Source organism: Macrobrachium nipponense, chromosome 4 (assembly GCF_015104395.2).
Source record: "Macrobrachium nipponense isolate FS-2020 chromosome 4, ASM1510439v2, whole genome shotgun sequence".
In the NCBI taxonomy this organism is placed as follows: domain Eukaryota; kingdom Metazoa; phylum Arthropoda; class Malacostraca; order Decapoda; family Palaemonidae; genus Macrobrachium; species Macrobrachium nipponense.
Window position 1 is genome coordinate 111,079,912 of NC_061100.1, and position 72,089 is coordinate 111,152,000.

The 72,089-nt window shown below is 38.0% G+C and overlaps 1 protein-coding gene and 1 long non-coding RNA gene across 2 annotated transcripts; one reads left to right on the plus strand and one right to left on the minus strand.

Moving 5' to 3' along the window:
* Nucleotides 1–22,757: 22,757 nt before the first annotated feature.
* LOC135211703 (uncharacterized) lies at nucleotides 22,758–31,923 on the plus strand. Its single transcript, XR_010313722.1, has 4 exons — nucleotides 22,758–22,872; nucleotides 26,844–26,960; nucleotides 29,863–29,964; nucleotides 30,765–31,923. It is a non-coding gene; the product is annotated as an uncharacterized LOC135211703 (long non-coding RNA).
* Nucleotides 31,924–32,332: 409 nt separating this feature from the next.
* Nucleotides 32,333–33,443, minus strand: LOC135211480 (A-kinase anchor protein 5-like). The gene is made up of 2 exons (XM_064244787.1): nucleotides 33,272–33,443; nucleotides 32,333–32,670 (listed from the first exon to the last, which is right to left on the minus strand). The coding sequence occupies exons 1-2, from the start codon at nucleotides 33,441–33,443 to the stop codon at nucleotides 32,333–32,335; spliced, it is 510 nt and encodes a 169-aa protein (XP_064100857.1).
* Nucleotides 33,444–72,089: the final 38,646 nt, after the last annotated feature.

Below are 72,089 nucleotides of genomic sequence, written 5' to 3' on the forward strand. Positions count from 1 at the left end.
CTTAATGTAATATGCACACGACTACGTTTAATGAATGCCTTAGGATACGATGGAGCCACGGCTCGTGCACGCTCCGACGAGCTAATTGCGGATCCGATTCGAGGGCGCTGATGATAATCATAAGTTTGGAACGACGGAGGGGAAAGCCGTCTAATAAACTTAGCTGCGATATGAAGACCGTGTCGGAAGGGCCTGTTTCGTTGGCGGTTTTGGAGTATCGAGCGGCAGCCTAATTGCACGCCCCAGTGAGCACGTGAGGGCGCGTGATAGTGAATAATGGTGATCTACTGAATGGAAAGGCAGGAAGGAAGGAAGGAAGGAAGGAGCGAGTGATGAATGATAGTGACGGATAGTGAACGGATTGAGGGGAAGGGGGTAATGCCCGGATGAAGGGGTATTTGTGCGTGAACCCTCTGTTAAAACAGGTTTAGAACTTTGGAATAGAGTGAGATCCTGTTTCACTGAGTCGGAGGAAACCTTGATAGACAAAACTTGAAGTAATTCGATCCATCACTTTGTGAATGAATGTTTGAATGACCCGAATAAGTTAAAAATAAAAAAAATAAAAGTGAGTGAAACGATGATTAGATGACTAACGAAGAAAGTGAAGTGGGAGAAATAACGGTTATTCAAGTACCTGAATTATATACATGTGCATATGTGTATATATGTACACACACACGCATATATTAATATATATATATATATATATATATATATATATATATATATGTATGTATATATGTAGAGTATGTTTATGGTCATCAATAACCGTTAACTGAATCGTATAATTCAGGGGATTAATCAGGTTTTTCAAACGGCCGTCACAGATCAAAGTTAACAGGCATAAAAGCAGACACGCAAAATCGACCGACGGTTAAAAAAAAAAAAAAAAAAAAAAAAACACTCCCGAGAAATTATGAAAAAATATTCAGGAGGTAAAGTTGGTTAATAAAGAGCTCTCCCCGGAATCGATTCACATGATGGCGGCATTAAAACTAATTTGTCGGAGGAAGTCGCCTAATGGAAAAGATGGTCCAGTTCTTCCAGGACAGAAATTCCTGGAAAGGAAAAAAGAAAAAAAAAGATACAAGGTTCCATTCAATTTTTCTTCAGCCAGTTCTCGGGACTAAAATTTGACTTTAATGTGAATTACTTAAATGGATATTTGTGGAGGAAGTGAATTGCTTTTGGCTGCGCCATTCTGCAGCAGTAATTGAGAAGACACTAACTATATTATTTATGTTTTAATAAATTCTATTATTTTATTTGTGGTTGTATTGGTGGTTGCTTTTTATTAATAATATCCAATTTTCATACAGTAACCCCGAAACTTTTGTATTATTTTCCCTATGTTGAATGCAATATCTACTGTTCGACTGACCCTTTTTGTAGATGCAATATTATTGCTGTTTTTTCAAAGATATATCTTCTCACAACATTCGTGAGTTCTCTGCAGTGCAATATCAAAAGCTTCAAGTCTACAATAAGTAGACTTTATTCTTGGCATACATCTATTACATCCCCGTTCAGCGCAAATAAGCGAATTCGCATAAATAAAGGCGAATCACTATTTTAAGTGCTTTTTGTGTGTTTCTCTTTTGGTGAGAAATCGTCGCTGAGATAATCAGTTTGACATCTCTCCATCCCTTTAGAAAATACTTTTTTATTGATAAGTTTGCACTATTTATTAGAAGCATAGCAGAGAGTATTCTAACGGACTTACAAACCTTACATACCTTACAGCTTGTTCGGGTTGCCCCTAGCCGCTCAGTGTGAGGCACCTCTAATGTCTACCAGAGAATTGGTAATGCATCTTCCGGTAAATTTTGCATCTTCCAATCTTGGATGGTCTGGGATCCAGCTTAGATATTTGTCGAGCTTATTCTTAAACACATCTACGCTCACTCCTGATATATTCCTCAGGTGAGCTGGCAACGCATTGAATAGACGCTGCATTGTCGATGCTGGTGCATAGTGGATTAATGTCCTGTGTGCTTTCCTTAGTTTTCCTGGTATACAGACATGGAGTTTTAATTGTTCAAGTCCTCATTAGCTTAGGTTGTGAATGCTGAAAATAAACTGTTTTAGTTGAATCATTATTAAAGTAGGAGTGAGGATTCTGAAACATCAGACAACGCTCTAGTCCAGCTGAGAGCTCATCAACTTACTATGAGATTCAGGGCCTCTGTAACACGGTTTTTTCGCAATAACTTTTTATCTATGCTTTTCATAAATATAACGCTTATTCAGAATACACATTATATCTACACATAAATTTTGACTGTATTCTGCATTACGTAGGTTGAATAAATTTGGTACTTATAATGTAAAAGTGACTTCTTTTTTTTTAAGACGGGCCAACTTACTCAGAGAAAAGGTTTCGAACGCACTCGTTACGTAACTTATGACAGCATTTCTTCCCTCTTTCTCGATGGATGATTGGCTATACGTAACGAAGGCTAGACCTCTGGCAACAATGACAAAAATGTAAATACAAGCAAAGCAGTACACCTTTATGAACACTGAAACCTCTCCACTGATAATTGTCATAATGAACAAACCAACAAAATATGTTAATAAATACAAAAACACTTGGATTATTACTCTAACTCCAAAATAAGTTTCCTATGTATCGTTCCACCATTCATAAAGTCTTTGTCATGGCCATGGGCTTTCTCTTGACTGTAAAAAGTTGCAAGTCGTAAGGCAAATGCAGTTTTGCAACCACGGGGAAAATTCCAAATCCTGCTAGCCTTTATTGACTGCTATGGGTTTCAGAGCCGATGGAATAAGGTGAATGAGTTTCTGTAGTGGATAGGCGGGGCAACATTTCGTCAAATGTTGTTTACCTTGCTTACGTAATGAATGTTTTCGACTCTTGGCTCGTAATCATTGGCCATGGCATCGGCTGGATAATTTTTACTCTATAAAAATTAAAACTATCAGGTTTAGGTCATTGATAATGTTGCTAAAATTTGTATGTGGTTGTAAAATATACATATGTCAATTTTCAGCTACATCCGATGCTTTGATAAGGAGCAAAGTCCAAAAAACCGTGTTACAGAGGCCCTGAATCTCATAGTAGTTTAGTTTTCGTTGTTCCAATAATATTTCACGCCCTCTTAAGCGGCCGCCCGTGGAACTGAGGATAAAAGTCTGTCCTTCACTGTGCGCTGAGAAGATCATCTTTGTTCCTTTCATAAAAGTACGATGGTATCTGCAATATCTCGGTAAAGAAGTAAAACTTCACAGAGTACTTTGTGGTATAAAGATATGTTCGTTTCGCCCTCTTGATAGAAGTAAAAATAATCATTTGACTTTTTTAAGGAAAATAAAGTAATCCTTTGCATTTGACACTTGGTAAACTTGGTAACAATAGCAACGTATTATCTTGTATGTTTAAGATAATGTAGACTCTCTACGCCAAAAGGAAAAATTGTATCTTTATTTTTTTTTCATTGAAAAGATGGAACCTGTACATCTTGGCAGGCTAGAGTAGGCATCCCTTTTTTCGCGGTTCTAGAGAACAAGTATAATCCGCCCGTGCTGTGAATCTAGAGAAGCGAAGACCTCTCTCTCTCTCTCTCTCTCTCTCTCTCTCTCTCTCTCTCTCTCTCTCTCTCTCTCTTTTAAGGAGAGGATAAAAGCCTCGCGTCTTCACAGGTACAGGAGACAAAAGAAACCACACAAGGGAACTAGACATTCGAATCCGTGCTGAGCGAATGAGAAATCTTTCTCTTTCTACCATTCAAAGCAGAATACTCGTAATACGTTCATTTTAAACAGCAAAATGTTGAGACTGATAGTCATATAAAACTTGCAGAAGGTAATGCATTAGCAATTATAACAAAGAAATCAAGCAAAACATTTATATCCTCACTGAAGGAAAGATATTCTTTCTACTATTCAAGGCAGAATACCCTTAACATGATTATTTTAGACAACAAAATGTTGTGACTGATAGTCATATAAAGCTTTTATTGAAATAGGAAAAAAGTTTAGCAGGCAAAAAAATGCCTCCATCTCCTCAGATGTTCTTCCTCTTCCTCGGCTCTTGAATCTTGGAAAACAGGGATTTGTCAACATCCCATTAGGCGGATTATTACCGAAGCGATAAGCATCGCTCATGATCTTCCAGGGACGGCGATTTACTCCCCAGTTCCAGACGAAACATTTTGGAAAAGTTTTCACTTTTTTTTTTTTTTTTTAGTTGCTTCATGTTTCATCTCGGATGATGTGTTTGTCAGGCATAGCGTAAAAAGATTAGGGAAGGATTGAGTAATGGAAATTGAAGTGGTAAATGCGTCCGTAATGGTAATGGTTGGTCTCCACATACACACACACACACACACACACGCACACTTATAGACAAACACACACACACACACACACAGACACACACACATATATATATATATATATATATATATATATATATATATATATATATATATATATATATATATATATAAGTGTATGTGTGTGAGTATGTGTTTGTCTAATAGGAAACTATTTGAAGCTCGGCTTCATTCTATATACATATATATATATATATATATATATATATATATATATATATATATATATAGATTATATGTTTTTTTTTTTTATTCGAATCCATATCATTCAATCTTTTTTATTATTCCCTTGAATGGGAAAAGATGAAGCGTCAGTAGGATTCAGTGACGAAATGCAAGATAATTTATTCGCTGCAAATTCGTCATAGGTTATACCAGTAGCCTGTTCTTTGTATTTTTCGTTAAAGGTGAAAATAATGACTCGTGGAATAAGCTTCTATCAATCGAAATTGAAGCGTAGTTTATTTTTAAGTCCAAGATCTATTACGAATAGCATTCCACTGAGGGGTGAGAGATGTGTATATTTCTGGTGATAGAAGTTCACTCTCGATGTGGTTCGGAATTCACGTAAAGCCGTTGGTCCCGTTGCTGAATAACCACTGATTCCATGCAACGTAAAAGCACCATACAAACAAGCAAAATATTAAGGGAAGAGAGAGAGAGAGAGAGAGAGAGAGAGAGAGAGAGAGAGAGAGAGCAGTGGAAGTACCAACATATAACTGACTTAAGGTAATACTTTGAATAATCGAAAATAATTATAAAATGCAATAAAACCCCATCAATAACATAATAAGTATGCAGGCCGTGAAAAGCATAAATATTTAGCGAATACTAGGTATTAGAATAGTTCGTATTACTCTGGAACAAAAAATCTTGCAACATAATATTCTGCTACCGATTTTGTGAAGGCATTAGCATTGACAAGAGCTCATTAGAAACGGATAGAGATGGCGAACACTTTTTTTTTCCAATTAGCATTTTAAATAACCTATTCCTATAACGAGGTTATTCTGTTGAAAGGCGAAACAACACGTAGTTTTTTCCGAAGCGAAACAACGCTCGCAACAAACGGATACAGAAGGATAGTGAAAACTTTTCCTAACTAGCATTTTAAATAACCTGTTCGTATAACAAGGTCATTAACAGGAGAAACAACACGTAATTTTTCCCAAGCGAAACAACGTTCGCAACAAAACGGCTACAGAAGGAGAAGCATCAACCTTCACATTGATCAAACAGGAACAAGTAGACTATTGGGTCTTCCAGCTTAATACTCTTCGTCTCATATTGTGGTCAAGGAGTTGGAAGACTGACTTGAAAACGCTAACTGCCATTGTCACATAATCCAGTCAGAGAGAGAGAGAGAGAGAGAGAGAGAGAGAGAGAGAGAGAGAGAGAGAGAGAGAGAGAGAGAGTGGAGGTGAGGAGATTATACATACACTCAAGAAGTTCCGTTAGAAATGAATACGCTGCATATTGAAGCAACTGAAACCATAAGACTAGTCTACTTTGGTCGATAGGCGCTGTTTCGTACAGTCCAGTTACGTGTAAAGAGCTCGAACATTGTCTGTGGCAACCCCACTCTCTCTTCTCTCTCTCTCTCTCTCTCTCTCTCTCTCTCTCTCTCTCTCTCTCTCTCGTCATCCTCAAGTAATGATCGTCGAAACCCGCGGGTTCCCAAGTCCAAACTGCTTTCATGGAAGTGAAATTTCTGCCCCATCTCAAGACTTTAATTCTTATCTTCCCCATTCTGGACCTGCGATCTGCGTCTGAACGGAGAAAACGAGGACATAAAAACACGGGGTTATCAGCCTAATGCTTCCTCTGTCGAGCAGGGATTAACTGGACTTAGTGTCCGACCCCTTCCCCAGTGGCTCATCCTAATTGAAGTTTCGTTGAGGCTCCTGGAATACCCAAAATCCAGTGGCTGCGTTCGAAGGCTCCTCGCGCAGGGTTTATTCTCGTGCATACTGTTGTCATTAAATGCTTTTATGTGTTTACAACTCTCGCTCACTCTCTCTCTCTCTCTCTCTCTGAATGTGATGAAGGTACGAGAAGCAACATTACTGTCATTCCAGAATCTTTATGATTACTTTTGTTCCAGCTTTAATTCACGGCGTGATGTGAATAGTCAAGGATTGAACATTGTCCCAAACAGCATTGTGGATAAGGCAGTTGTTGAAATATTACGTTATGGAGCGTCGTCAAATATGTAAAGTTAGGCCTAGCAGATCTGTGATATTATGAATATAGTCAATTATCAAACATTATATCAGAAACACTGTTATGGGAATAGTCAAACATTAGATATTATCCAAAAAACATCTATTTAATAATCAAATATCGAGCAATATGCCTTGCACTATTTTAGAAATAGTCGAATGTTATGCCAGGCAGCATTGTAGGAGTAGTTGAATATCAAACTTTACTCCAAACATCATTATGCGATCTGTTATACATCTAAAAATCATACTAAAATGTTGTAAAATCAGGGAAATATCGATCTTACATATTTTGCAACGGCATAAAATAGTCCTGATTTGCAACATGGGAATCACGTTCTAAAGACATCCAATTGTAATTCCTGATCATGTACATTAATACGTTATATTACAGTAGAAGTGCTGGTTATATGAATTTTATATTTGATGACAATCATTCAACTTTATATCAGGCAAAGTAATAAAAGCCAGCCATGTCGTCAAAGACAGATTGGTAAACTGATGATATATCTGTGGAATAGTAGCTGGATTACCTGATGATGTTCAGAAATATGACTTACTGTTATCTACTGGTGGTAACGTAAGACACATTTTTCGTTATTTTCGAACTAAAAGTCCTTTATGAAGACAGAAAAGTATTTGGACAGACCGTTCTCTGTAATAAGAGCAGGAAGTTTGGTCAAAGAATTAAAAATGCAACGAGAACCTACAGTTCCAACTAGACTGGTAATAAGGTCTAGTTTTTAGCAAGTGACGGCATCCAAGTATTTTCAGTATTAAAAAGTGTATACGTAAAAGCGAATAACGTTATTCTCTTGCTAACTCTCCGTCCCAACTCAGGTTATGTGAATCCTGACATAACCAACTTAAAACAAAAACAAAAAAGGCACAATGAATGAATAAAATTACTTTTATACAGAATAAAATGGACATACTCTTCATCGAGTCTGCCAGGATAATAACATTTCCCAGGACAAAATAAAAAAATAAGAAACTTCAGGAAACGAGGCAAGATCGAGTCTGGGATTTCTTTCCCGCCGAGATTGGTTCCTGAAGAGAGAAAAAGCATCGAGATAATGTTACTTCTTCACTTTCCGGAAAAAAGAGAGGAAACTTTGATTAGGACAGGGAAAATGGGGAAAGATTCTCTCCGCCCGCCCGCCCCCCCCCCCCGCCCTCATTTATTTCATTTATCCTCGCTACCTGCGGAGTTAATGAACTTGTGGGGAGGATGCTATTCAGAAAGAACAATGATAAAAGCTTTGATTAACTTTTTATTCATTTTGCAAAAATTAAAAAAAAGGCAAACACAAACCACACACAATCTATTGTTAGTTCTGGGAAAGTTATGAGAAGTTTGTATATAAAATGGAAAATATGTATATGAATACATAGGCTAACAACAGCTAATTATAGAACTGTTATAAAGGTAATGAGTTTCGTAGGGATGTTTGTTATAGCTTGTAAGTTAATGAGAGATTAGAAGCTTCATGTGGTGGAAGTCAAGTGCATGTAGGAATATGTAACGGAGAGAGTGACTAGTTTGCTGTTTAAGTAAGACTTGAAGGTTTGTTATCTCATAGAGGGTAAATTTTCATTGGATGAAGTGGTGTGAGAAGTAAAAAGAAAGATACCATAAATAAGTGTTAAAGTTGTAGGCAGAGAAAATTAATTAAGATTAAAGTGTGGAGTTAATGATGTGTCCGAATGATACAGTGCTAATTTGAGAAAGTGAAGAGAAACTCCAGAAACTAGAGAAAAGACAGTAAGGATATAAGTGATATTGCAAACCAGAAAGATGGACAAAAGAATGTTATCCATATGGGTGCCTGAAAATACACTTGACATCTGATGACAGAATTAGAGGAAGGGTAGGTCACAGGATGGTGTGTCTGAAAGGCCTGGACTAGCATCCTGCCCGGGGTAGAAGCACTTACCAATTACAATCACACTTGAGTTTATATAATTACTTCCCAAGTTTTTGTAAGTTCGATATTAAACGATATTTATGATAAAACAGTTGTGAATAATAAACATATATACATACATACATATATATATATATATATATATATATATATATATATATATATATATATATATATATGATATATATATATATATATATATATATATATATATATATATATATTGGTGTGTGCTATATAGGTGCATTATTATTATTATTATTATTATTATATATATATATATATATATATATATATATATATATATATATATATACATATATGTGGGTCCTAGGGATCATAATTAATGATATATTGCCAATATGTTCGTTGTGACCTTTTTGGAATGTGGAGAACAGAGCCGAAGCAACGACCCGAGAAAAGCTGATAAATGATTTCTGGGTGGCGTGATATGAAAACTGCATAGTTAGGCGACTCAATGTTCGTCAGTTCATGGGCTCTTGTTCAAAGTGCCTTTGGGAAACTGGTTGTAGCCAGTAATATGAGGCGTTGACGAAGTGTACATTCATATGTGCATGTGCACCTCTTCCTTTGATAATGTATCACTAGCCAAGTCTATGGGAAGACTTGCACAGAGATTCGTGGGAGGAAGGTAAAGCCACGATGGCGGATGCCAAAGTGTTTTTTGAACAGTGAGTGAGATATTCCGGCTGCAATGGGTGAGTCTTGAATTACTTTAACCAAAGGAATGCCTTGTTACACATTGTAAGAATGTTTAATCTTTAACTTTGTCTTTAAACTTATGTGTGCTAACGAGTGTGTTTCTCGTGTCTTTGAAACAGACGATTCTGGCGAGGGAATTGAGGGGGGGACCGAGAGTTAAGTTAGTCTGTGAGACTTGATTTAGACTTGATTTATTATCTTTCCATTGTTAAATAAATAGTTATTTTTTAATATAACTTGACTCTCATTTTGATTACCTGTTAGAATGGAGAGAAAGAGGTGGAGAGAGAGAGAGATTGCGAGAGAGAGAGGGAGAGAGAGGTCGTGAGCCGTTGATCGCCTTGGGGATAGAGAGAGAGAGGAGAGAGAGAGAGAGAGTGAGAGAGGGAGAGGGGGGGGGGGGGGCTGTGTGTATTGGTTTGCCTGATGCTCGGGGTTCCACGTTTTGCAAATAAAAAACGAGATTAATATCCCGTTAACATATATATATGTATATATATTATATTTAATATATTGTATATGTATAATATCTATATATATATATATAATATAATATTGCATATATGAAATATGAAAATGTGCATGTTTGCGGACACTACCAGATATTTTTTCTGAATTTTGTATGTATTCGTAAAATCAGGGTAGTCAGAACAAAATAATGACCTCTTTGTACCGCGTAAGTCTCAACATCTTGGAAAACTTTATTAAATTTTAGATTTGAAAACTCGTACAGACATTCATTCATGGAGTACTTTTTTTATTGAACGTCCGCGATTTTTGCAAAGCACGACAACAGTAAAGTTTTTGACGTCGAAAATGCGGACACCTTCTTCTTGTCGTTTAGCGTAGAAAAGATGAAGATACGAAAAGGAATTTGTGAAATAATAAAAAAAAAAATGGTTCCCGAAGATTCAGAATCAGTTTCCGTCCGAACTGACTTTTTTTTTTCTGGCGTCGCGCCGGATTCCCGAAAACTTCCGAGCAGCGTATCATATGGAAGCCTCCGAGCTATAAAAGAAAGAGCCGATTTTCTTTGCTAATAGTTTGTGGATGTGTAATACTCAGGAAAGAAAAGGCTCTGGGGTGGTGGGTGGGTGGGTGAGGGCTCTGGGCTTCTGTTACAAAACCTTTCAACAGCCCCTGAGGGATGGATCCTTACGAGGGATGGAAGGTGATGGAAGGTATTGAGGATGAAGGATAGACTAGGATAGACTTGGGGGATGGAAGGAAAGTCGAGTCTTGATGGTTAAAGTTGCTTGAAGATTCTGGAGGAAGATTTTGTTGATTGCAATATTCATCTTGAGCGTTTGAATTTCGCGTTGTTATTTTTTTAGAGAGAAATGAATTGGGTGCTGCGTTCCCAGTTTTGATTTATGATGGGGTTTATCTTTTTATTGTTGAAGATGAATTTCTATACTGTCATATTTCCTGATATGTTTCATTCTCTTCCTTGTAAAAGGCTGCAGTAGGGAAGGGTTGGATAAAGCACATGAATGTACCTTTATTAAGAGATGAAAGGGTAATGCTTGAATTACTTACTCTCTTACTGCGTCCTGTAACATGGTGTAAATGGACTGGAATTTCTTTTACTGCAGGTGGAGAAAACTATTCGTTATTACTAAGATTTGCCTGCATTTTAAATTGCTTTAATCATTCATATCCAAAGTCCATATACTCTTCCGCACCACCCAAGACAAGAATCTTGAACTACAGTGATTCCTTTCGGCTATAAATGATGGACGCCTAAATACACTTAAGCAACTTTAATTATTTCAGAGAATACAAGAGTGCTATCCGAGATACAGAGTAGGAATTATTTTGTAAATACCCCTTATTCCCTTAAGAATAGTACCAACAAAAGTTATCACCCGGTACAGTTTCCGGCTATTATTTATTGAGTGAGGTTGCTAGCCCTACAACTTCCCCCCCCCTCGCCCCCCCCCTTCCCATTTATTTTCAAGGGACTTATACGCCTACGACGTCTGCCTATCAGTTAAGTAATGTGGGTCTGGTCTGCGGTTGAATGGGTGAATAACGAAAAAGGGGTGGATGCCTACTGTACATTAACCCCATGAATTTCAACACAGGGTACGTAAATATATATATATATATATATATATATATATATATATATATATCTATATATATATAGATATAATATATAATATAGGCTACCACCAGTGCCAAGGAGAGCCGGGAAAATGGAAATTCCTTATATCCACAGCTCATTTCAGCTTCAATTTCACACCTGACGACCCAAATATCTGTGGGCTCTCTTCGCATGGAAAATAGCGACATTTTTGACGTCAGAGGTCCAAATTTTTTTTCGAAGAGTATCGCTTTCATATTAATATTTCTGCGGATAATTTTTCATTATGCTTCTTATTTGATAAACAATGGATTGCCTTCCAAGTTGGTGTTATTTACAGTTTCTTTAATAATCACAAAATTTCAGAGCTCATTTTTTTCCTTGTGTTAGGAGGGCTCGTCTGGTAACAAAATTTATGAATGTACTTATTCAGTGGTCAGTTTACCTTCAAAATAGTTTTTTTTTCTCATTTAACTTTTGTTAACAGATTTTACAGATATAATTCGTACTATGAGACTATATGTTTTTGGGGAAAAATTATCTTTATAATTTATAGTTTTAATGAATGTTTGCTAGATTGATATATATATATATATATATATATATATATATATATATATCATATATATATATATGTTATATATATATATATAGATATTATACATATGATATCTATGATATTATATGATATATATATATATATATATATATATACATATATATATATACTATATAAATCTATCTTAATTTATAGTTTTGAGAAATTCTAGCTAAATTAATGTTTGATTGTCAGCGCTGAATGGCCACAGTTGGCCCAGTGCTTGCAAGTATGCCTAAAGTCTATGAATCAGTCAGTCAATCATTGCAAGCAGACCAAATATTAGAGAACTGGACAACCAGTACACCTTAGTATTTCCCAAATTTTTTGGCGTAAAATTTAGTACAATATACTAAAAGTGTCGTTTCCGTGAAATCCTCTCTGCAATTCTGTAGTCACGAGGCAATACATGCATGAAAGCATTATTTTGAATACAAACTCCTAATTCTATCAAAATGTGCAGTATTTCTACAGCACCGGCAGCAGATAATCCAAGAGATTATCACTTGAAAAGTTACACAAAACTCATATTTTTACGACATATGAGCTGGATTTCAACGTTATATGAAATTTTGCCATTCTAAAAACATTCCCATATATCCAAAGAATTTTGAATCACAGTATACAGGGGGATTTAATGTATGAAAAAAAGCAAGGCGTGACCCGACCTCCAGCTTAGTCGTTGCGCATGCTAAAGTCCACAGTCAAATAGCGCGTTGTTTCACCAACGAAAATTAAAATTAATACGCTATATTTTATTAGAAATTATTGTTCTGTATTGTTTAACACACACACATTATTTATCTTTTACATTTTCATTCCAATAAATAATTCATAAATATCCTATCCTAAAATTCCTGTATCTTTAACTCAACGCGAAAAACCTGTTTCAGACCTTTTTTAGGCTTTTCCATAGGGCTTTCCTAACCCCCAACAAGAACAACAACAACAACAAACTAGTTGCAAAAACACGCTGTTGGGCGCGCAGGTTGAAAATGGAGTAACTCTTCTTGATCACAGTAAATGAGCCTAATTACTTAAAGTTAGATGCAATATTGGTTCGTTTTCCGACCCATGTTGTAAATAACTCGCCTGTTTGCTTGTATACTATGAAAAAAAAGCTTCACAACAATTTTTTAAATAGGTAAGAGCACTTTATATCTGTAGGTTTTATATTCCTGCAACCTAAGGATTTATTTATGTATTCATCTGAAGAAATCGAATTCAGGAAAAGATAATAAAACCATTTTCATTCGTTGGTAGATAAATAAAACTTCCGTATACGATTAGCAACTCTTAGGAATAAAATTATCGAAATAATTCTTGCAAATTCCGTAATCACTGCGAAGTATCAAGTGTTGCTTTTGCGTATATAAGATTGCGTTAAAAATCATTTAACAGAATTGGGGAAACTCTTACCTATCTCCTTATATTTTATATTTAACGATTTGTTAATATTAGCTGCCTTGCATTTCTTTACCAATTTTGACCAATTCATCATTTTCTCGTCTACTACTCAGTTACGTGCCCTGTTTTAAATTATTCCAAACAAATTCATGTTACGCACTATTTTGTATGAGTCATTATGCATTGCTACGCCGTTGAATACATTGCTGTTCAAGCGGAAATTACAGAAATTCAATTGCGATGCTGGTTTCCCCGTTTAACTCTGCAGGATTCCTCGGAATTTCTTTATTGGAATCGCATGTATCCTTATTGAGAGAGAGAGAGAGAGAGAGAGAGAGAGAGAGAGAGAGAGAGAGAGAGAGAGGTTAATATTCGATAAAACGAGAGCACATTATACCTCCAGGGCACGAAGATCTTCCTATATCGCAGCCTATTTTGGACCTTCAGTAAAGTTGAACTGTCGTTTGGGTATGATATTGGGAGAGACACGACAGTAATCCTTGGCAGACAAAATAATCCCCCAGAGAGACCCAACAGTGTCACCAGCATGATAGATAGAAGAGAGAGAAAGAGCAGGCGGTTAGTAACAGGAGTCTTATATCTTCGTTTTCTGTTCGTGGAAATATTTTTTTTTTTTCCTTCCAAAGATAGTCAAGATGAAACCAGTGTGTTGAGGCTGGGGCTTGATACTGCTGAGGTTTCCAAGTATTAGAGAAGCAGGGAAGAACACTTGTTTGAATTCTAAGAGAGAGAGAGAGAGAGAGAGAGAGAGAGAGAGAGAGAGAGAGCACAAAGGTATTCGGAATGCAAAGGTCTTGTTAAAGGAAGTAAACTCTGTTGCTGTAAGAAATGGACTACCCCTTTTTTATTATTATTTATTTTTCTATTTATTTTTACTTTTTTCCCCTTTTAGGTAGTAACTAGCAGTGAATTTGACTTTCATTTTGCTATATATTTTTTTTCTTCATTTCTACTAAGTATCCTATATGTACGGGTTCCTGCATCTTCGCCTTTTTGATTTTGCAATGATGGTAACTTTGCTCATTGATGATTTCTGAGAGAGAGAGAGAGAGAGAGAGAGAGAGAGAGAGAGAGAGAGAGAGAGAGATTACTGTCAGGCGAATGTTCGGCAGTTACCAACTCGTTCAGTATTATCTTCCTTTGAGTTCAATTATACTCTCTCTCTCTCTCTCTCTCTCTCTCTCTCTCTCTCTCTCTCTCTCTCTCTCTCTCTCTCGTTAGTGCTCGTCAGCCAGCAACTCGTATAGTATTGTGGTCCCCTATAATTTATTATGAGTTCGAGTATCCTCTCTCTCTCTTTCTCTCTCTCTCTCTCTCTCTCTCTCTTTCAGGTTAATGTTCGCCAGTCAGTAACCCGTACAATATTGTCTTCCTTTGTCAACAATTATGAATTCTCTCTCTCTCTCTCTCTCTCTCTCTCTCTCTCTCTCTCTCTCTCTCTCTCTCTCCGTTCAAACTTTTATTGCAAGTGCCAGCCCCTCTCTGGCCCCCATACCACCCACTCCGCCTCCCTCCCCATTCCCGTCCTCAAGATGTCGCCTCCATGTGCCTTTTTTCAACTGTCATTCATTTGCATAACATATAAGCCCCAGTGATGCAATTTGCCCCAGCCTCTAACCACTCACTCTGCGCGATCAATAATAAGTCATCTCCATTTATGCGTTCCTCGCTCTTTAAAAAAAAAAAAAAAAATTAAAAACATGCAGGAATGGGAATTAGAACAACCAAATGGGTTATTCCAAGTTAAATGGCTTTAACCAAGGACATTTTGAATGGGAGACTGAAAGAAACAAGGTATAAAGAATATTCTTTAGACCTTGGAAAGAAAGAAGCCATCGTGGTTACGATGACCGAAGGAGCCATCGAAGACCTGACAAAAGCTACGTTTCTATATCTGGGCTTTTATCCGAGACATCTTTTCCTGTCTTAGGATAAGACTCCTGCAGCGTTCCTGTCTGATCAGGTCTGTGTTATGGCTTTGGCTTTATCCGTCACTCGTAAGATTTTCGTGGGTTTAAACAGGTGCCGGATATACTAGAAGAGGGTTGAGAAGTTTATATTCTTCTTTGAGAAACAAAATCGTCATTGGGATTTGTAGATATCTGATTTAAGGACCTTCGATTGAAAGATTGGTCCATAAGCCACCAGATCGCGTGAGAGTAGTCATACTGAACTGAACTGAATATAGAATTTAGGCCAAAGGCCAAGCACTGGGACCTATGAGGTCGTTCGGCGCTGAAACGGAAACTTATGGTGAAAGGTTTGAAAGGTGTAACAGGAGGAAAACCTCAAAGCAGTTGCAATATGAATCAATTGATAGGAGAAGGTGGAAAGTAAGATGGAAGAAAGCGAATATAAACGGAGGTACAGTAAAGAGTGGTCATACTGAACTGCATAAATGACCAGATACTTAAAAGCCTACTCATCACCCATACTATTATACTTTCCAGTCCAGCGTCTTCCAGGAACAACGTCACAATGTTCCATGTCCCGTCCAGGTTGCGTCTAGCATGACGGAGTAATGGAGCAGATGTCAATCTTCCTGCTAAAGTTTTGATACTCGCCGAAGCGCTAAATGGAATATGAAGTTTCGTGTTCATTCCAGGTTGTATGTCATCACTACTTTCCGAAAATATTGTGATGTGATACGCTCGTAAGTATAACCGGTATGTTCTGAATGTAATAACATTATTGACAGCATTTGAATGGATGCAATTAGTGAAAATAAGTAACTAATCAACAGCCTTTGTTACTGCAGTAAATTACCCAATACTGAACACGATTGTTTAATATACCGCGTTAAATGCAACAGTTGTCAGTATTTCACAGAAGTATACTGAGAAAGATTTCTCGAATGTTACCTTGAGCACCGAGTATTCAAAATAGACATAATTATTGACAATGTAACACCACTAAGAATAGATGTACGCAAGTACAATTCATCATAAGGAGTCTGTTAAAAATTAGAATTAAAAAAATTACTTCTGATGCAATGGCGCTGAACTTTTCCGGAATACACTAGGTAGTGAATTAAGATGATTAAATCAAATCATTATTAAACCAGAGCCCACAACGATCTATGTAACTGCAACCACGAGTCCTTTAATTCAGGAAATAGTTCTCTACATTTACTAGTCTAACATAGAGGGTTACTGCAAACACACTTTTGGATAATGAGTATTGGTATAGCCACTTTTAATTACATCGAACAACATTACTAATAACAGCAGCAACTGACGCCATAATATCGGTGAATCAATTCTATGTGATATGTTTTTTAATATTTTGAAATGTAGAGAGTAATATCCCTTAATTGGAAATACCGATCGCATAATATTAGTTAGTGCAGTTTGTGCCACTAACAGCTTATGCCCAGCAAACTTTGTATGAAATCACATCTCTTAAAAACTATTAATTTGCCGTCATTTTATTCGGGAAATATAGTGAGCCAGACACTTTGTAACCATATCTTTTTGGACAAGAGAACTGTGCTGGTGCTCACATACTCGCATACCGAGTAAAGGAAAAAGACAACAGACATGAAATATTAAAACCGTCCTTAAGTAACTGTGATTTTCAGCATCAAACTGATCATTTCATAGATTTTGGGTGACTCCAACCCTCTCTATTTATCCCGACTTGGGAAAGATTAAACGTATAATCACTGTTGATAATAACGATGCAAAACTGTAAATAATAAACGGGGTGGGGGGCCAACTTACTCCCCGAGGCAAATTTCACCTGCATTCATTCGCATTTTTACTATGAAACCTAATTCCGCGAATGCTTCCCAGACCAAATTCTTCAAAATCACCCTAAGCAACCTCATCCATTCGCTTTTAGAGTAAATTCTATTGTCCGTGAATTAAATATGCCAATAATCGAGATTTTACCTGCAAAATACTCAGTTAGTCCCCCCTGGAACTTTCCAGAGGTAAAGTTTTGTAGATATTTTAATTTTACCAAGACAGAATTGTCCAGTGAGGCCATGCGGTCAATATTTTTAGAACACTCTTTGCAACATGATAACTCCACTGCAATTTTCACGGATGGATCAAAGTCAGATGCTGGCGTTGGCTTTGGTGTAGCCTTCCCTGATGTAGAGAGAAGCGGCAGGCTATCATCAGTTGCATCGATTTTTACAGCAGAATTATATGGAATTTTAAAGGCTTTAAAGGAAGTTTTAATTCGGAATGAAAGTAATTTTATTATATATTGTGACTCAAGAAGTGTTCTTCAGTCGCTGGAATCTTTAAACCCTTTAAACCCTCTGATTTTAGATATATTGGAATGGCTGCTTTTACTAAAAAGAAGAGGGAAAGAAATAAAGTTCTGTTGGGTGCCTTCTCATGTTGGGGTGGCTGGGAATGAGAAAGCTGACCAACTTGCAAAGTCTGCGGTCAGCTCTCCAGAACCCACAAGATGCCTACTACCATATCGGGATTTGTATCCTCTAGTAGGTCAGAGAATTAAAAAATGTTGGCAGTCCCAGTGGGAGGATATTTTAAATAATCAAAAAATACCTAGTATCACGTCATCAGTGTCTCCTTGGTCATATCCGTATATGCCAAAGAGACAAGAAACGATGTTGTGCAGATTGAGGATTGGACATACAAGACTCACCCATGGGTTCTTGATGTCTCGTGAAAATCCTCCGTTTTGCGAGAACTGTACTGTGCCCTTGACTGTGAGACATTTGCTGGTTGAATGTCCCAGAATTGGGAATTTGAGACATAGGTTCCAGTCTTGGGGTCGTGACAGAGTATAGGTAATATTATCCTAGCTATAATTCTTGAAAAGGATTGTAATATAGAGTAGTTATATATTTTTATGAGGGAGGCGGGCCTCCTTAACCAAATTTAAATTATACATAGATTGTCTATGTAAGAACTTATATATATGAACAAAATTTTTATATAATATATTTATAGATATTTTTATATGAAATTTATAAAAAAAAATAATTTTTTTATTTAATTTATTTCGGTGTCAATTACCCAGATGTTGTGACGCCAAGATATAATACAAAATCAAATAAAATAAATCTTGAGTCCCTCGCCCCCTGGAGACAAAAGAAAGTCACTCTGCGTTACCGCGCATGCGCCAGACAGACAACAACAACCTCCGCAAGACAAAAGAGCTGAGACGGAGACAAGATTAAGTAGAGGATTTCTTTACGCCTGCAAATGGGTTCTGGCGTCCTTAGCCCAAGGGTTCTGGCCTAAGCAAGGCCAGGCTGGGTTAGTAGTAGTCCTTCGGCGCCCCGAGCAGACAGAGTTCGGGAAGACAAAGGGAGGAAATATGGCTTCATTTGTTTCTCATCTCTATTCTTTCAAGTCTCCGGAGTTAATGGTAGTGTGGGAATTCTGTTTCGTGAAAGGGAATGCTGATGAAAAGCGTGCGGACTTCGTTTCATTCGGTTGGAGAGCAAAAAAACGCCATTAAGACTTTCCTTTTCTACGTCTTGCGTATAAGACATTTAATCAAATGACTCTTCTCTAAGATCGAAGGGCAGGCAGTGAGACAACTACGTCATTTATGCCTTTGAAATAAGACTTTTTTTTTTAATGCTATAATAAAGAATATAGACTTGTACAGACTACAAGTTAGAACATAATAAATAACAAATTTATTGAATCAGTGACAGCAATGACCAGTTAGAGAGTTTATGTTAGTGGCTAACTATAAGCAGCAATGATATTTTCGAAATTGGCTGATATATAATATTTCTGTGTCATACACTTTTCCTAAGACCCTCTTGCTGCAGTTTCTTCTACACCTTGATAAGAAAATCTATCATCATCTCCTCCAGATCCATATTTAGCGCCTCAGTGGCGTGATCGGTATGGTCTTGGCCAGCCACCTCGGTGGCCGCGAGTAAGATTCTCGGGCATTCCACTGAGGGGTTAGAGATGTGTATTTCTGGTGATAGAAGTTCACTCTCGACGTGGTTCGGAAATCACGTAAAGCCGTTATTCCCGTTGCTGAATAACCACTGGTTCCATGCAACGTAAAAACACCATACAAACAAACAAACAGAGCCTTATTTATTATGTGCCTTCACTTCCACAAATTTCCACTCATCTGTAGCCTTTCCGGCTCATAGTATTTATTCATTTAGAGGTCCATGCCATTTCCATCTCCTGTTCAATATCTCGTCTACGTGGAACTTCGCTACTTCTCACGATATCCTGTTATCTGACTTCTAATATTCTTCCTAAGCTTTATTCCCAAATGGACAAAATCTCTTAGATATAGTTTCATTGTCTTTCCGTCAGCCGTGGCAGAACCGATTAATCTTCATTCTTACTTTCGTATGCCATTTCCGTCTATTTCATTTCCAAACTTTATTCGGCCTTTTCGATCTTTATTATTTGGGACCCACCCTCATAAGTCTTTACACCATTCAAGTGTTATTTCATACTTCTGTTCATTCTCTGTCGTTATTTCTGTTTTCTTGGATTTTGTTTTGTTGATTAAAACGGCATCATCTGCGTATTAGAAGTCTGTCAGCTTTGTATCGTAACTAGTCTAAACCATCTTTACATCGCTAACGGCATTTTCTTTTTATATAATCCATGAGAATGGCAAACAGCCAGTGTGACATAACATCCCCTTGTAGCACCTCGCCGTTCAACCCAGATTAATTTACCAAAACTCCATCAACGCTAACTCTGATCTGCTTCCTTCATCGATAGTTTAAGTTTTACATATTTATCTGTAATGCCGCAGTGACGCGATATCTTCCATATAATTCATATGTTGTTGCTTATATGAATTTCCTACACTGCTGCATAGTGTCTCAATACAAGTACTACTTGATCAGTGCAACTCACACCTTAATCACAGTAATTTATTGCTCTTTCCACAGGCAGTCGAGGAAGAACGGACTGAATATTTTCATCATAACAGACGTGAGTACAGTGCCTCTATAAACACCACATTCAATCTGGATGCCTTTCTTTTATGACTCTGCTATGACTCCCAATGCCTAACGATGCCTTTGTTCCCTCATTTGGCATTCTACAAAACAGTACAGTTAGCATGCAATTTTTTTTATGTAATTTTAATGTAAAATCGTGTTTGCGGTGGATTCATCATGGATTGGTGCTTTTCAGTTCAAAATGTCTATTCTGGACAGTTTTGTAGTAAGTACAGGAAGTCTAGAGCTGAGTGAGTTTTAGGATACACCTGAAGGCTAGGATAAAGTGCTACTTGGCCAGAGAGTGTAAAGTGACTAAGTAAAGTAGGTATTTATGAAATTAGAATCCTAAGGAAAGAACTGCGTACAAATTTAGCCAAGAACGCCCATATCTCATTACAAAAAATGATAATAATAAAAACAAGATACGCTTTGCTGTTTATTGCGGAAGTGATGTTGCTTCTCGTAACGGTCTGTCGAACATTCCCTGCCACTGTTTAATTACAAAAATTGAAAAGGGTAAGTTACTTGTTTATTAATTGTACTAGAATAGTATTGATTCTAATTTATAAATTGGACGATTAGTATTGATTCCAGTTATAAACTGGTTGAATAGTATGGATTCTAATTATAAAGTGGATGAATAGTATTGATATTTGTTAGAAACTCGATGAATGGTATGGACTCCTATTATAAACAGGATAATTTTCCTATTTATAAAAACAGGGTTACTATTTTTTTCAGAATTGCATAATTTTCAACTTCATATTGGTAACCATTCCCCAATATGAGTAATATTCTAGAAGTTACGTGACCCTGAGAGAAAGGGGAGGCGGTGGGGTGGCTACAGATACGCAAATTAGAGCCCTTATGAAATATTTAACATCGATAAGGAAATATACAGTGAAAACTTACAAAAAAAGTTGTTTAAGGATTAATTTTCCTTTCAGAATTCCTGCTTTTAAATAAGCATCTGACATAGTGAAAGCCACTTATACAAAATCGATTACTTAAACACAAATCCACTAACAAATAAAAGTCTACATGTTTTTGCATCTGGTCTCCAATTGCAAGCATTTTTTTTTTTTCACACATGACAGTTTTATATGTTTTATCTCAAGTCCTGTATTCCTTCTTAATCTAGTTATTTCCCATATCTCATGGAATTATTTTACATAATATTTTAAAGTTCCATTGCTCTAAGATAATATTTCTACAGTGACTGATAATATAAACAAATGTTACTTTAGAACACGGAGTAATGAACAGTTTAGGCTCATTTATATATACCCATTTTCTTTTACTGAACTATGGTCTTCGTTTTCTTTTGAATCTTACTGTAAACAAAATTTGTAGATATGCAAAACAATTAAGAACCTCTTGTCTAGTACGCCTTCGGTAGGTTATAAGTCTATAAGAGCTTATTTATGAAGCCAAGGGACCCTGCTTGCTTTCGGTCCCTGTTCTTCGAGGGAAATTCTACCTTTAATTCCCTTTTCAATAGGATTTTAATTCCGAATGTGTAAAGTTTTTAAGAGCAAAAAATAATTATCGGTTGTAACAGTATTTCAAAAAGTGTTCCTGCTCTCTCTCTCTCTCTCTCTCTCTCTCTCTCTCTCTCTCTCTCTCTCTCTCTCTCTCTCTCTCTCTCTCTCTCTCTAGCATTACCGTTACGAGGATTTGCCTGGGACCAGATGGTGACGATTTGAAATCATGAAAACTTAAACGGTACAGTAAAATTTTCTTTGCTTTCGCTCGTTATAAAATTCTAATTTTGAGCATCAGCAGTGAATTGGCAAGGGTCAGTCGACTGTCTGAAATCTAGGCTACCGTAAAGACCACTCAGAATTTCCTACGTTATGGATCAACAATGGTACCTATAGTTTATAGATGCAGATGCTGCTCTTATTCTCACAATAAACGTCCTCGTTGCCATTTCATTTATATTTTGTCCATTTAGCAAACGTTTGGACCAATCCTTAAATGAATCACATCATGAATACCATTCAAAAAGAAACTTTACTCTTTACTCCCTTCTTCCTGAGGAAAAGTGTATTATTTCCTGAACAGTCAAGATTGTTTACAATATCTGCTATGCTGTTGCCTGACGCCAAAATCATATAGTTATTGCAATTGCACTACCCAAGAGAGCCTACTTTACCATCTACTTTGCTCGTTTGGTGTAATTTGTCAAATGTTCTCCTCGTGTTTTTTCCTATTAATTATTTTTCTTGCTGTATTGATACATACAGGATTTTATCGTGACATATGAATTTATATACTTATTTTTTCATGTTGAAGGCGAGAGTGAATTTTTGAGAAGTATACTCTGAAGTCGGAATATCTGTTTTAGTCCCACCAGCCAATGTGAGAGCAACTTTCAAAGCCTTCTATCCATTGGCCAAAATACAGAAGTCTCAGCCAGTGAGAGAGGGCGATAGAAAGGCTTCTGAGTTGGGCGAGGTGGTGGTCTCTGATTGGCCAAGAAAAAAATCTTTGCATTTTTGCTTGAGCAGTTCTTGGACGGCTGTGAGGTGTAAGGACGACCCTGGAAGTATAGCATTTTCAATGGCGTTTACACGTTTATAACTCCAAATTTTTGTGAGTACTACACGTCCTTGTTGTGCTGTCAGCATTAAGCATATATTGTCCAGTGATGTTAATTAGGCGAAATGGTAGTTAATTCAAGCAGTTTCATAATTATTGAGCAAGAATTCTGGTTCTACTTGGGAACCGGTGATTCTTTGCCTGGTGAATTTGGCATATTCGGGAGGCCAAATTGGTTTTAGCTGGTCAATTTTCAACCTTTTAAAGCGGGTATTCACTCAAATTCCAATGAATGGCATGACATCTCATAAAAGGTTACAAATTGCGAAATTTGTAACTTTTACCAGTGGTTCATAGGTTCATTCTTTGACTCGAGGGACGTGACGAATTCTTGAGGTTATTTAAATTCTGTAGCATTCTCGTTTGTGTACGATCAGTGAAGTTCTGCATCTTGGATCATAGACATTGAGAAAGGTGACAGAGCAGCTTAGGGCTGGATGGCATTACAGTGTGTTCGTGTAAACTTTTTCCCCATTTTTACGCGCCTGTACACGTAAATCGGGCGCATTTACATTCACAAAGTGCATTTTATTAAATTAAAATGCGTTCACTGATATTTCCATATGTCACCGTAAACATCGTTTGACACCCTACGCCCACCAGTTAGTATGTCAGATATTTGAGGAAGAAAATGGATACTTGTTAGTCGGAAGACTTAGACTCATAACTCACTCTCTCTCTCTCTCTCTCTCTCTCTCTCTCTCTCTCTCTCTAGTAGTCATATTTAAACGGACAACTTTTTCCTTGGTTTTCTGTTGATTTTTGCTGATTTAGTCTGTTAAATATTTCAAATGCCAATATACTGTGCTGATGAGACACACTGCCTGATTTGTCACATTACAAGTTTTTTATGAGTCTAGGTAATAAAAAATGGGTAATTCTTGCCGTCTGCTCCGCCAGCAAGTTATCAAATTTAAGTACTTTCACTAAAAAGAGGGAAGTCCAAGGTTTCGTTTGATATAAAAATCTAAGCGGCGCTAGGTCTAGAAGTGGTTTATAAGTCCCTCGACTTCAAAACACACTCAAATTCCCCTTGAGAAGTTCAGACTGAGCTCTCGTTTGCTCGTTTGTACGTTAAAAACATAGATTATGTCATTATTACATCATCGACTGTATTCTACGTAGCAAGACGTCACCCAACCGTCATAGTTTTTAACCAATGATGATTATCCACATTTTACTTGGGACTGGCATTTTAACAAAACTATAATCACGTGACTTGAATGACTTTTAGACACTTTTCACACAATTTCCACTGCTAAATTTTGTCTTTTGAGAGCCATGGTGGCGTGTGAACCTTAAACTTCTGGTGCGGTTTCTCATTTACCATCTGCTTTGACATCAGTTTGTGGACAAAGTGACACTTTTAACAGTGATAAGCGATTATATAGAGCCCGGCATTACCATAATTTCCGACTGTTGGAAGGCATACGATTGCCTAAATGAGTTGAGATTTCTTCATTTAAGAGTCCACCACTCCTTGAACTATGTGGACCCGCACACTGGAGCTCATACTACGTAACACTACTGAGAGGCGGTGGCGGGATTTGAAGAATCTGTTGCCTAAATACGGTCGTCGAAAGGATCAGTTTGTTGGATACTCGGCTCTTGCCTATTTTAAATTGCATTTTAAAGTATTGGATCATTGGCCCCATACATTCTTAAAGATGCCAGCTCACCTTTACCCTTCAACCTAAGTAAGTACACAAAGGGTTTTAGGCTGTCCTATATTTAATATGGCTGTGTAAGGGGGGTAGGGTGTTCGTAGGGGGGGCGAAGGCCCCCCTGGTAGGTGTATCCGCCCCCCACCCCGCTAGGTGAGGATACGGCTACTGGGTTAGGTTAGGTGGTTTCTTTAGGTTAGCTGGTGGCCTTGTTTATTGCTAATTCTACATGTGCCATTATTCGGATGTTAAAACGGATTCTTTAATTCATTCCCCACCCAAAAACCCCGATTTCCCACTGGGGGTCCCCTAAGATTGGAAAGGTTAACAAAGAGGGTAAAAATACTGTTCCTCCTTAAAAGAAAAAAAAAAAAAGTCACGCCCAGTGACAGCAAATCTTAAAGAACTAGGGTCAGCAACCAGCCGATGTAGTACCATACCTTATTACGAGACTACCCCTGTAGTACTAAGGCTGCCCCAATGCATTTTGTACTGTTAAGACTGTTTTTTTTTTTTTATCATCTTAATCCCTTTTAACATATTGCCTGTGTTCCTGTATTTAGTGAGATTTTAAGAAAGTAATGACTTGAGCATTGGTGTTCCGTTAGGGTTGTAGGTTCTTTTAACTATTTAGAAACATGTGAAGTAGGGCAGAACAACCCTTTTGAGCTGTTTTATACGGCATTAAAGTAGGTCTCTCTCTCTCTCTCTCTCTCTCTCTCTCTCTCTCTCTCCGGATATTTGCTGTGACTTTAGTTACTTATGGAGAGTTGCACAACCAGGCAACCTTCGCATCATCGCATCTGTCAGTTTCAAGCAACCATGCTTTTTGAAGACGCAAAAACGAAAGATGCTGGTGAAGGTTCGGTCGAGAGACTGCTATAGGGTTTTACGCGTAACTAATAGACGGTGTGAGTCGGAAACCATCCCCACCTGCCTCTTGCTTTCTTTGATTCCATAAATGCAGAAGTCTGCAGTGAAATAACCTCAAGACATAGCTTTAGTTCATGGTACTACATACAGAGCATAGAGTATTAAAGTTAAACAGTTATCCTTTATCTTATCCTTAGTGTCATTCGTAATTCTAGGCAATAACTCCTCACGGACTGCAAGGAACGCTCCCGCGAATACAACAGCCCTAGGGATTGGGGCGCCAAATGTTTTCGCCGTGTTTAGTACTAGCACCTGGGGGTTAATTGCTGTCGACCCCAAAAAAATAACGGTAAATTCTTAGTAAGCAACCCAAATACTGTAGGAAACGATAATTTCTCAAATTCCCAACGCGGAGTTATTACCTAGATCTACCGCATCATTTAATATGCGTTCACTACTGATAGGCCGTCGTCTTTGTCAGTGGTGCTTATGGGAAGATGCCATCAAAATCGAGATTAGTTTGAATGCTCATAAGCATAGTGGATGTTAATGATAATTCGACATAGCCAAGAGGGCTGTTAATAACTTGTCTAACGACCGAGCACCCATTTCCATTTGTTTTCGTTTATTCGGTAAGTAAGCCTGCAAACTACCTTGTTGTTGTTGGTTTGCGGGGTTGTGGGGGTCGGTGGGGTGAATGTAGGAAAGGTATGTGGAAGAGCCTGTAAAGGTTTGAAAAAGGAATTTCGCGTTGAGTTAAAAGATACAGAATTTTAGGGTAGGGTATTTGATTTACTCAATAGAATGACAATGTAAAAAATGTGTATGTTAAACATTACAGAACAATTATTTCTAATAAAATATAGCTTATTTATTTTAACTCTCGTTGGTGAAAGAAGAGTCGATTTGACTATGGATTTTAGCACGTTTTAATTTACGTTTAAGTTAGGAATCTGTTTACAACTTGCTCGACGGGAAAATCTTTCACACGCCCTGAGTAAACTGGATGTCGGATAACGCCTTGTTCCTCTTTCCATCCAATGACCAATTTCATCACGTAGAAATATGTAAGGCTCAATTCCCATTCTTTTTAGAAAAAATAGGTATAACTTAAAATGAGATTTATTGCGAGTCCAGAAATGGAATGCAATACATAATCTTAAATTTTGTTGAAATACTTTACTAACGATGTCGAACGTGAGAGGACACAGAATAGCGGTAAGTGGGGTTTAACTTGAGCCAAACTTGTCCTCAGTGTTTTCTAACAACGCGTGGTCCGACCTGCAGCTTACTCGGGATGCGTGTTTTTTGTTAAATTAGTGTTTTGGTATTTACTTTTCAAAACCTGAAGTTTTGCACTTAGATATTAGACATAACAACATGTAAGGCACTGTTTGCAAATTGTAAAAACTAAATATTTTATTTCAGACAGATAAGACTACCAATATTTCCCCTTGGATGTGGCCAGTTACTGCAAGATGTGGAAATGGATAAGTTTGGAATCTACCAAACCTGGGAGTTAAAATGCCCCAAACTTTGCTTTAGGTGAGTGGAAGGTTATTTTGAAATTACCTACTTAAACCTCGAACAACTAAAAGAAATAATTAGTTTTTACAGGAAACTTAAAAATGAGTTATGTATCAAATCTGAAAGTATCTATTCTGTAAGGCGCTAGGTATTAAGACCGGAATTTTTTATTATAAGGCATTTACCAAAAACGAATGACTAAAGACTTTAATATAAATACTTTCAAAATATTTCATAAGTTGTGTTTAAGGTAAAGTCTTGTAAATTTAACAATTTTTCATTTTGCTGCATGGGAGATTCATGAATTTGAATGACCCAGAGAACTCTTATCTATCTTCTTATCGTCACCAACCTGGTTAGTTTTAAAACTAATGGAAGCAATGAAATATTAAAATAGGGTAAAGAAGGATTCAGTTTGTAATAGTGGTCTTGAAAAAAGTGGAAATAACGATATTCAGTACAGCTGTTGGTTACAAGGAGATAAATGCATTCAGTTGAAAGTTAAAGTATTGCATACTTTCTAAGCCTACGCATCATTTATCTTGTTCTCTATTTTCCGTGATATGCGAAGATGGAGTAGTTTTATTTTTTACTGGTGTTATTGTTTTAGACTTGAGATATCCTGCTCTTTAATGTTAGCTCTATTAGTTCATTTCCATTGCTTTTTCTAGCCTGTCAGTTTCTCGCATAGGGAAATCAAAGAACTTGATATTGTGGGAGCTATACCTATAATTAGTATTTGTGATATATGGATAACCGGAAACGAGTTGTACTGTATCTGTTGGGTAGTTTTGCGTTGATCTCTCGCGGGGTGCTATTCGATGCTTAAAGGGGTGTATTGTTTTTTTTTTTTTTTTTTTTTTTTTTTTTTACAGTATTGTGTCTGTCGTATATCATAGTTGTTTCAATACATAACTTATTTGTTAAAACACTATACAGTATTGTGTGTTGCATATTGTAATGGTAATTGCTGTATAGCAAAGAAAGATAAAGGAAAGGAAAACGTATCTGCGAGAAATTCTGCAGCAAGGAGGCATGTGCGCAGGTGTTGGAGGTGCCTGTTCTCATGATTGTTCTGGAATCGTCGGGCGTGTTGGGGAACGCAACAGGCGCCGAAGTTTCGTGAGAAACGCCGCGACTTCTGATGCAATACTTTGTTGAGAAACTTCTAAATCGTTCCAGTAATCTCGGGAGTCTGTGACGTTAGCTGTAGGCGCCCCGCCCCCAGAATGCCGTATAAATACGACAGACGAAGTAGGAGAAGGCAGCTCATCAGTAAGAGCCACAGATCAGATTATCAGTGAGGACTCAGCAGCAGAATTCAGAGATCATCAGAGATTGATAAGAGAAGAAGGAACCAACAAAGGATCATAGAGAAAAAGGCGCCCAAGAATTGGTCGAATTCTGGTCAAGTCGTCTTCAGGAGTGGACGACCGAGTTATTTCGACGTTGAGCAAGACTTCAGAGAAGAAACGTTCTGCTAGAGGTTTTGGGAAGTTCCTGGCCTTCAAGTATCAAGAGTAGATATTTAGTTCTCCTTTTGTGAAGCCATCGCTTCGAGTTGCAAAACTAGTCGGCAAGTACTTTCATTACCTCACTGTTCCTCCAGTTCATGCAGTGTAAGATTTTACTTTTTTTATGTAAATAGGAGACACCATTCTGCATTTTTCTTTGTTAGTAAGCTTGTAAATAAACCTTTGTTGTGTTAGTGTTTCTTTCTATATTCGTATCCCCAGTTTCAACTGTTGGTGTTGAATTCTCTGTTTATAATTATATCGAACCTGAAGCGGACCTCTCTCTCAGTTCGTAACACACATCCTAGGTTGTTTCAAGAGATAGCTTACTTGGTAATACACGAATTGTTATGGGGTGATATCCCTTTACCTAATGGGAGCAGCAATCCGAGAATGTTCCCTTTTTATATTGGTTAATTTTTCAATATTTTGAATAGGTTTGTTTGGTAAAGCACCAGCTAGATTTTGGTTTTTGCTTCTTGAATTTAATTTTGTCAGGACCATAGTCTAAAGGAGTTCTTAGGAGTTCCTAGACCATGGTCAGGATTGTCGAATTAACGACACTAACCGTGTCATCTGTTGATCAGTGTATTTAAGCGACTGACTGTATATAGGGTGATGATAATGGAAGAAAGAGTCCTGAGTCGAGGCGGATAGGGAGGAACCTTTGTATAATTGTTTGTCCTGATTAAATGTTTAATAAAGTAGTTGCTCTTCTTGAAATTAGAAAATGAAGAATTATTGATATGAAATCTAGGTAGTTTTTAGGGAGGTGATGTATTTTGTAAGTTAGACCTTCATGCGATACAAAGTCTGTCTTTCTGTACATATACCACTCTGATAGGTCTATGGGTGGTTGGGTTGGATATGACCTTATCTTGTTTGGCAAGATTTAGTAAGAGGCATCACTGTTTTTCAAACTTTTATAATAAGAATAAAATTCATTGTATTTTTAAAGTCAAATTCGTTTTCTTCATAGTTAAGTAAAGGTAAATTGCATTAGTTAGTTCTCTCGGGATGATGAACTTAATCTCTTTAATTTTCCCTTAAATACTTTTTAACTAATTGCTTGAAAACGGCATTTGTAACGAACAATCTGTGTGGATGGGTGCTTAAGTGTTTTCTAAAAAAAAGATAGTAATTCTGTGTACGTGCTTACGTGTTTTCTAAAGATGGTAGTAAACCCCCCCTCCCCCCGCTCTCTCTCTCTCTCTCTCTCTGTGCGCGCGCGTGCGCTTTTACGTGTTTCCTACAGATGATAGTAATTTTTTTCTCTCTTTCTCTCTCTCTCTGCGCGTACGTGTTTTCTAAAGATAGAAATCCTGTCTCTCAAAATAATGTCATTACTTGTAAAATTATTGAATTTAATAGTAAGTTCAAGAATGGTGCTAATTCTTCCTCTCCAGACGTTGATCCTCGACACTGTACCTATGTCTGGGTAGGATTACATAGCATCAAGTTCCCGTCGCTGGACAAATGTTGGCGCCCAGGAACATCATAACACCAGAGTAAGGAGTCATCGTACGAGTCTTAATTCCTGTTATTAACATTGTTGTATGTTCAATAGAGTTCTTTATTATAGTCTTTATTTTTACCTTCTACTAACATTAAACTTCTTAGTATAATATAGTAAAGTAGTGGCTTTTAGTGTTTTAACACCTATTGGATTGGATGCCTCTTTGGCCGTAGTTGGTCACTTAAGGTTGCTGATGGTAAGTTTATTAATTGCGAGGGAAATAAAGTAGCAGGATATGAGTAGAATGTTTTTCAAGTGACATTTTGTAGAAATGGCTATAACTGCTGAAAATAACTCTTCTTCAAATAGAAGAAAATTGATGCTTCAAGATTCAAAAGTTACAACTGAAGGACGTGACATTCTAGGACATAGTTATGCTTGTTCAATTGCTTTGAAGGCATTACTAAACCAAGTCTATTCTTGCCTTACGTTTGTTATGCTTATTCAATTGTAGTTGCGGAACTCCCAACTGTTCAGTTATTTCGACTCTATCGGAAAACTCCTCAAAACTCATTGAAATTATGGTGTTGATATACTAGCTGCAGGTTTAAGATTAGTTTTTAAGTCTGCGTGTGTAGCAATTTTTTTCATACGGCTATACTAATGCTTATTTATTTAATGATAATGCTTGGTAATCATATTAGTGTGCTTTGGTCTTTCTACTGAAAAAGAGCAATATTGTACAGATTAAACTTCATAAACCCTTTAATGTAAGGAAATTGTGTTGCATAAGTAACTATCAAACCAATGAAAATTGTAGCCAGTACGCGTAATGGATATTGTGTATTTCAGGAATGGCGAGTCCTAGGCAGCTTCCTTCTGCTGTAGAGGGACCAGTTGGCAAGACGGGATGTGGCGAGTCGCAGGCAGTTCTTCCGTCTGCTGTAGAGTGAGCAGAAGACAGGATATAACCTCAGCCAGCTCTTCCTTCTGCTGTATAGTGAGCAGTGACAGAAGACGGGATATAACCCCAAACGGCAAAAGGTTTGATGGACCCCAGCCAGCCAGCTCTTCCTTCTGCTGTAGTGACCAGTCGATAAAAAAGCAGGATATATCCTAACCCCAAACGGTTAAGGATAATTTGAGGGACCCCAACCAGAGGGGATTTCAAGCAGTTTCCACCTGCGACACTGTTACAAGTCCACAGATATACCTCAGGAACGGCGAGGAGCAGGCTGCTTCTGTTGTAGAGTAACCAGTCGAATGGATATGCTGCCAAAGTTCAAAGGAGACGTGTCCCTAATATTACTGCCTCGAAACTATGAACTGCGAGAAGCAGGGTTGCTCATGTTGAAGTGACCAGTCGAATGGATATACTTCCCATATTCAAAGGATACATGTGGGACCCTATGATATCTGGGAAAATGAACTGGGAAAAAAAAAAAAAAGTTTTAAAAGTTAGCACTGGCTGCTTTGTGGTTTCCTTTAAACGGAATGGTTAGCAATGTATGTATTTAAAATAGTTTATTTTCTTTAGACGTCACTCTATAAGTCATTAACATTGAAATTAGTTAGTTCAAAACTGGGAAAGAATGGGATAAGAAGCAAATTTTGCAGAACAACTACGTCCCATGCCAATCACCGCCCAAAAAAAATTGTGCGGAATCCAGAAATTTTTTTTAAATACAGCCCTGAATTACCAGTAATTCAAAGTGGGGACAATAAATATCTTGAGAATCTTCTTCGCATTGATCAATCCCAATGGTTTCTTCTTCGCGTTGATCAATCCCAATGGTTTCTTCTTCGCGTTGATCAAACCCAAAGGTTCTTCGCATTGATCAAACATAGGTTCTTCCCGTTGATCAATCCAAAAGGTTTCTTCTTCGCTTTGATCAATCCCAATGGTTTTTTCTTCGTGTTGATCAATCATAATGGTTTCTTCTTCGCATTGATCAATCCCAAAGTTTCTTCGCATTGATCAAACCCAAAGGTTCTTCGCATTGATCAAACCCAATGGTTTTCTTCTTGCTTGATCAAACCCAATGGATTTCTTCTTCGCTTGATCCCCCCAATTGGTTTTCTTCTTCGCGTTGATCAATCCCAATTTGATCAATCCCAAAGGTTTTCTTCTTCCGCGCCCAATGATCAAATCCCAATGGTTTCTTCTTCGCGTTGATCAATCCCAATGGTTTCTTCTTCGCGTTGATCAATCCCAATGGTTTCTTCTTCGCATTGATCAATCCCAATGGTTTCTTCTTCTTCGTTGATCAATCATGGGTTTCTTGCTTCGCGTTGATCAAATCCCAAGGTTTCTTCTTCGCGTTTGATCAATCCCATTGGTTTCTTTCTTCGCGGTTGATCAATCCCAATGGTTTCTTCTTCGCTTGTTGATATCAATATGGTTTTCTTCTTCGCGTTGATCAAACCCAAAGGTTCTTCGCATTGATCAATCCCAAAGGTTCTTCGCATTGATCAATCCCAATGGTTTCTTCTTCGTGTTGATCAATCCAAATGGTTTCTTCTTCGCGTTGATCAATCCCAGTGGTTTCTTCTTCGCGTTGATCAATCCAAATGGTTTCTTCTTCGTGTTGATCAATCCCAATGGTTTCTTCTTCGCGTTGATCAATCTCAATGGTTTCTTCTTCGCGTTGATCAATCCCAATGGTTTCTTCTTCGCGTTGATCAATCCCAATGGTTTCTTCTTCGCGTTGATCAATCCCAATGGTTTCTTCTTCGCGTTGATCAATCCCAATGGTTTCTCTTCGCGTTGAATCCAATCCCAAAAATGGTTTTCTTCTTCGCGTTGATCAATCCCAATGGTTTCTTCTTTCGCGTTGATCAATCCAATGGTTTTCCTTTCTTCGCGTTGTCAAACCAAAGGTTCTTCTCATTGATCAAACCAGAAGGTTCTTCGCATTTAATCAGAACCAAGGTGTCTTCGCTATTGATCAAAACCCAAAGTTTCTTCGCATTGATCAACCCAAGGTTTCTTCCTCCCGGTTGATCAATCCCATGGTTTTCTTCTTCGTGTTATCATCCAAATAGTTTTCTTCTTCGCGTTGATCAATCCCAATGGTTTCTTCTTTGTGTTGATCAATCCAAATGGTTTCTTCTTCGCGTTGATCAATCCAAATGGTTTCTTCTTCGCATTGATCAATCCCAATGGGTTTCTCTTGTCGTGTTGATCAATCCAAATGGTTTCTTCTTCGCGTTGATCAATCCCAATGGTTGTTTCTTCGCGTTGATCAATCCCAATGGTTTCTTCTTCGCGTTGATCAATCCCAAAGGTTCTTCGCATTGATCAAACCCAAAGGTTCTTCGCATTGATCAAACCCAAAGGTTCTTCGCATTGATCAAACCCAAAGGTTCTTCCCGTTGATCAATCCCAATGGTTTCTTCTTCGTGTTGATCAATCCCAATGGTTTCTTCTTTGCGTTGATCAATCCGCAATTGGTTGGTTTCTTCGCGTTGATCAATCCCAATGGTTTTCTTTCCTTCGCGTTGATTCAATCCCAAAGGTTTGCTTCGCATTGAAATCCCAAACCCAAAGGTTCCCTTCTTGCATTGATCAAACCCAAAGGTTCTTCGCATTGATCAAACCCAAAGGTTCTTCCCGTTGATCAATCCCAATGGTTTCTTCGTCGTGTTGATCAATCCCAATGGTTTCTTCTTTGCGTTGATCAATCCCAATGGTTTCTTCTTTGCGTTGATCAATCCCAATGGTTTCTTCTTTGCCTTGATCAATCCCAAAGGTGGTTCTTCGCGTTTATCAAGCCCAATGGTTTCTTCTTCGCGTTGATCAAGCCCAATGGTATGGTTTCTTCGTGTTAATCAATCCCAATGGTGGTTCTTCACGTAGATCAATCCCAATGGTTCTTAACCTGTAAAGTAAAATTATATTAGTGCGCTTGTAAATAAAAAAAAGTTCTTAGAGAGGATGATAAAAAAAGAATCTTTCCCTGTGCATTCAATCTTCATCCCTTGTTGGAAATGCCGTCCAAGGCTCGAAGAGGACTGACAGCATCTGTCTTTCTGAGCAGGGACTAGGAATGGAACTTGGTCAGGAATGGGAGTGTAACTTGGACAGGACTGCAGTGGTCTTCCTCAGCAGGGAATAAGAATGGGAATGGAACTGGGACAGGACCGGAAATGACAGACTATTCATCAAGCCTTGAAACTTTAAGTCAGTCTAAGACATCAAGACAGAATACACAAGAAATGGGGGTCTCCTATCTAACCTTAGTTCAAATTTTGTTAATTACGAAACTAACATTAGCATTATCATCAAGTCAGCATTTCTGAAGAAAAGCATTCACAACTCAAAATGTGAAACGTTTACTATGTACGCATTCACACACACAACGTACGTTGGAAAGTTCACTTGAGCTTAAAAAAAATGAAAAACATCAACAAAGGGGCCCAAGGGAGGGCTGATATTTAGTGCCTCCAGAAAGGAAAGTCTCAACCAAACTAAAAGCAGGACCAAAGTTTCGACATATTAGCCAAGTCATCTAACTGGGCAAGACTCCACAGATAAATACCAAAGACTAAAGGCCTGTCCACACGACCGGGCCTGATCGGCAGACCTCCCCTCTAATGGGCACATTTGACGGGCAAACCGTCAAATTGCCCGATGGGTCTCGTAGCAAGATCGCCATGGTGGTGCCCGATGGTTTGAGCTTCGACCCTGGCAGACGTACGTTAACCATATACATTTCTTTTACTGAGCCATTCTTTACACCATATTCTCTTCTTTTTCATCACACAGCAATTATCATGCTACACAATATCTTCTTCTTTGCGGTAGGCACCATGTTTATCGTACCGCACTGAACCATGGGATGAAACTAAAGAATTCGGGGGACATTAACAAAAGAGACGTTCACAGCATTGATCATACAACCAATGCGATGTCAGAGGTAACAAAGTACTGCCTGACTGAGTTACATGTGGAGTATGTGTTGACAGGGAAATTTCAAACTGATAATCTCGAGTCTAGGTTTGGGCAATATCGACAGCTTGCAGGTGGCCACTACAATTTCTGTACGGCAGGCGTTTGAATGTGAAAAGAAGCTGAGGATGATGTCTTCTTAAACAAAAATTACCATTCCATGACAGAGCAGTACATGTAGCCATTAATGACGAAATTAATTGGAATGATTTAGAAACCACTCATACTGTAAAAGGTACTCTGCGTGACATATCTTTGCAAGTAACACAGAACGATATTGACAATTGCAAAGGGGTATTTCCAATCACATTTAGCAGGCTACTGTTGTTATTCTGTTTACATAAAAGGGAAATGTAATTCTTGCAAAGAAATGATCACTGCAGCGCATGATGAGATCTTTCCAGAAAATCACATATCTTTCGGGAATTAGTATGGGCTCTTTATTATATCCTCATGATACGGCAGCAAATATTGTTATGTACTGTTATATAATAGTCAATAAATTAACACAAATACCTCAATTCAGAACTTGTAATGATCAGAGAAATTTTGCCTCAGCACTCATATATAATATTCTTGTAGACGATGAGGCTGTGTTTCCAAGTGAATTTTGCGACTCGGGACACAGCACTGAACAGATAGAGAAAATGATGATATGGGCTTCTACAAATGTATTAATGAATAATTATTGTTGTCAGGAAAATAACTATTGTAGCAAGCAAAAACTTAACCAAAAAAAAGAAATTTGGAGACTTAAGTTTTTTATATTTGTTTATTCCATATTTATAGCACCAATTTATGATTATGCTTTGTAAAGTCACTGCTTCTTTTTGTTTACTTACATGTATATAACTTATCTTCATGTACTATTTTTTTTACTAGCATTATAATTCTATCATCCTTATACTACTTTTATTTATCATCCATAAATTATTTCTTTTATATATCAACCACAAGTAGTTTCTTCTATTTCCTATGAATGACTATCAATTATACCATAGGAAGTCAAGAGGGCATCACAAATGTTTAAGAAAGTTTATTCGAGATGCGGATTAAAGCACAACCATCGGACTACCTTCCCTGCTTCGCGCCCCCATCGAGCCCGCCTTCTCTCTCGGTGGCCATGACTGAACACACTACTGGACAACATTTACGGGTGAGCCCGCCAAAATTTGCCCGTCAACCCCGGAGCACGCCGATCAGGCCCGCTCGTGTGGACAGGCCTTAAGATGCTTCAACTTTGTCGCCTACTCCAAGCTGAAATATCAAAAATCAGTGTTACTAATTTGATTCAAAAAATTGTGCAATGTATACCTAACAATTGTGCTACAAATCGAAGAGGTAGTTTTGGATGAAATTAATATACAAGAATGTCACTGCAACCGCAATGCAGATAAAAGGTTAAACGGTAAACTGGCGCTCCACTTAACCCCTTAATTACTTTCATGAATAAAAAAAAAAATTCTTACAAGACTTTCTGCTGAATGAAACATTTGAAGACAATTCAACGACCGTGTTGCACTAGACTGAAATCGAGTTGTCATTCCTTCGAAACTTCATAAAATGGGTACCTACAATAATCAACGAAATCCTTTCAAATGACATGCCAGATACCTTGTATCTGAAATATTCCAGCCTAAAAGACTGCAAAAGTGCTCAGGAAACTTGCAACAATGCAAAAAACCACAAACTTGCAACAATGGAAATAACCATAAACATGCAACAATACTTAGCAGTGTCGTTGGGACCTGAAGGCTAAGAAACCTCTAGTAAGTTACACAGTTCAGTGTTGCTGCTAATTAAGATTTAATTTCGGCTAAAAGAGTTTTACCTATTTTAACTGAAGGACAAGAGGGTAAAATACTTTTCATTAAAAGAAAAGTTGTACAAGAAAACTGTAAGCTGCAAATAGGGTTCAAAACATATCAAAATTAAGTCATTGAAGATATCTACAAGATAGTCAAAATATCGTTCGAAATATATATTAAATGATATATATAATAAATGAAAGTCTTTGAAGGTATCTGCAAGATAGTCAGCAAAACAGGGTTCAGGCGCCTCAGTGGCGTGATCGGTATGGTCTTGACCTGCCACCTCGGTGGCCGCGAGTTCCATTCTCGGACATTCCATTGAGGTGTTAGAGATGTGTATTTCTGGTGATAGAAGTTCACTCTCGACGTGGTTCGAAAGTCACGTAAAGCCGTTGGTCCCGTTGCTGAATAATCGCTGGTTCCATGCAACATAAAAACACCATATAAACAAAAACAAAATAGGGTTCGAAATATATAATATTAAAGGAAAGTCATTGAAGAAATCTGTAAGATACACCCAACAAAATGGGGCTTGCCTAGTGGATGCTACGAGGACTGAAATGTGTAGACACCTTGTTACGCCAAAATAATGACAGTCGGTCAGTCAAGGTCTAAGCACCTTTATCATTTCAATATGGATTATGAAAGCGAATTTATCACCGCAGAACTTATCAGAAACCAAAAACCCCTCAAGTGCTTCCACGCTGACCTGACTTGTGAATCGCTCTAAAATATATAAACCTTGAAAATCTTCACATTCTGTGAAAGGACTGACAAACCTAGACAAATATTCCTTTACAAATATGAGTGATTAAATATCTGGAAATCAGTATCCTTGAATCATTATTCTAACACACCAACGTACAAACCTACATGACAATCTTCAAATTCATAAGATGTTAACAACTCTTAGGTATGTAAGGTGTCATTTGATTGAATTAAACTATCATCGCTCTAAGAAATCAAGGTTGGGACAATTACTGGAGATCTAGGGCAGAATACACACTGAACTTATCAAGTACAGCCATATCTGTCATACAAGCCTACTTCCAGATCCTATTAGACCATTCTCTCAGCATTGATTTTAAAAAGCATATGTACAACCTGCCATTTCTACTTCTTTGGTCATACTCGGCCTCAAGATTACTTTTAATAAGATTTGAATCGATCACTCACCTGAAGGTGTCACCAAGAGACGTTGCTGGCTAGCTTTTTTTTTTTTTTTTTTTTTTTTTTTTGTATGGTGTTTTTACGTTGCATGGAACCAGTGGTTATTCAGCAACGGGACCAACGGCTTTACGTGACTTCCGAACCACGTCGAGTGTGAACTTCTATCACCAGAAATACTACACATCTATCACTTCTCGATGGAATGCCCGAGAATCGAATTCGCGGCCACCACTGAGGCGCTGTTGGCAAGTTTGATTATTCGTGTTCCGATTCCATCCCCAACTTCTGATATCTGTGAGGAGAAAAATAAAATGGTTTTTATTCACGATGTCGCTTGATACATAGATAACAGAAAAGCAAAATAAAAATAAACTAAGAATTGATTACTGAAACGACGCACAGTAAGATTTAAGTGGGAGAGGACAGAGCAAACTATCAAAATAAAGGTAATTCATGATACACTATTTACGTGAAAGGATAAAGATTATGATTATTGATTTTATTACTTTATTAAAAACAACGCCAGTTTCTCGACACTCGTAGAATATGTGCTTTAATGGGAAGTGAAAATTGTAACAAAAATCGAGTAAATTAAATCAGTTGAATGTCTAAGTAAGAAACCCTCCAAGGAAATAAATGAAAAGCAGCAGAACAAAGCAACTGCAGGCGAAGAAACACTCCAAAATGCATGATCTAATACAAACGTCTACCTTCACGATCTGACTACTTTGAATGGTCATCATGCATATAGGTAAATTGTTTGACCACCATTAAATGCAATCTGTCACAATTGCAACAGAACCACTCCAGTTTCTTTGCATTATGAGTACTTATATCGAAAATACAAATAAAATCAATGCTCAGATTCGCATCATGTCCTTTCTTTTTCCTATATTTTTCCATCTACAGAGGGGGCATATCAACCATCCCTTTTAGCCAACTGTAAAACTGAATCCTTGATACCTGTAATTTCTATAAATGTCATTACACATCATAAACAAAACTGAAAACCAGGGCTACAAACTTTCTATTTCCTTATAAGCGAGAACACTCGCCAGGCAAGTCTTCACTTCACCATAGATATCTTTCGTAAATAGAAAAGACTGCACTCGTTACGAGTATGACTAAGGATGAAATCTTACAGAATATTATGCTAATTTGTTCTGGGAGTGTATTTATACATATAAGCGCGTCCTGAGGGTTCAAGAATAGGGCTAACGACCGAATTTGGTGTTCAATGCAACTATGAACACGATAACCAAGGTATATAGTAGAATAAGGGAGATACCTTGACGATACCTTTAGCCATACATTACGATTCTGAAACGCTTAGCTGAAAGTTACGACTTACGCGAGCTATAAACGGTATTGCCCAAATCCAGAAGCGTAGATGAATGCAGATTAATTAGAGAAAACATACAGCAAATGCATAAAAATTTAGCACACACGGTAAACACACACTTCAAGACGCTATTAGGTCTAGAACGTTTATAGTTCTGAGAATCTGATGTGACAAAGGTGGAAAGGGGAGCGCCTAATGACCCTAGGACCCACTAAGTTTTAGTGGGTCCTGAAAGACCACGTGGGAGCCGATAAGCAGAGACCTAGTGAGATTCTAAAATAATGAGCGTCGAATCTAAAGTAGGTCACGGTTTAGAAAGAGCAGGCGACAATGAACCGGTCGATTAAAAAGGCCAAATCGCACTGAAGTTGACTATCCCAACCCAAGCATGCACTTTAGTAGATTCACATCAACCTTGCTTTTGCTGTCTAAGCCCGTCCCTTACGACGCTCCTGATTGGCTGTTGATAAGCCAATCACTGGGATGGACACACTCAGTCTCTCTCGAGTGTTCACATGGGTAGGATGTATGTTCCACTTTTCCTGAGGGATACGTTTGAAAGACTTATCCCTCAGGAGAGGGGGGCGGGATGCGGGTTGTGCCGTATGGCACCACTAAATCTCCTGCTATAACAGTGAAGGAACGTAATATACTGCAATACATAAAAAAAAAAAAAAAAAAAAACACGGAAACGAGTCTTATAGCAATGATGATCTTTCCTTAACAGTGAATGAAAAAGGTTACTCTTAATTTAGCAGGGGACGACATCATCACCTTAAAATTACATTTTGCTATCACGGCCATGGGGTAGAGCTACAGAAACCGCCAGAGAGAGAGAGAGAGAGATTTGTTTACAGAATGCACTGGTAGACAGTTGCTAGATTTATCAGGCATATTCAAATCTCAAACCAGGTAAAGAATAACAATTTCATTGATTCAAACTGAAGGACCATATGGTCTTTAAAACCAATAAAAGATTTTGTTAATGCCGGAACGTACAATATTTTAACAATATTCTCTTGTATGATTATGAAACTATTGCATGCTGGATACTAACTCAGAAACACTACTGATACTACGCAAAAAAAAATAATAATAATAATCTGATGGAATATTAAAGAATTACATGGTTTTGATTTAAGTTCGCAGAGAACGCATGATTATCTTTTAATCATTCTTCAGCTTTCCATTCCACTTGCATTCATCGAATATCCACAATTAAACTATTTAATGATTTGAGAGAGAGAGAGACCCGTAACTACCGGCGTTTACCGTAGCATTCAGTGATTATCATCGTTAACATGAAAATGCTATCCTTTGACTAGGTGTATCTCACAAAAATTCATTCCTGTGACTATATTCGGTTTTTTCCATCTGTCCACCCACCTGTGGTGTTTGCGTATGGTAACACTGCGTCCCGGGCTTTAGATAGTGACATTCAGCCTACATTCAACAATAATAACTATCCTATTTCGAATAATAACGGTGTAATTCGCACACAGTAAATTATTAAAACACTTTTCAGTTGCAAATGTACACCCAGATAACCTTTTATTTACCCAAAACTTACACATAGCGTAACTATCTAAAGCCCGGGACGCAGTGTTACCATACGCAAACACCACAGGCTGGTGGACAGATGGAAAAAAACAGAGTATAAGTCTATCTCACCAAGATTCATTCCTGTGACTAGGTTTATCTCACCATTCATTATATCGCTTTGTGGAATTATTAAGCCTAATAAAAAAAAGTGTCTTTTTAGCGATACTGTATTATCACTTAAATTAGGTAACTCCTCTAGTAACTAACGGACTGCAAGGAACGTAACCGCGGATACGACATCCACTAGGGATTGGGGCGTCCAATGTATTTCGCCGTGTTTAGTACTAGCCCCTGGGGGTTAATTACAGTCGTCCGAATAAATATTATTTTAAATTCTTCAGTGATTAAAATAACCTTGGAAAACGTCAACTGCCATAGTCTACTTTACCGAGGAATGAGGGCTTAGAATTACCAAAAATGTTTATACGAAATAAAACAGTACAGGTGACGTTAAAGTAGAAATCACGATACATTTTTATGGTTGAAAACGACATGGCCCAATGGAAACGTGACACCAAGCGCCATTTTTTCATTGCTTCGACTATGAGCAAATAACACCATCTACAACATTAACTGAATTAACGGAATGTGTTATGGATACACATTACACCAAATTCAAAGTCAAAACAACTAAAAGTAACGGTAAGGCAGCCCTATTATAGTACAGGTGCAGTCCTTGGAGCATTATTCCTCCAAGGTGCAGTCTCATAACCATAAGCAGTCAACTTCTGGCCATCTGGTGGCTGCTAACCTAAGTTCACTCGGAATTTACTCGCTTTTTTAAACAAAGGTTATGGTGTTGCATTTGAAATGGCGATAAAACATTTAAGTCTCATACTTAAGTTTTCTGTTTCCAGTATATAGCATTTTCTGGTTCATTCATTAGCTAGGCATTTATGAATCTCATCTCAAACAAAAAGACCACCTAACCAGCTCTGCACCCTATAACACGATTTTTTTTTTTTTTTTTTTTTTTTTTTTTTGCCCTAAGGCGGTTGTGTTCAAACTGATTTTCAGCAAAACCGTCAGGTATCAATGGAAAGAACCACCCTTTCACCTATAGCCTACAGCCCCCTATAACTTTAGATGAAAGCCGAGAGGTTTTATAAGACCTCCTCGTGGAACGAAACGAACAATGAATAAAAGCAAAATCATGTAGCTCACATACAATGAGTGGTATATACGTATGTATAACGGGGAAAAAATTAACTTTCCTACTAAGTGCTTCTTATGCAAGATAGTTTTAGGCCTTGATAATGGATCAAAGGCTTCTATAGCCTTCAGCCACGTCACCTGCTTTGATCCAGTTTCAGTGAACGTTTAAATTAACGGCTTTTATCAATTAAATTTCTCAATTTTCTCGCATGCTTGGAACCTCACTCCACTGGAGAATTTCCTAAATAGGGTTTCACCTTCAAGTCTTGATATTTACCCGCTTAAAAAACGAACAAACTAAAGCAAGACATAAGCCGGGAAACCCTAGTCTCTATGAGGCACAGGAAAACCTTCCCAGTATCATAAAAGGCCAGTTAATTAACCTTCAGCTAGAAAAATACCACCATATATTCATCAAAATATGCTCTAAATTGGTAGCACCAAAAAAAGGGCATTTACTTACAACGTGCAGCAGGATATATCCAGGGATATAATTCAAAATGGACACCTCAGATTGCAGTCACTTCTCCAAATGGCTGTCTAAGAACTACTCATGCTCTAGAGAAAAAGGCAAAGATTTTCTCTTGGCCAATCAGACCAATCAGACTTCCACCATGCACTTTTAGAAACCCTTTCTATCTCCTTCTCTCATTGGCTGTGTGATGACAGGTTTTCAAAACAAGGCCCTCATTGGCTGGTGGGTCAGAACAGATTTTCAATTGTTATTTTGTTTTCGCGGGATCATTGTCATCTTTAGTATCTAAAGTGCATATGAACCGTGTAAAAAGGATAGATATTAGCACATAAAAATCACTTAATACAGCAAGAGGAAGAACATGGCACATCCAATAACTAGACTGTCTTTTGGACAGCAGTTATTACATTCAAACCTTATGTAAGACACAACGATCCGCAATACACATTTCTGTCTCTCTGTAAAATCTGAAAATAATTTATGTCTTATTTTACCCAGAACCTGGGTATTCAACAAACATAATAATAAAATCTTTGCTTGAAGAAAATTCTATGAGAAAGACTTACTTTGACCCGAGTTTCCTCCCTGATCTCTATGTGGATGGTGTTTAGATTTAACTGCCTTATGCCAGCATAGGCCTTCGCACAATGCCGGCCTGTAAGTGTGGTAAGGCAATCCAACTGAGAATATGATAAATAAAGGTTTGTCCGATTAGTTGAATCCGCCCTTCCAAAATGTATCGCACAAAAGAGAAAACGAATACCTTCATTTTACACTTGCATATGCTTTTCGATAAATTTATTTTTCACGATATAAAGATTTGGATGAGATTCAGAGATGCATTAGGCGAGACCATCAATCGTTAACAAAAGCCATAATCCACAATTGCTTAATAACACAGCTTATTAAGAGAATTCCCTTATTATTTTACAGAATTAAACAGGGCTTTTGAAGAGCACCAGCGCCAATACGAACGACAGTATAACTGTTTCTTTAGGAGATCAATAGTTACCATAAACAATAACTCCTCAAAGCATTCACTGTTCATCCTTAAAAAAATTCTTAGTATCATTAGGCTCATTTAATTTCAAGTGTGTTAACAGATTTCCATGGCTATATTCATGCCTCCCCTTATATCAGTCCTTCGTCCAACGATAACTTTCTCTCTGTTTTTATCAAAACAAAGTATCGATGCAACTGAAATGCATGCCGTATCCAAAACAGGTAACATGTTACCTCTACGAGGCCTAGTGAGGAAATAAAGATTGACCATTAAAATTGAGGCGTGTGAGGGTATACGATTGACTCAATCAATATTGAGTCGAGTTGAATATAGAATTTAGGCCAAAGGCCAAGCACTAGGACCAATGAGGTCATTCAATGTTGAAACTGAAGTTGACGGTAAAAGTTTTGAAAAGTCTTGCAACAGGAAAACCTCAAAGCAGGTGCACTTTGAATTAATTGTTAGGAGAGGGTGGAAAGTAAGCTGGACTAAAAAGAATATGAAAGGAGGTAGAGTAAAAGGAACGAAAGGGGTTGCAGGTAGGGGACGAGGGCAGGCTGCAAGGAACCTTAAGTCATGCCTACAGTGCACGGCATGAGGTGCACTGATGGCACTAACCACCTATGGGCCATATCCTTACGGTTTAGTAGTTTCCACTTGTCTTGGCCTAAGGTCTGACCGCTCTTGCTTAACTTGAATATTTTATCATTAGACAGGTAGTAAAAAATTGCCTGCTTTTCATTGAAGATTCCATAGACAAAATTGGAAAATGCAGCACAATTTTTGCGATCATTTTCGTTTAAGTGATGTCAGCCCAATCTGCACTACATTTTTTCATAGCATTTCAGTGACTGTTAATTAGAAACCGTATGTAATCTACCTCACAAAATATCCCGAGAACTATTTAAAGGATAATCAAATACAGGCTAATTTCTTAATGTACTGATTTACTTAATTTCTGTTTAACATTTTAGCTTTTGCCAGCCTCCAACTTCTCTTTCATGAATATGATGCCGTGAAGCGTTCCAATAGTCTTGAGGAAAAAAAAAAAAAAAAAAAAAAAATGCACGTGGACAGCTCCGAAATTCATGCTGGCGTTGCTATAAGGGTTCGGGACCAAACCTGGAAGCAGTAATGAGCTATCATTAGTAGTATTTGGAACATTTCAGACCAATGATCTTTAGAGCATAAACATGTAAAATGAAGACATCTGATATTGGGCTGTAAAATTAATGGGAATTTTTTTCCCCACATCCTAGAAACTTTTAATATTTCTCTTGCAAAGCCATATCATTATATTACATTCTTACTGGATCTATTAGGATTTAGAAGCATTAAATTCTCCATCAGTCCCTCCAGGTATTCCCTATTCCTATCGATAATATTCTAGTTAATTACATTCTCTATAATTTTCTTCAAAGTCTGAACATTTGTTAGAATTCCTGCCTGCGACCGAAATCTCGCGTTTTATCGACTTACTGAATCACTTCACAGATTAAATTAACACTGCTTTTTACATTTTAAATTCATACTTCCCGTGTGTGTTCCAGATGAATGGATTCCCGTTTTCTATCATGATAAGCATGTTAGATCCTTCCAACTGGAAGATGCACTATGCACATGGGTGGGAGGTGGGGGAGGGGGGAGTATAGGAAAGGTTTCACCGGCCTGTCAACACTAGGAAACATTGTTTGCAAACAATGTTTCCTAGTGTGGACAGGCCTTTAACCTACATTTTCGTTATAGCGTTGTCCATCTTCGTTAATTTCGAAAGTAAGTATAAAGTCTCTGCTGTTCTGGGTCTTATTATAGAAAACGAGTCGGTACGCGCTCTCATAGAAAATCGAACATTATCTATTAGGAGTAACTACAATAAATATAGGCATTCCCGGGTTTGTGGTCACGTTATTACAAGGTTGAAACTAACTTTGACCATTACAGAATCTTTCACCTCAAGCATTAATGTATAATCAAGCTGAACATATTAACAAATATGGATATAATTTTTCATTTACTGTGTTATTTACATGGTAAGTTGACAAAAATAACAAAACATAGCAGATTTAGGTGCTAAAACAACCTATTTCCTTTGCATACTAACATTTTACCATCAGATTTGACATCAAACTCTAAAACAGGATGACAAGACAGAATTATTCACATACTGAAATGTACACAAATCCACTGGCATCTTGAAAAATAAACTGCACTTCAACTTAAAACTGAGAAAACACGACACCAGCCTTATACCAAGTTGCCCAAGATTAGGTATATTAACAGTAAAATCAACTATCATTTTTGAGCACTCGAAATTTACTGTCACATCAATGCTATGGAAAAGCACTATCCATCTTAGTTCTCAATATCACCCACTGATCTAGAAAATCAAATCTCGTATGCCATGATACAAAAGACAAAATTCCTAAAAACAATAGAACCATTACTTTACCACAACACTTCAGGCCTTTGTTTCTGAGTTCGATTTACCAGTGGAACATTTTTACTGGCAATAAACCTTCAGAGGAAACCATCAAACACCTGACATTGTTTAACCAGTATTTGTGAACTTTCTATAAGGAAAGGGCAACTATCTCATCCGTAGATCCAACTTCCTACAAAATTAACCAAGCTTTTAATTGGAATGATTACATAGCAGTTAAACCTCCAATCAGACAGGTAACCTAAGAAGGAGGGCAGTTACCTCACCTCCATTCAATGACAGGAAAAACCACTGTTCTCAAATTCATCTTTTGCAATCAGTAACATCAGGATATTTCACAAAATCATGAAATCTAGCATACCTCACTGAAGAAAAGCAATAAGGTTCAAAGGATTACTTGGACCTTTTTTAAACTCGACCATTTTCCTAGCATTTGAATAAAAAAGAACTGTATCATTTCAGGATGCCATGCTTTATTTATTTACAAAATAAAATATATATATAAGTACAATTGTGTGATTTCCCATCTAATACTAAATGGTTACTCTAAGAACTACTGGAAGTAATAGTCCATAAAATAATAGGCTTTAATTTTCAACTGCATTTCATCTAAGTTCTCCAAATGTTTTAAAGGCACTATTTTTGAGTTTCTATTAGGACAACCTTCTTAATTCTAGTATGCTTCTACTTTCATACCAATAATCATCTCTATCACACTTAGTAAGTCTCCCGCAGAAGCTTCACTACAGTTTTCACTTATCTGGGGGTCTTAATAAGCCAGTTCTGATAAAAGTGCAGCTACAATTACAGTACTTAAAAAGTTCTGATTTAAAAAAAAAAAGATGGACAACAAGTTTAAGTTTGAGCACCACAGTGTAATATCAAAATTCTTCAATAGTTTGGAGAAACTTTTGTTATCACACTCAGTTCATCAACATTTATTGAGCTGTCCTTGAAAGATCAGTTAATTACATGATTTGACCTCCATCATCCTACAATATCTTGTGTTCCCCAGCCCATATTTTAGTACTCATTTTAAAAACTCTACAGTAACTGAATAATGTGAATCAGTTTAATATCTTGGCTTCCAGACAATCAACACATATGAAAATAAATGAATGTTTTGACATTCAAGCTTTACATTTGATTTTAAGGTACGATGGCCATCGTCAATGACTATCCGTCTGCATTCTCTGACCATTATTATTAATCTATTACCCTCTCATAAACTAGAGATTAACACTGACCCTATTTGTACTGAATAGTGGAAATTACTACAAGGCCATTCTTTCCATGGATACCAATCTAGGTCAATGTTGTTCTGAATCTTTCAAGAACTAAACTCAAGATTCAATTGCCAGACTCAGTATAGTACGTATTTAACTTCAAACAGACCTACTTTAGAACATTCTTTTTAAGCTTGCTATCAATTCAAGAGCATAAAAATTATTTCCTTGCATATACATGATGGCAAATATTTCAGATATATGTAAATAGATATAGTGCTACTACTATTCTATCAGAACTGAAATCTACAATTATTTATTGAATAATGATTCGTGTTACCATGATGGTCAAATGTTATTTTATAGAAAATACCACATAAACCACCCTAAGTCTATAATTAAAGCTTATTCTCTGAAACTGTGGATGAGATTTTTTAATCAGTTTTGGGAAGGAACCTTGACCTGATCTGTTTCAATTCTGCTGCTGAAAAATCAAGATCAGTAGCTCTGGACCCAATCAAATTTAACAGATATGCTGGCTTACCACCCAGTTTGGCACTCCAATATTGGAGTCATAACAGTTATATTTGGTGAGACATCCAGTTCGTTACCTGATGACCACCAGGGAAAATGTTAGGAAACTGTAAGGAATCCCTGGGTAATTTACAACAAATCCATAAATTCTAGAACTGTATTGCAAGTTTAATTTAAATACTGTAGTTCCTCTCTGATGTGCATAACCAACAAAAAGGACCTAAGAGTCTAGGGGGAGGGAGATTTAAAAGTATATTACAGAAGTACTACTAACATTTTGAAGGCGAATCACAGACCATAATCTAATGCAAGTCTGTAATAACTGTTATGTATGCAAGACGTTATGTAACGAGCGCGGGAAATCTTAGCTCCGCAGACACGTTCAGTTCAGAGCTATTGCACTGTGTTGCATAATGCGTAAATGTTATAAGTATAACCAATTATTATTGTGTTAGTATCGAGTCCGACACAGAGGCTTCGATCTTATAAATTCTACCTCATGTATGCAGGATATGATTCCTTATTGTGTATAGAGCTTCGATACTCATATGTTTGTTATGATTCTATTATATACGCTTATTATATTTTGTATATTCAACTACCCGCCTTCTTCAATGTAGTTTAGCCAATAAACTCAAGCAAGAAGATATCGCTTTATTATCGCCCTTCATCCCGGAACCTCGGCGACGAGAAATGGAATATTATCTCCAATACTAAAACACCATCTTTCCCTCTACCTACAGGTAAGAGTGAAGTATTGTCGTATGGGTCATATAACTAAAGCAGACCCAAAATAATGACGACAAAACAATAACCAATTGCTTAAATTGGAACACCTAAAATATATTGTTTATCATACCCTAAAAAAGAAAAATTCAAGTCCTTACAACCTTATAAGCTAACAAATTTAAGTCTATAATTAACTTCAAATGCAACTAAGTTGAAAAGCAGTTTTAACAATTTAATTGTTTAAAAGCCAAATAATAGAGAGCATAATCCTCTGATACTGTTACTACCATAGTGTTTTTATTTTTTTACCCTTACCTCATATAGCACAGGAATGCATACAATTTCCAACAACCTTAATGTCAAGGTTCCCTTCGTAAATTTGTGCTCAGTCTGGAAAAAGATATGGTTCTTCAGTACTGATTATAAAAGTTCAAAGGTAGTCCATTAATAACTCTTAATTCAATACAAATTGCCAGATCATCAGAGATAAATAAAAAACAATATACTACATGTCTTCCTGACTTCAGATTCAATGAAAATCAACTTTCTCTATAGCAGTCCTATAATAACATACTAGGTATTCTTTTAATTCAGTAATATTCACTAGAAGGCCACTAATAATGTAAGCCTGTCTCTTTAATTATATACAAATGTCTTGTATATATAAAACTGTCAAGTAATAATGTAAACCTTTATACTATAATTCTGAACAAATGTCATGCACATATATAATTGTTCAGTAAAAGTGTAGGATTATCTAATTCGGTACATATTCCCTGCACATACCTATATTGCTAGAGTTGTCCAGTATATTAAACTAGACCTGGCTCTTAAAGCAGTAACAGCACTCTGCACACCAATAGTAGTCTAAAAATAATATATTCCTGACTTCAGATTTCTATAAAAATCTACTTTGTCTCTGATAGTCTGACAGTAATACTATAGGCTTTTAACTTAATTACGTTGTGCATATTGCTGGCGGCCAAATTACTGTACAAGGTAGGCCTCTTAATTCCATTAATTGCCCTCGAATTGAAATAGTATACTACAGACTTTCCATAATTCAGCCAAAAATATCCTGCACGTGAAACACAGTTTAGTAATACTACTACTAAAGTAAGACTTACTTTGTGCAAATGTACTGCAAATCAATAGTGGTCCTGTAATAATGTAGTTGCAACTCACAATTCAGTACTAATTCCTGCCTATCAAAAATTGTCCTGTAACAAGCAGCCATGACTCAATTCAGCAAAAATACATCAAAATGGTTAGTGAGTTCTTAATGCGACTAAACTGCAAGATAAGTATGCTGATAAACCAGGGAGAGTAACAACAGCATCAGATTTCTCTGGAAAAAATCAACTTTGAAAAACAGAAGAGACTGTTCACAAAAACAAAGTAGTACCAACAAAACCATGGCGAGAGTCTAGTATGTTATGCTAGGAATCTGTTACTGAAAGTCACCATTAGAGAAGCTACAGACAAGAGAAGACCGAATTTTACTTTTCTCCTAGATCTGTGGCTGTAGATTCTCGACTGCATACCACTTACCACCTCAGATCTTCTTGTTACAAAGCCCTTGAATAGAATTTGCAATCTTTTGTCCTTTCTTGGACCCTTACCTAGTGGTATTTTAAACCTGTAGCAATACTGAACTTTACTTATAAACAAGAACAAAACTATAAAAATCAAACCTCCATAATTCAATGCTTAAAATTTAAAACTCTTGTATATACTATACTTCAATCCAAGTCAAGCTTGCAGTTTCTCAAGTATAACTTTCATTCGACAAACAATTATTTGCCAAAAAGTGGGTAAATTACAAAAAATAAAGGTATTTCTATATAAGCATTCCACATGACCGCATCGTTTGTCCCCGCGAATACGAAAGCCACCAGGAATTGGGGCGTCTAATGTATTTCGCCGTGTTTAGTACGAGCCCCTGGGGATTAATTACAGTTGTCCGAATAAATATTTCTTAAAATTCTTGTTCAGGAGGTAAAACTGCATTGAAAAACCGCAACTGCCATAATCGAGGCCGCCGCGGAATAGTACTATAGATCTACCTACAATCATACCTATGCTTCTCCCCGTGAACCTCAAACTCTAGGCTATTTACTAGATTTTTACTAGACAAATTCTTAAAGACACCTTACCTATAAATGACATGTCGCTCTGAAAACAACTATTATTACTACTGTTGCTGATCTTCTAGTGCCGTACCTATAGCTCTTAGCAACAGTGCACGGCAACTGCTGCATTGATTAGCAAACTACCGTACCTACAGCAAGTCAATAGCGCAATATGGCACCATTGACAGAATCTGACGTACCCCCACTACACTGTGTTATTTGTACGGCAGGAAGTCTGAAATTTACGCATGCGCAATTCACTGCCGTACCAATATCTATCATAATCAGAGATACGGCTGCCGTACCAATGAGAAGGATATGGGATATGCCAATGGAAATTGTATCCATAATCATAGGAACACTAGGCACGATCCCAAGATCTCTGAAAAGGAATCTGGAAAAACTAGAGGCTGACGTAGCTCCAGACCTCATGCAGGAGAGTGTGCTCTTAGAAACAGCGTTCATGGTAAGAAAAGTGATGGACTCCTAAGGAGGCAGGGTACAAGTGCAACCCGGATCCCCACACTATAAATTCCACCCAGTGGAATTGAACTGATAGACAAAAAAAACTAAATAAATAATAGTAAGCGCACTCCTGTAATCACACGCACACTTCCACTGTGAGCCTTTCGAACACCTGTATAATTTGGACTAACGCAAGCTAGAGCTAGCAAGATTCTGACAAAATTACAAGTTTGGGTTTGACGACTCACGTCTAGAAGCGTAACATTGTATAAGCTAAATTCCTAACTGACCCGTCAAAATTCTGCTCAAAGTGACCCTAAAATTTGCAGAGCAATCGAGAGAAATTTCAAGGCTCAGCTGAAATCTAACAACGTGAAATAATCCATTTTCATATTTGGTAGTTATAGATGACGACCTTCCGCCTATCACATTCAATTTTTAAACTGAAAAAAAAATAACTTACAGCACTTTTCTCTCAACCATCATTAGCAATAGTGCTTTCCCACATTAGAATGCCAATAAGTATAGTATGGATGAGTGTCTAAGTCTTTTATGTTGAAATGATAAATATTTATCTCAAAACCATTGATTTCACAAGTCAAGACCCGTAATCTGTGAATAATTATATATGGCTAAGCTATATAATCAAGATTATTATATTAAGCAAAACACATCTTATTTTATGTTGAAGAAATAGTGAACATCTTTATTCTTCACTTCAGCCCCGCCAAAACTGGGCTTATAAACTAGCAAATCAATGGGATTAACAATCGTAGACAATTTATTGTCATGAGAGAAAGCTCTCTACACGACATATTCATGTCTAAACTTCCATCGAAAGGTTACACGACGGCTGTGCACATAAATTCAGCCCTGTGTCATTTGTCCTCATGCCTTACCCTACTTTATATTTTTCCATAACGATTGCCTCTTTCAACATAACTGATTTCTTACTCAAAATTTATGCAATAAATACAGTGGATTTGCAATTAAAACAATAAGAAATATTCTAAATCTGGGGTCACTTCAGTCATCACCGCATGCTGGTCAGCTTGTCATTTTATTAATATTTAAAGGCTTTTGTTCTGTAAACTTCCTTTGACAACCTTTAACCTAAGCTATGGTCAGAGTACAAACTGCTGATGTATCAACTCCTTGTGGAAATTTTGTTTCTGGCGTATTTCCTGATTGCTAAAAGTGGGTCAACATAAATCTTGGGTAAAATTGAAGACTATTGCCGTGCCCCTTTAGTTTGATAACTACCAGCTAGGTTTACGTGCAAAATGAGCGGCGTGTTATTACCAGCAACTTGGGGATGAACTTAAAAACACGAATACAGACTGTAAATATCCTAACGTAAATGAAAACAAAACATAAGCAAAAGGCGGTAAACAATACGGTTGCAGACTGCACTGGAGGGAACCAGGGCCCGGTGATATAGCTTTCAGTTTGGTCAAATCTTGTCTAATAATTTTGCAAATCATCTCTAAAAAATATCAAAGCTTACCATGTAAACAGTACAAAGAACACCTTTAACTTATTTAAAGAAAACGAAGTTTCTTTGAGTGGCTAATCCAAATGACACACCATTCGCTTGAATTTGCCAACGGTTTGCACTCGCAGTTGGACAGACTGCAAGAGGGAATGCATGTGTATGCAGTAACATCAACTGGAATGGCTCTTTAATGTACGCAATATTTCCAACTAACTATTGAATAGACTGCAGTGCACGTGGGCGCGTGTAAGCGCTTGTGAGCATGTGAATACGTCTATAGAGCGAAAACGTATGTTCCTTGAAGTTAAAGCTGATATACTCACAAAACAGGATGTGTTAATACCATTAATCTCTCTAAATCAGAAGCAGGTGTAACTAATTATTGCACGACAATAATTGCGATATTTAACAGGTTTTATTGTGCTGTATATGCTCTTGAAAATTGTAGAAATAAAAAAAAAAAAAAAAAAAAAAAAAAAGTGTGCGATTTGCTGCCACTTTGCTTGATATTGGAAAAGACATTGCATCATAGCATTTAAGTTTGACTGGCCAGATGTACTCTCTCTCTCTCTCTCTCCTCCCTCTCCCTCTTCTTCTCTCTCCCTCTCTCTCTCCTCCTCTCTCTTCTCTCCTCTCTCGGCCTCTCTCTCTACTCTCTCTCTCTTCTTTCTTTAATCATGAAAGGGAAGGTTCGTGGGCGTTAAATTCTGAAAAAATAATATAATTTTTTCATAAAACGTGAACTTTTTTAGGCCTTTCCTGCTTATTCTAATATTTATGATATCTTATTTCCTCATATAGAGAAAAGTTTAATGAAATTCAGCACAGTTCCCTTGAAATGAAAAAAAAAAAAAACCGTGCTTCCCTTAAGCCCGCCACTAACGCGTCTACACACGATGTAATTGGCTTGCTGACATCATTAAAAAAAAAACTATAAACGTCAAGTAGGACGTCCAGTGAAAGTGGTTAAAAGACGAATTAAATACCGCCATGTGAATTTATTAAGTTTAAATTTGGCCCCATGTGTGTATGTGTGTGTGTGTGTGTGTGTGTAAATCAAGTGCCTAGTTGCAGATCTGCTGAAGGGGAAATTGATGATAGGAAAGAATTTATAAAATATTTATGGCATTAAAAGAAAAAACTAATACACAAACCAACAGCGGAAAAATAAAATGAGCAAGGGAGCCGTTTTAAAGGCAAATCCTGCCTACTACTACTACTAATTCAAATTGCACTGTTTGTTTGTTACCGTTACAGCCGACGCCATGAGAGAAACAAGTATAGCTCCCCTTTTTTTCATTTGCAATCTTACATTCTTCACTCGCAAAAGGTACGTAGCTACTTGTCTTAGTTTATAACATAACACTTAGTAGTGTTCTTTCGTATTTTTGTCTTGATGTAACAGCAGATTAGCAAGAATTGTTATGGTAATGTTATATACCTAAGTTACACCACCTTGATCTTGCATGTGGTTGCAAATGTGCCACTAACCATAGGCTAAGATGTATGACATTCTTCCATTAGTTTATGAAAATGTCAATTTTTTAGTTAAATGTCCCCTGTTATGTATGTACGACCAGGCTAACGGTAGCTCAACGTGGGCATATGGCCCCCTTGGGGGCCATGAGATTTTTTCAGGGCCATTAATATACCTTCCCTAGGCGTATTAAGGTGATGGACGGAAGGCGGGTGTGTGTGTGTGGGGGGGGGGGGGTAAGAACTCAGAGTTGGCATGGAGGGGCCACAACAACTTGCACTGGATTGAAGGGGGCCACCACCAGAAAAAGGTTGAGAAACAGAGCATAGACACTAACAGTCAAGTTAGGCATGAGTATACAATATAACCTTGGCAAAGGACAGCACACACACACACACACACACACACACACATATATATATATATATATATATATATATATATATATATATATATATATATGAAATGTTTTGGAAAAAATCTTACTGAATTCCATTTTTTTTATATTTTCAGACAAAAAACCACTGAGATGAACTGGCTGCAATAAACCTGTCAGATTATGAATTTCGAATGTTGGTTATGTGCAAAAATAAATGAACTCGAATCACATGTGGCTTTTTTCAATCCAATTTATAATCTTGAGCCTTTACATGTTGCATGAATATCTCGTGAACGTTGCATTTTTACAATGTCGCACGAACGTTATTCTTGCAATCTGCGACAACGTTCCTGGGAGTCGACAAATTGACATTGCTGCAAGGTATATGGCGAATATTTGCACCTAGTAGTGTTTTTACAATTTTTATTACAAAAATAAACTTTAAATCCGCTCAACAGGAACGGACACGATTTCGAAATGAACACGAAACAGACTCAAACTTGAACTGGACTTCAACATAACGCGAACATGTAACCGTCTAGAAAATTACTCAAATTGAAAAGTTAATTGAAAAAAAAAAAGGCACCGAGCTCGCGTATCGATAACTGATCATTACAAAATCATTATTAATTTGAGTTTACGACCATCGATGCAAAAGATATACCAAGATTACTTATTTCATTCACAGCATGGGCACTACGCACGACACACTTATTCGAGGGCTAGAAACCTAGAACGCTCCCCAGACCCTGGTTAATCTTATTGTCAAGTGACAGCAACGACGGACACTGTCCGCCGACTTTTATAGCCGTATGGGCTAGTGAATTTCAGTTCATTTAAGGACAGCAAGAAGGGCTCAACTTTTGCAACTAACTAAAATTTAACATTCTATAATCAGTGTGGGTTGGGGTCCAAAACCAAGCAAAAGGCATTTCACATCACACCAAAGAGAACCATTGTTCCCCTTGACGCTAGTTTGACCATGGAATCTGGAAAGGGGAGTAGAAGGGCGGGAATTCATCGGGGAAAAAAAGTGCATGCGTTCTTTTTTCATGAGAGTATAGACAAACGTAAATGCAACGTGGCTGCAACACACCAGCAACGTCCATTTGTTAGCTGGGGATCCGCGTAGTCATTTAGTAGAGTAATTTGTAAAAAATATTGCTTTTAACGAACAAAAGTGAGGTTTGCCCGTAATATTTGAGTTTTTCTGCCATCTGCAGCATATTCTCTGCCTTTTGTCTTTGCCGTCACCTTCAATATCCAGCGCTGAAATGGAAGTTGACAATAAAAGGTTTGAAAGAATGGAAGATGACAGATCAAGAAAAGTGCACAGTTGGGAAATTTGGTGGATATTTAAAATGCAATGGAATGGATGGGCATCAACAGCCTGTAGGTGAGTGCGTGCAATATATGGGAAATTGTGCAGTGTATATAGATGGGCTTAATGTTCAGCTGATGATCTACTGCGGTAGTGATTGGTATCTTATCTTGTATGATGAGTCAAAAAGTTACGTATATATTAGTTTAATCAGACCACTGAGCTCTTTAACAGCTCTTCTAGGTCTGGCCCGAAGGATTAGATATTTTTGCGTGGCTAGGAACCCATTGGTTACCACCTAGCAACGGGACCTACAATTTATTGTGGGATCCGAACCACATTATATCAAGAAACTAGTTTGTAATCACCAGAAACAGATTCCTATGATTCCACGTTGGCAGAGTGGGGAATCGAACTCACAACTACCGAGTGGGTAGGCGAGCACATAAACCACTCGTCCAACAAGGAACTTGTATGAGGAGTCACCTCATATAAGGGGCCAAGGGAGAGTGTTGTAAAAGGTATATTTGTGTATTATATATATTATTCAAAATTCCACCTCGATTTCTCCTAGAAATGCAATTACACTGAAAATTTAGGCCTTGACTGGAGGACGAGGGGTTTGAACAAAGAAAAAAAAAAAAGAAAAACTAAACTTCTCAGGCATAAGGCAATTGTTCAAGGCAACACATCATATCTGTTTACCCTGATGGAGCGATATGACACGTTCAGGTGTGTTAATGGCCCTACGGTTTCGTTAGGTAACTTTGTCTCATAACAAGACGACGCCTAACAGTACTAATTACATTAGCACTAACAAGGGGAAAATTAATGGAGTAATTCTTCAAAGAGATTAAATAAGATAACACACACACACAAAAAATGTAAACTATCAAAACAATGGCAATCTCACAAAATATAAAGACCAGGGAATAACACTAAATCAATAAGCTAATCAATCAATGTATAAATGAGCCAGGCTTCCAAATTATCTCTAAGCTATAGCAACGTTTTCTGGCTAAAATTTTCCCAAGTTAAATGGCATTCTAAGTGCCTAGAATAGGGCACGGTGCCAGTTGTGGCACTTTTACGACAGTAGTTCATAAAGAAGTACTAATTTATACAAGGCCACGGGTAGCTGGCAGTTTGGCTCTGCCTAAGCAGAGCATACAATATACAGTAAATGCCTCAAGGCAGTAAATATGAAGAAAGGAAACCAAGGAAAGTAAGATACAGACAATACAAAGGAAAAGAAGAAAGTTACCAAAGGGTCAGAAAGAAGTAGAAGTAGCAGAGTCTGGCACTCTCTTCTGGATGGAGAGGGTCAGAATTCTCTATAAGAGGGTGGGACTGTGCCAGGCACTAGTGCAGAGAGGCTATTGGCTCTTGTAAGGTTTCGGGAAACCTCGACGCCCTTTTCCCTTCTTCCTTCGACCTCTCCGAGGTTGGTTTGACGATGCCTTGGATGATCCAAGCCCTTTGAAGATTCCGAAGGGGCATCTGCTCCAGCTGCTGCAACAACTGGGGCCTTGGCACTCGTCCCTGTGCCTAATGCTGCGTAGCTCGGTTCCCTGAGTTCTTCGGCCAAATAGGATTCGGCAGAGTCATTACTCCGGGACCGGTTAGCTGCTGACGGAGGGGGATTGGATGAGGTAATGGTATTCGGGATGGGCTTACCCGTGCAGAGGACCGACTCTAGGGCGGCCTGCTAGGCCGCACCATTGGTGGAGTGTCCACTATGGTCATGAGTGTCCTGGAGGATTCCTATTGGAATTGGCTCTTCCTTGACTGCCGGCATGGGTAGTCAGACCAAGCCAGCAGAGGGAGAGCGACCGGGACTTAGAGCTCCAGGAGGAAGACTCAAGTCTGGCCTTGGCACTGGCACTAAGCCATTCCTGACTCAGTGGAAGGACTCGAACGTGGCTCAACATCCATGAGAGATGGAGCCTGGCACTGCCTGGCACCTTCAAGTGGCTCTGGCTGTGCAGAGGTAGTCCTTGGAGGCCTGTGGAACGGGTCTGGTGCTATGTGAGGGCGGGGGCCCTGGTACAGTATAAAGTTAGGAGGAGACTTAAAATCTTGTCCTAGCAGGACATCATAACCTCCTGGTATATATGTAGGGCTGATGCCTTTGTATAACAAGGCGCCCTGTGGGTTATTAAGACCTGCGATAATTTACACTAAGGTCAGTTGTTATGACTCCCATCCTCATTGGAATATCTTGGATTTCGATGATAATTCTAAGTTCATTCAGTATCTTCTTTCTGATTTGGGGTTCTAGTGTTTGAAACACAGAGTACGAAAATATATGTATTCTTCTAAGTTTACATCGTGAAGATCAGATAAAATTGGACAGGTCTTCCAATGAAGCTGGCTAAATGAAGTCTGATATACAATCTTGTTTACAAATCATAAAGTGAGCAGACAGTAGCTTGAACATACACACAGATGACATAGATTACAAGTCACGTAGGCCGCTCTGGGTTATAGGTCACTGTGGTTTCTCAAGCAGGAAGCTTTGTCAACAATTTACAAAACAATAGATTTGATGACCACAGATGACGGCAAACCAGACGCTGACTGATACAACACGTCAGCTTAGCCTACATTATCTTATCTGGTCCGATCACACTCCTGCAAGCAAACTGGTTGACCTCTTGGGTCACTGGTTTAATTACTGTCATAGTTTTAGTTTTTATATATGGAATAATACATATATTCCACATATATATATATGTGAACACTTACATATAGGTTGCTACTGCCATGGTACATATCTTCGAACGGTGCAGTTGTGTGACTCTCAACCGGACAGTAGGTAGGAACATCTTGACATGGTTAAGGCTCTCTATCGCAATGAACTGGTGCCTATCAACCTTTGCTCCGTAAGGAATTTTATCCTCTCGGATGATGGAGACTTGTGAACCAGTGTCGTCGAAAGCTCGGACCTGGTGGGCAGGATAGCGACCTCTGGGAGGTGCGACAAATATGGGGCCCTGAGTAGGGTGTGCCTAGAGTGGATGGATTCGTCACGGCCATAGCAATGGCAGAAACAGGAGCTAAAATCAGTCCTGGGCCTGTTGTTTCTGTTCTGATGGCCGCTGTTTTTGTTGATATGATTGGGTAGTCCATTTGGAGGAGTGGCAGCAGCTTGCTGAGGAGGATCCACCTTTGGTGGTGTGACCTGGCTTGTTGCAATGCCCACACACAGGCTTCCGAGGAAGGTTATTGGGGCGCTGGGTAGGCTGAGAGTGGCAGCAGGAGTGAGGGGGAGAGCAGGACGTATTTTCTTCTTTAAAGAATTCTGCAATAGATGGTGGGTGTCAGAGGCGTCTGCCCTTTTACAGCACTCCAAAAGAGTCTTAGGAACCTTGTCCACCAAGTGGGTGGCAAGATCAAGGGGGGCGTAGGCAAGAAAGTCCTCTAATTGAAAGAGTTCTAAGACCTCCTCAACAGATGTTGCCTTGGAGGCTTTCGTCCACCTACGGAGTGCCTGTGTCTTCTTGGCTGCCCACTCTGTCCACGTCTGGTTAGCCAGCATATTCCTCCATTTCTGCCTCCACCGGTCTGGGGTCAATTCGTAAGCCCCAAGGATTGCCTCTCGGACGAGGGCGAGATCTTGTCGCTCATTCAGGGGAAGGGCCTCGAATGCAGTCCGCCCTTTGCCAGCGAGATGCTTGCCAAGGAGGAGGGCCACTTCCTGAGGGGTTGGATTGAAGTTCCCGAACACCTGCTCGACATGATTGAGCCAGGTGCCGGGTTCGTTATCGTCCCAAGCCCCAATGAGGCCGCCTATGCTGTGGAGGTGAGAGGGCGCAGGAGGTGTGGGACTCGGGGGTGCCATAGCCAGTTCATGTGCCCTTTCTTTCTCCCTTTCGGTGGCTTGGAATTCTCTTTCAGCCGCTTCTCTTCTTTCTCGCACTTCTCTTTCAGCCACTTGGAATGCCCTTTCAGCTGCTTCTCTTCTTTTGTGCTTCCCTCTCCTTCTCCCATTCGGTTGCTCTCTCTTGGGCTGCTTCCTTCAGCTTATCATTCACCCAATTGATCAGCTTTGCGCCCTCTAGCCCAGGCCTCTTCCGGCTTCTGTGAAGGCCTTAGCCTCCTCCAGTGCTGCGTTACTGGCCATCTCCTCATCCGTAAAACACTAGTAGACTAGCCTGGTAATAATGGGGTGGAAAGCAGTTGCAAAACAGCAAATGTCGCCAAAGGTATTCGGAAATGCTCGGCGCAGACTTGGCAAGATGACTGTAAATTCCTGCAAAGACAGTTACTACTGGTGCGTACTGTGGCGGAGAACTCAACGCCGGTATTGGATTTGGTGATAACTTTCGTAAAATAAAACGAAAGAACCTGGTCCCGAAATTCACAGAATCCTCGCATGAAAAGGTAGCAAATGGATGTCGTAAAGGGGGAAATTCAACGCTATTACGGATTTGTGAGGTAAAAGGAAAAAATAAAAAACATAGTCACGAAATTCACGGAAACTCAACGTGAGGACGGGACAAATAAATGTCGTAGATGTGGAACCTCAACGCAATTATGGTCCAGCCACGAGCCTAGTTCGGTCTTGGGACCAAACAGATCATACGCTCAAGTGGTTGGAGGAGATCGTGGGGGCTGGCGAGGACGATGACGCTTTCCTAGACTCGTGGAGTGACCATCACCGCTGTTCACGTGACGGTCCCACTGGACCGCGCACGCAGAGACCGGTGTGGGCTCCCCCTTCGGTCCTCTTGAGAGGTTTCGGCCGCGAGGAGGACTGGGACGCGTTGGAGGATGGTATCGGCGCTCTCCTATCAGGTGCACGCTCAGCCCCACCCAGGCGACGGTCACGGTGGCGGCAGACATTTCACCTACAGCACGACTTTCGTAACCCTCCTTAGGAAAACGTTTTCCTAGACTCTCGGAGTGGTCATCAACACAGGTTGATGGCTACTCGTGACTCGCTTCTCCAACTGCTAGTTCTGCTGGCAAGGCAAGCGAGAGCGTCCAGTCTTCCTTCCCCATTCCCTCTCTTCCTATGGCTGCGACGGGAATGGGAGGGATCCTGCAGAGCGTTCTCCGTAGGATTCCGCTTCGGGGACTGCGTTCCTGGAGGGATCTTCAGGTCCTACCGGACGTAAGTCCCCGTCGTTGAGGAAGGATCTTGCCCAATCCTCCTCAATTTCTCCGGGAATCAGGAGGATCCCCACCCGATGATCGTCTGACGAAATTCGGGGTGGTTTTGCCAAGCGCTTAAAATTCTTCGGAATTACTAGCACTCTTCTAGTGTTTTTGTCTTCTACGATCTGACAACACTTGGGCGAGACTACGGTCCAGAGTGGGCGATATGAGAATTCCTGATAATATATATATATATATATTATATATATATAATATATATATATATATATATATATATATATGATTTGAAGTTAACTTAGTTTTTATGTTCCTTTTTTACTTTGTGTTGTGTATTTTATGTCCCTTTTTTTACTTTGTGTCATGTGTTTTAAAGTATTGTATTGTTTTTAGATATAGTCAATCAGTATAGTTTTACAGTTTCTTTTTTGTATAATTTTATAAATATGTGACCCTGATGATGGGAAAAGCAATGTATTCCCGAAAGCTCGGCTCTGTGCCCTTGTTTTATTTTAAGGAAAATAATAATGGTCTGGAGTAATACCACGTCATTTGGCTATCCTGGTCCTCCTTAAATTGAAGTTTTCTAGAAACAACAACATACCCAGTTATATATATATATATTTATATATATATATATATACTATATATATATATATATATATATATATATATAGCCAGGAGAAGGGTGAAATGAAATGACTTGAACCGAGCGCTTTCATGTATTTCTACACCTCATCAGGGTTCAGGTACAAGTGCCAAGAAAACAAATACAGAGTACCAAGAAGACTTCGTGGCAAGACAAATGATGCTAAAAAACAAACAACGCTAACAACTACCAGACAGTCCTAATACTTAATAGCCTACTTGTTTTAAAATAACCTTCGTTAAAATCTCATCAACTTTGTACAAACCTAGGCTGATATTCAATAAATTATCACAGTCTTGTTTAATTATACATGATTCTATTGAATTTCTTTTTTTCACCAAATCTCTACAAAACATAATTTCCTTTGAGTCTGTCCAGTTAATACCATGATCACTATTATTCATATGCACAAATAATGCATTTGACATATTACCAGTTCTTACATTATATTTGTGCTGTTTTAATCGAACTGCCAATGTCTTTCCACTTTGTCCCACGTAAGTTTTATTACAATTTTTGCACGGAATCTTATAAATACAACCTGTTCCATTTCCAGGTGAATTTCTTATCAGCAAGTTTCTAATAGTTCCTAGAGTTTTGAATACAACATTATTAATACCTAGTGGTTTGACTTGTCTCGGGATGGTTATTCAAAGCAAGTCATAAAAAAGGAAGCACTAAAAGGTTTTTGTTTTCGAACTTTTCAGTTTTTGTCAATCCATAAAACGTTTTTCGTGCCTTACAATAGGTGTTTTCAATAAAACTGTTTGGGTACCTCAAATTGCCAGCAATTTCACGTATCTTGTCATTTCATGATCTAAAAATTCGGGGCTGCTGACCCGCAGGGCCCTTAAAAACATAGCAGAAAAAACAGCAGTCTTAGTTCTAAAAGGATGGTTTGAATAAAAATGTACATAAGAGCAGATATTTGTGGGTTTCCTATAAACAGAAAATTTGAACTTTCTATCAAATCTATGTACCAACACATCTAAAAATGGCAATTTTCCTTCTTCTTCCCTCTCAAGGGTGAACTTTATGGAGGGCACTAGTGCATTTAGTCTACTAAGAAAGTTGTTTACGTTCTTTTTCACTGGCCATGAACAAAAGATGTCATCCACATATCTTATCCATAACACACCTCTTGGCAATAAATTCGGTAAATATTTTCTGTCAAAAAACTCCATATATAGATTGCTAAGTATAGGAGAAAGAGGATTTCCCATGGCCATACCGAATTTCTGTTCATAATAATTACCATTAAAAGTAAACTGCTATGTTTTTAAGGGCCCTGCGGGTCAGCAGCCCCGAATTTTTAGATCATGAAATTGACAAGATACGTGAAATTGCTGGCAATTTGAGGTACCCAAACAGTTTTATTGAAAACACCTATTGTAAGGCACGAAAATCGTTTTATGGATTGACAAAAACTGAAAAGTTCGAAAACAAAAACCTTTTAGTGCTTCCTTTTTATACTTGCTTTAATAACATCCCGAGACAAGTCAAACCACTAGGTATTAATGTTGTGTTCAAAACTCTAGGAACTATTAGAAACTTGCTGATAAGAAATTCACCTGGAAATGGAACAGGTTGTATTTATAAGATTCCGTACAAAAATTGTAATAAAACTTACGTGGGACAAAGTGGAAAGACATTGGCAGTTCGATTAAAACAGCACAAATATAATGCAAGAACTGGTAATATGTCAAATGCATTATTTGTGCATATGAATAATAGTGATCATGGTATTAACTGGACAGACTCAAAGGAAATTATGTTTTGTAGAGATTGGTGAAAAGAATTTAATAGAATCATGTATAATTAAACAAGACTGTGATAATTTATTGAATATCAGCCTAGGTTGTGTACAAAGTTGATGAGATTTTAACGAAGGGTATTTTTTAAGAAAACAAGTAGGGCTATTAAGTATTAGGACTGTCTGGTAGTTGTTAGTGTTGTTTGTTTTTTAGCATCATTTGTCTTGCCACGAAGTCTTCTTGTTACTCTGTATTTGTTTTCTTGGCACTGGTACCTGAACCCTGATGAGGTGTAGAAATACATGAAAGCGCTCGGTTCAAGTCATTTCATTTCACCCTTCTCCTGGCTGTATGCATATATGATCATCACACGTCTACAGTGATTTGCTGCAGTATGGACGCCAGACGCCTCTTCACCGCCTATCGTAACTTTGGAATGCTTTTTCCTACCATCAAGAACTTCGTGGATAAGTTTGCTACTTCTCTTGTTCAGGCGCACAAAACGAAAATTAGATGCCGATTCCTCAACCGATGTTTAGATGAACAAGTTATGCCGAAGTCACTTACTACCAGACGTCTGGACCTTCTAGCAACCACTCCATTTGAGGACTACCATCGCGGGATTTTAAAGAAGCATATCGATATTTGTAAACTGGATGTAAATGCTTGTTTCAAAAAACTCAGATATGATAAGAACAATTTTAATAATGTATGCCCCACAGATTGGAATAATGTATTATATGACTTTTGTTATAATAAAATGAGATGTGAGTGTAATAAATTGCAAATTAGGCTAGATAGAAAGCTAAATAACTTGGTAAAACATAGTAATTGGACTAAACATGCCAATTCTGAATTTGTATGTAATTTATCTACAAAAGCTTTTGATAACATAACTATCTCAGCTCTGGGTTATGGTTTGAATTTTTCTGTTAACAATAATATTGATTGGTTGGAAATAGGTAATGCCTTCTGTCAATTGGAAAAGTTCAGCAACATCCCTATTGACAAACTGAATATCTGCAAGGGTATGATATACGGTATTGCTGGATTGGGTATATCACCTACTATTCCAAAGAGGTTTTTTGAAACTTACAAGAAAATTAAGAAAGACAACACTCTCCACGTCACGAAAGCAGATAAGTCGAGTGCTCTGGTTATACTGGATAAAACTGAATTTGAGAGAAAAAATGTACGAACTGTTAGACGATCATACTACCTATATTCGACTGAGAAACAGTACTTTAGAAAACGATAATGCTCAGTTAACAAGAATATTAAGAAACCTCTTGTATAAACCATAAGGATTTAGTACAAAAATTTCTAACTATTTGCCCAACTTTCTCCTTAGCTGGTATTGGGTACTATAAACGCATAAACAAGGTAATCCAGTAAGACCCTATTATAAGCTCTGTTGGTTCTTTTGCATATAAACTATCAAAATGGCTTGTTGTTAAATACGTTACAACCACTAGTGGGGACAGTCTCGGGATGTTCTCTCGAAAATAATGTAGTTTATCAGTCGTCTTAATAATTTTAACCCAAATTATGACTTATAATGGTGAGTTTTCGACGTTACTTCTCTTTTTACAAAGGTGCCAATAGATGACCTGTTTAAAGTTTCTGGAGGATGAAATGAAAAACATGTGTTCATATTGCCACACAAACTTTAATAGAACTTATAAAATTGTGTATCAAAGGTTGCAAGTTTACTTTTAATGGTAATTATTATGAACAGAAATTCGGTATGGCCATGAGAAATCCATCTTTCTCCTATACTTAGCATCTATATATGGAGTTTTTGACAGAAAATATTTACGAATTTATTGCCAAGAGATGTGTTATGGATAAGATATGTGGATGACATCTTTGTTCATGGCCAGTGAAAAAGAACGTAAACAACTTTCTTAGTAGACTAAATGCACTAGTGCCCTCCATAAAGTTCACGCCCTTGAAGAGACAAAGAAGAAGGAAAATTGCCATTTTTAGATGTGTTGGTACATAGATTTGATAGAAAGTTCAAATTTTCTGTTTATAGGAAACCCACAAATATCTGCTCTTATGTACATTTTATTCAAAACCATCCTTTTAGAACTAAGACTGCTGTTTTTTCTGTTTTTTTGCTATGTTTTTAAGGGCCCTGCGGGTCAGCAGCCCCGAATTTTTAGATCATGAAATTGACAAGATAACGTGAAATTGCTGGCAATTTGAGGTACCCAAACAGTTTTTATTGAAAACACCTATTGTAAGGCACGAAAAACGTTTATGGATTGACAAAACTGAAAAGTTCGAAACAAAAACCTTTTTAGTGCTTCCTTTTTATACTTGCTTTAATAACATCCCGAGACAAGTCAAACCACTAGGTATTATGTTGTATTCAAAACTCTAGGAACTATTAGAAACTTGCTGATAAGAAATTCACCTGGAAATGGAACAGGTTGTATTTATAAGATTCCGTGCAAAAAATTGTAATAAAACTTACGTGGGACAAAGTGGAAAGACATTGGCAGTTCGATTAAAACAGCACAAATATAATGTAAGAACTGGTAATATGTCAAATGCACTTATTTGTGCATATGAATAATAGTGATCATGGTATTAACTGGACAGACTCAGAACCAAAGGAAATTATGTTTTGTAGAGATTTGGTGAAAAGAAATTTAATAGAATCATGTATAATTAAACAAGACTGTGATAATTTATTGAATATCAGCCTAGGTTTGTACAAAGTTGAGGAGATTTTTAACGAAGGGTATTTTAAAACAAGTAGGCTATTAAGTATTAGGACTGTCTGGTAGTTGTTAGCGTTGTTTGTTTTTTGTTTTTGAGCATCATTTGTCTTGCACGAAGTCTTCTTGTTACTCTGTATTTGTTTCTTGGCACTAGTACCTGAACCCTGATGAGGTGTAGAAATACATGAAAGCGTCTCGTTCAAGTCATTTCATTTCACCCTTCTCCTGGCTGTATGCATATATGATCATCACACGTCTACAGTGATTTGCTGCAATATATATATATATATATATATATATATATAGATATATATATATATATATATATATATCTATATCCATATATATATATATATATAGATATATATATAGATATATATATATATATATCCATAGATATATAATATATATATATATATATATATATATCTATATATATCTATAGTCTAATATATATATATCTATATATATATATATCTATATCGATATATATATATATATATATATATATATATACTATAGATATACAGTACATACAATAGTGATGGGTCGGATAAACGGCTCTGGGTTAAATAAAACACATGCAGGCATACCTAAAGGAATTACTTTTATTTTAAATTATCAAAATTGAATGCAACTTTTTCAATTATTAAATCATTATCGAGAGACATTAATATATCCCTCTACTGTCATTAGCATAAACTCCTGGAGGTGTTCCTGTGAGAGTCTGCTTCTTAGACGATTTTTTATGAATTTCAAGGTAGAAAAACTTCTCTCACAGGAAACGTGAGTAACTGACAAGGTCAGGTGATACTTGTAAGCTAGACCAATTATATAATAGGCATCAGTTAACAAGTTATACCTACTGAGTATCTGGTAACAGCAGACTGGACAATTCTTACATGATGAACATTTCGTTGCAATTGTCCCCTGAATGTCTTCATTTAAATAAGACTCGTGTTTATCCTCATCATTCATATCTTTAATGGTGTAGTCTTCCGAGGGTGCATTTTTCAATTTTTCCCAGTGTATAGCAAGACTCCTTAATCCAACTTCAAGTTTTCAGCTGTTGTCCGGCTGTCGAACTTAAGCAATGGCTTACTGAGTTCTTTAAAAAAAAAGACTCATACTCTTCAGTATTGTTGTTCTTCAACTGATCAAAGTTTCTTGGATCTAGAATCGATAAATCGTTGTAAAGAGTCCCATGAGAAAGAAATCGATCTCTGAGGCTGTGTGTGACTTTGTCCAATATTGGATTATAGACCTCAACTTCATAAGCCTTCTCTTCGTCATTCAGCCTTTCGTCATAAACCTTCTCGCCAGGCATCGTTTTCTTCCTTCTAACTCTTTTCAGTGGCAATTCTGTCTGCACCTCTAACTCCAAATTTGTGTTCTCTTCATCTTCTAGCTGTTCATTAGCCCATCAAACAAAATGATCTGCAGCCACCTCAATACCTCCAAAATCTCTGTTTATTTTGTCAATACTCTCTTAAGTAATAGTAACCATTCTGTACGCAGAGAGAATATCTATTCTGTTTGGAAATATTTCGAAAGGGGAGTAGTCAGCTCAAATATACGAAGAAATATTTGAGCAGTCAGTATGGTTTCATATTTGAGTAGTGATTCAATGTATGCTTTAGCTTTGCTGCGAACATCTGATTTCATATTTTCATGTTCTTGTATGGTAGCCAAAGTTTCCACATATTTTTCTTAAAGCATTATCTTTAGCCCACCAGCGAGTTTCTCCGACAAGAGAGAGGCGTTGATGGCGAGAACTTTTGTTTTCATTCACCCAAATAATCATTCGCTTATAAGATTCTCTGATAAAGACTGCAATATCATTCAATAAGTTGAAAAGCATTGAATAAATACAAAAATACAAAAAGGGTGAATACATCACTCATATTGTTAAATATTCTTGTAAATATAATACCCTAAACGATTATAAATTAAAATGATAAGTAATGATTAAAGTTCGTTGTTATTTTAGATTATTTTGAAATGCTTTTATTTTTATGTCTATTAATGTATAGTAGGTATGCCCAAAATGCTATTGTTTACGTTCATTATAATGAATTATATTGTAGAAAGCTTTAAAGACATAGCATTTGATAGAAATACTCTTATTCTTAGCTTTTCTGCACTGAACAAAGGAATCAAATACAAGGGTTATAAACTTCTAATGCTATATTTCACCTAATACACAAAAAAGGGTAAATAGTAGCTACATCACTCATTTTGTTAAATATTCTTGCAATCATAATACTCTAAACGATTATTAATGAAAATCATAAGTAATGTTATTGGACGTGAAAGCAAATCATAATTCTGACCAAAAAATTACTATTCTGGCCCACTGTATGTAATGGAAGAATGAAATAACAGAACTCCTGCGTCAACGTGTTCCATAACAACAGGAGGAGGGATGGAGGACGTGTCCTAATAGGAATTACGAATGAACTGGCAAGTTTCACTGAACAAACTAAAGAAGAAAATACAACTCATGAAGGTGTGTGGGTCAGTATAATAACGAGGAAAAATAATGATCCTTGGAGACTTTAACTGCAAAATAGAAAAAGACATCTCCAACAATAAGAAAGTGACTAAAGGTGGAAAAGCACTGCTGAACCTAATCAAACAAAACAAACTATTGTTATTAAATAATCATAGAAAATGCATTGGAACATGGACAACAATACAAAACATGCACAAGCCTACTATTATTGACTATGTAATAAGGGAAGAAGATGAAGGAGTCCAGGTAATAGAAATAGATGAAACAAAAGAAATAGTAACGCCATATAGGATATCCTCTGAACTAGTGCTCTCTGACCACTGTGCTGTGAGAGTGGTCATGAACTGGAGAATAGTATGTGAGAGAGGCAAGAGTGGAAAATATATAGTGGATATAAGAAAGCTAAAAGATTGCAAAGACAAGCCTTGGTAGACATAGCAAGAGGAAATGATTACATAAAACAAATACACCAAATGGCAAACAGAACTGTACAAAATCTTGGGAAAGTGTAAGAAAAAAAGCAAAGTTAGAAAGGAAAGCAAATCAAGAATATTAAGAGACCTAATGAGGGCCAGAGGGAGGGTAAAAAAGGAAGGGAAAAGTTTAGTAGTACAGAAAAGAAGAGGGTATGGCAGGTACAGGAGAGATTAATAGGTGAATACATTATTACAGAAAAAAAACGAAGGAAGAGGACATCAGGATAAAGGAGACAGCAGCCGAAATAAAATCCAAAGGGGGATTCAGTGAATGGAGCAGCAGCCTTTGGGACTTCAAGAAAAAACTCGACGGCACAAAACCATGTGGTGGCAGTAAAAGCAAGGAAAGGAAAGTTAATAGAAAATGTAGAAGGAATTTAAAGAGAATATGAACAATATTATAAATATCTATTCATATTAGATCAACATAAAGATGAAACTGGCATGCTAGCGAAAGAATTACCTCCAGTACAAGAAAATAGATGTCATAAGTGGGACAGGAAAAACTGGGAAAAATCAAAAGCCAAGTATTCACGAAGTGGAAAGGAAGGTAATGAACCTGAAGAATAAATACACCCCAGACAGTCAAGGTATAAATATGATATTGTTAAACTACAATAAAGTTTTGTACATACTTACCTGGCAGATATATACTTAGCTATAGTCTCCGACGTTCCCGACAGAATTTCAAATCTCGCGGCACACGCGCAAAGGTAGGTCAGGTGGTCTACCTTACCCGCCGCTGGGTGGCGGATGTACGAACCACTCCCGTAAGCTTGTCAGATTTTCTCTTCCACCTGTCTCCTGAGGGGAGGCTGGGTGGGCCATTAATCGTTATATATCTGCCAGGTAAGTATGTACAAAACTTTATTGTAGTTTAACAATATCATTTTTGTACATGAACTTCCCTGACAGATATATACTTAGCTGATTGGAACCCCTTGGTGGAGGGTAAGAGACAGCTCAATAATACAGGTAAGACGGGAAACAACTAATGTTGTAGGATATAAAACCTTGGTTCTCACCTTTTCAGGATGAAGACTTCATAGATACTATCTCTGAGTCTGCATTGCCTGGAGAGCTAAGCAGCTAGACGTGACCTGATGCTGAAAGACTCTCGGATCTACCACTGGGATATGTGATCCCCTATTGTGGTAGATCCAAGTCGGATGCTGTTAGAGGGACCTTGTCCGCTTACCTAACAGATCCTTACCACTACCTCTGCAAGGAGCCAAACCCACCAGACCACCAATAACCAAAATACAAAGGGTTAATATTACGACAAAAAGAGGTGCCTCCTGCAACCTCTTTCAGACAACCAAAAAACAACAATATAAAATATAGGGTAACATATAAAAATTTACACAGGATAAGTTTCAGCTCCCTGCCCCAGCAACCGAATCCGCCGATACGAAAGGACCCAAGGCGAAGCATTTATCATATGTGATTTTACATCACGTAGGTAGTGGTTTGCGAAAACCGATTGGCAATCTCCAAAAAGTCGCCTCCATCAAGTTCCGCACAGACATATTTTTCTGAATGCAAGCGAAGTTGCGATGGCTCTCACCTCGTGAGCTTTCACTTTCAGTAGTCTAACTGATCTTCCTTACAGGCAACATGTGCCTCTGTAATAAGGCTTCTCAGAAAAAGGAAAGAGCATTCTTCGACATGGGCCGAGTGGGTCCTTTACGGAGCACCAAAGTACATCTTGATTAGCCTTAAGTTGTTCCTTCCTCTTAGGAAATACTTCATAATTCTCATAGGGCAAAGAGTTCTTTCAGGCTCTTCCCCTACTAGAAAAGATAAACTACGAACTTCAAAGCTCCTGGGCCAAGGGCGTGTGGGTTTTCATTCTTTGCAAGGAAACTTGGAAGAAACGACATACCATAGAATCTTCCTTAAACCCTACATTGCCCTCAATAGCTTGGAGCTCACTCACTCTTTTAGCTGTAGCTAGGGCCAAAAGGAAGATAGCCTTCTTCGTCAAGTCCTTGAAAGAGGCTAAGCCAGGAGGTTCGAATCTAGACGATCCAAGGAATTAGTTCAGGACTACGTCTAGATTCCAGTTCGGTACTACATGAGGACGCTTAATGGTTTCAAATGATCTAATAAGATCATGCAGGTCCTTATCATCGGATATATTTAAGCCTCTATGCCGAAATACCGCCGCCAACATACTGCGGTATCCCTTAATAGTTGACACAACCAGATGACATTCTTCTTTGAGGAAAATAAGGAAATCCGCAATTTGGGTCACAGAGGTACTGGAAGAGGAAATGTTCTTCCTACTTGCACCAACGTCTGAAGACATCCCACTTTGACTGGTATACACGCAAGGTGGAAGGTCTCCTCGCTCTTGCGATTGCTTTAGCAGCTGCTGCTGAAAGCCTTTCGCTCTGACCAAACTTTGGACAGTCTGAAAAACCATCACAGACTGAGAGCGAGGAGATTTTTGTGGTACCTGTCGAAGTGGGGTTGTCTGAGTAGATCGGTCCCTTAGCGGGAGCGATCTTGGAAGGTCCACCAACCATTCCAGTACCTCGTGAACCATTCTTGGGCCGGCCAAAAGGGAGCGATTAAGGTCATTCTCGTTGAATCGGACTCTACGAACTTCTTGATAGTTAGCCCCAGGATGTTGAAGGGGGGAAACGCGTAGACGTCGAGTCCGTTCCAGTCTAGAAGAAGAGCATCTATTGCTACTGCCTCTGGATCCGATATCGGAGAGCAGTAGGTAAGGAATCAAGACTCCTCTTGTTCTTTGTACGTGGCAAAGAGGTCTATGTGTGGCCTGCCCCATAACTTCCACAGGCTCTGGCATACATCCAGATGAAGGGTCCACTCTGTGGGAAGGACCTGATCTTTCCTGCTGAGGAGATCTGCTCTTACATTCCTTTCTCCCTGCACGAACCTGGTGAGAAGCTTGATTCCTCTTTCTTCTGCCCACAGAAGAAGGTCTCTTGCTGTCTCGTACAGGGAGAAGGAATGCGTCCCCCCCTGTTTCTGATGTATGCCATAGCTGTAGTGTTGTCCGCGTTGACCTGCACTACCGATCTTCTGACTTTGGGCTCGAAAGCCTTCAGAGCCAACCACACAGCCATCAACTCCTTTCTGTTGATGTGCCAGGCACTACCTGTCCCCCACCCAGGTACCTGACACTTCGTTGGTTCCCAGAGTTGCACCCCACCCCATGTCCGACGCGTCGGAGAACAACACAGGTTGGGGG

Coding starts and splice junctions, on each gene's coding strand:
- LOC135211480 (XM_064244787.1), bottom strand. CDS start 33,443: ATGCGAAGCAAACCTTTGGGATTGAATCAACGCGAAGGAAAGAAAACC. Junction 32,671..33,271: donor TCAACGGGAAGAACCTTTGG/GTTTGATCAATG, acceptor CAACGCGAAGAG/AAACCATTGGGATTGATCAA.